This window comes from Rhea pennata, chromosome 2 (assembly GCF_028389875.1).
Source record: "Rhea pennata isolate bPtePen1 chromosome 2, bPtePen1.pri, whole genome shotgun sequence".
Classification (NCBI taxonomy): domain Eukaryota; kingdom Metazoa; phylum Chordata; class Aves; order Rheiformes; family Rheidae; genus Rhea; species Rhea pennata.
Window position 1 is genome coordinate 100928886 of NC_084664.1, and position 72089 is coordinate 101000974.

A 72089-nucleotide genomic window follows, 5' to 3' on the forward strand; every position below is an offset into this window, starting at 1 on the left:
TTTTTCCTCACTGGCAAATATAATATTGCTGAAGTTCCCCCCTCTCACACCCATCATCATCTTTTGCTCAAGGTAAGGCAGTTTTCTAACTTTTCTTAAGGCTGCATTACTTCCTATCTCGCTCCCATGCTAGCTGTGAATGTTTTCTTTCCCTGGACCCTCATAAACAAAGGTTTCCTTGATTTATGCTGTATTTCCATATCAGGACTCCTCTGTTGACCCTATTGATTTTCTTGGAATTTAAGCTTTGATTGAAAGGATGTATTTTTCCAGCTATCAACGACTGGGATGAAAACCTTTGGACTGACCCAAATCAGTGTTGTCACGTGGGGTCTGCAGCTGGCATGCAGAAAGAAGGCGAGGCCGCTCACTTTGAATGAACTTAATTGCTGGAGTCCAGTGACTACTACATACTTACTTTGTTAGCCACGTGCCAAAGGAAAACCGGTCCTGCACATGGAATGGGAACTTCTGTCCTGGCAAATAGCAAAAGTTGAGGAAGGGGAACTGCATGTTATGGTTGAAAATTAGTGACCATCAGTGAGGCTAACCGTGATCATGTGAAGAGGCCACTAGGGAATGCTGCTATTATACCTGGCTGAGGTGACAGCTACTGGCATACGGTGTTGTATTACAGTATCTACAGTATAAAAATGGCCTTGGGAAACCATACATGTACAAAGAAAACCCTTCATGGAAATGATTAAACCATTCTGTGGTGAAAGACATGAATGAGCATTGCTGCTTATCTGAAAGAGAAGGTAAAGAGGGGACTTAGCCTAGAAGCACCTAGGCAAGGAGGAGAAATTCCCTAGCAGAGATTTGTTCAACCTAGCAAAAATATAGCAAGAGACGATGGCTGGGCAGTATACAAATTCAGACAAGAAATAGATGTAAGAGTGAGTGTAGCTGGAAATAGCTTATTGCGGCATCAGCTGAGTACCCCATTGTTGTCATACTGAAATGTTTCTTTTATAAAGAGATCTTTATTTTAAATAGGCTCTGGTTTAGACAAGAACTTATTCGTCTGTTGTCCAGAATGTCAGACAAGGCAATTACAGAGGTTTTCTCTGATCATATAATTTCTGGTTCTATTTCATTAATGATCATTTAGCTCTTACAAATAGAGGAAAAGACAACATATGGAACTTAGGCAAAGGCTTTTGTTCTTCTCCTTTCCCCCAGGATAGCAACAGGACTTCTGTGCACAGAGCAAAGTCAGAATAGATGTTTTAATACATAATGAACCAATCCTGGCAGCTACCTAATGCCCTCACATCCTCTTCAAGCCAACAGAAAAGTATTTGCCGTCTCACTAGATATTTTTAACATCTTACAGAATCTCTTTCTCAATCTACAAACCATATGGTATGGAGCTTTCTATTTATAACAGAAGTGTGCAAGTTTTTTCATGCTTTTTTTTTTACTTATGTCAGCTGATTTACATGAAAATCCTAAATCAGAGTTATTTTCTCCATGTTCTGCACAGCATCAAAAGTAGTGCTGTTGCTAAAGAGAAAATAACATAAAGTGATAATAAATAGGAAGGGTTTCCAGCTCCTCCACTGTTTGTTTCCCCACATTGGCCTTGGTAAGCATCAGCACTGCACAAACTCTCTGATCTTTTTCTCAGCCATACCTCATATGTTTCCCTGAGTCCTTCTACTTAGTGTGTAAAGAAGAGGCTTGGTTGTGGGGAGAGGCCAAAAATTGCCTTTAGTGTGTTTTGTGCCTGAAAATCAGTCAGAGATGTATTAAAGGCTGCTGGACCCCACCATGTGCACATGGTGGCAATGTGGCTGCCCCTACCTGGGGCCCAGGGTGACCCAGCACAGCACACACCAGCTCGGGCTGACAGTTCTGCAAACAACCTGACTTTCTAAGCAGCCCTTCAATAAGTAGATTGAAGTGACTATTTTAATAAATAAGAAATAACAATGCTGACCTCTCGTGGCCATACTAGCCATTTGCAGAAAGCTACCACAAGTGGCTTCTTTGCCCAGCATCGGCTGAATATAAACATACACTCTATCAGGTATCATCAGCAGGACTAAAAATTTTGGCTCCCTAACCCTGGGAAAGGGAAAAGGAGGGAAGCGTGGAAGGGAGTGGACTCCTGACTTGCTCAGTATCTCTTGAGATGCAAATAATGGGAGCATCACCTTCTCATTTCCACCAACTTTATCCTGGTGGTACTTACTGATTGTTAATTTTGGCCTCAGTTAAGGAAGGTCAAAACCCAACTTGCTGGTATTGCACTGGAATTAAATGGGATTCATACATGCGCTTAGGTGCTGCACAGTGCCCTATCTGGATGACAGCAGCACATGCTGAAGGTACAACTGCAATGCAAGAGCAATAACAAAAATTGTTGGGACAAGAATTTATAACAAGATAAAATTCCATCATGGGTTGATGTTAAATATGTTACAGAAAATGTTGGATCATTTATATGTGGCAGTGCTACCTGAACAATAAACTGCAGCTTTATGTGAAAAATCAATTTTTAATTTTCTTCTGAGCTTTGCTATTGTCTCTGCTTACTAACGCCTATGATACTAAGTCTAACATTTCAGGGCCTCTAAATAACTCTTAGACAGCATGGTCACAGAAGTGGGAGGCGTTGAGGGAAAAGAAAGGAAGAAAGAGAACACTTCCTACCATTGGCAACCTTACCCCGGTCCCCAAAACGTGGGCATTTGGGGAGACAAAGGACAGAGTAGCCGAACTTCTCTATGAAGCTCCTTTCAACAGGTTTTTTTCTTAAATCTGCACAATTGAACTATAACAAAAAGTAAAGTTAAAAGCAAAACTAGAAAACCTAGCAAAAATAGTGCCAGTTAATAGTGCCAGTCTGGTGGTTTGGCTTACTGAAACACTACCGTGAAGTGAGCATTATTGGTGAGTGGTCACAGCCCAGTTTAAAAACAGCCTAAGAAAAAGGGGGGGGCTGCCAAGTGGCAGGCGACACTATGTTGCTGAGTGAACGCTCAGTTGCCAGTTTGAGTCAATCACATTTTAACAAGACTAAGAACCTGCCATGTGTCTCTAAGCCATCCAGGGCCCACGCAACTGCAAATGGGATTGGTATGTTCAAGGAATTTTCTCTGCTTCAGAGTTCCCCCTCTGTGCAAGTAGTTCTGTTTCTGAAGGGCCAAGAGCATCCTGAGGGTCAGTCGTCATGGTGGTCAGATGTCACCCCTAAATATGTTACAGAGATAGCCAAAGCCAGACTTTATGAAACAGGGACTTGGTCACCTAAAGCAAAGAAGAGAGACGTTTAAATCAGCTGGAGAGGAGTGAAAGGAAGACGTTCACCTTCACTTCCTCGTCTTGATCTCTGCCCATGGTCAGAGCCATGTGTGCACAGTAAATGGGAATAAACTGTGTCCTGGAGATAGTCTCTCACCTAATCTGTTGGTGGAAGTGAGTATGTTCATCATGTACTCACTAGCAATGGGTGCAAACTGGGATGCTCTGGGCTTCCTTTAAATGCCTCAAAACCCAGGCTCTTTGTGAAAACAGAGTAAAATAAGAGTGCAGCAGCGATGAGGAGAAGCACTGAGGACAGTACAGTTTGCACAGTGCTGATCCACAGGTTACTTGGCTCACACCAGTGCTATTTGGCTTACATTTATTTCCTTATAACAGCTTACAATATTTAAGGGGAGTAAATAACCTGTTTCTGATCGCAGAGGGTCAAAGTGTTTTCTTTTCATGGCCACAGGTTTGCCACATGCTCAGCCTGAGGGAAGACTCTGCCAGTTCAGCACAAGAGAGGCATGGTAGTACTGCTAGAGGGTGTAGAGGGTGGTAGTGCTGCTGCGCCCAGAAAAGTCTGAAAGTTGTGAGTCACTGAATAAACCCTTCAGCACTGCCTCATTTTGTAGTTAGTTCCACCACTGGCGGTGGGGGCAGGTCTGTACACACTGAAGCCCCTGCCAAGGTTTTCATTGATTTAGGGCCTGATCCAGAGATGGTGAAAGGCACTCCTCACTTTCAGCAAGCTTTACAGGAGGCCCTGAAATGGCATAGCCTAGAGCTGAGAGAGCCTGGTCCTGCCAATGGCCAACCACCCTAGCTTCCCACTGAAGTCACTAAGACCCGAGGGGGATCTGGTCCGTAGTTTCCTTTCCAGTCTGTACTCTAAGTACAAGATGGCTTAGCTCCCAGATGAATACCTGCTGTATGCAAGAGATGTGAGTCACTCCTGATGAAGTGATTTTTTTTTCCCCTTTAGACAAGGAGTCTTCAAAAGAGGAATTTGGAAATCTCCAGTCCCCTTCCAAAGCCTTTCATTAAAACAGCCCATAAAAGCAGTCTCTGGAAACTTTAGGAGGCCTTTAAGAAAAAAAAATTAAAATTAAAATTCAGTTTTATTGAACAAATGGGCAGGACTGAAAATATTCAGAAAATTAAAATTAATTTGAAAATAATTAAAAATAAGAGAAGCCCAGTGTATGTTTCCAAGTTCTGGGTAATATTAAAGTAACATTAAAAAATTGCAAAGGAAATTTACTGTGAGCAGGTGTTTAAAATAATTGGGGGAGAAAAAGGGTTGACTATTAATTAATGAAGAATTATGAATGTCCCTTGTTGGACTTTTTTCCTGTAGTCAACGTATTTTTAACCACATGCACTTAGTGAACACATTTTAAAAGTGCAGAGTTGCTTTACAGACTCATACGGGGAGCTGAGTGTTATTTTATCCACATTTATTTTATTTTTGCCATTGGCATGTATTTAGCAGGAGCTGCTGAGAGGACTGAGGTACTACAGCAAAGTCTTCCTCATCAATTATAAAGCACAGACGCTAGTGTTTTCAGAAGTCTCCTACATCAGGGTCAAAGGCACTGAAAGCCAAAACACAGTGAGTGGCTTTAGAAAAGCAAATGAAGAGCAAATGTGTAAGGCCTGGTCAAGCATAGAAGCTCACAAATATAAAACCTGGCAAAGTTTCAGAAATGTACTGAATTCAGCTGAGTTCCATATGGAGACAGAAACACATGCAAAGAGTCTGAGTTCAAATTCAGGCTGCGAATACAGTATTGCAATATTGCCAAAAGTTATCAGTGACTGCGGTGATGCTGCACATAAGAGATCACTAGAACATATTTTCAGGATGAAGGGAAAGCAAAGCCTTTGTACAGAAGTATATAGTCCACTAATTCAGAAGAAAAAAATCTCTTACCTACCTGCTTAGAAAGCATGGCAAGAAAAAGCCTTGCTTGTATTAGCCAGTGCAGCTCTGCTGAAATAACTGGTGGTCCAAGCACTGTGTTGAGCTGGTGTAAAGAGCCAGCAGCTGTGTGTCCTACGCCCGGCTGTTATAAAACTGTTCTCTGTCCTCCAGCCCCCGTTTCTTTCTATTATGTACTAGTATAATTGACAGGCACATTGAATACAGGCAACAAACAACCCTGGAGTAAACAAAATCAGCATTTATTCTTCAGTTACCTGTTTACAAGAATGCTCTATATTTTTCACAGAAGAACACATACTAGAGATACATGCACTAATCTACAAAATCAGATATGCAAACCAAAATGATATAATGTATTGAAAATCCACATGCTTCAGCATTTACTTCTAATATGCCTGACATTTAACTTTAAGAGAAGTTTGCTGTGGGGTACAAAAGGATGAGTTATGCTGCATCATAGTGTGATCACTAACTACTGATGTAGCTAAACAACATATTTACAAAGAGTTATTTCTACTAGTCTTCATTTATTATTTAAAACAGGTAGCTAGTAGTTCAGCTATTAAGCCTTCATGGAAGGTGAAACAGTCTAATGTTCCTAAATGGATTCATGCAATTTTTAGTTTCATTCACATGAGACACCATAGCAAGTATATACTGGTGATGGTAAAAGTGATACATAAAGATGCAGCATTCTCCTGGAAAGCAGGAAAGAGTATGGAATATCGGTACTTGTTCATCACTGCTGTGGGTTTAGATGCTAAAGCAAAACTGCAGTCATTATCACTTACTGCAAGTTCACAAGCTAAGAAGTTCACTGGAGGAGGCAGGGGCAGGGGGTGGGATGTTTTCAGCCCCCTGTCAGTGAAGAAGAGTTGAAAAACATTTAGTTGCGTTTCTCAGAACTCCTGCTAGTGGGGACTATTTTGCTGAAAGAAGCTGTCAGCAATTTGTACTGTCAGTATTAAATTGCAAACAGGAAGATGGTAAAATACCTTGACTCTCACTGTAGCGGATTTACCACTGCAAAAAAATGTATCTTGATTGACCTTCCTTAACTAAACGACTTATTTTAAGTCCTTAACTAAAACTTATTTTAGCTATTCCTTGATACTGGAACAAAATAGGCTTTTTGGTGGGGAGGGGGTATTTAAACTGGGCTCTTAAGCTATTCATGTCAAAAAGGCGGACCAAGCACTTCCCTCATTTAATTCTGTGAAGCTGCATTGTTATTACCAGTTGGAACAACTTTTAGAGCAGAATTTAGCTTAGGCTTTAACTTTATTCAGCTTCTGACATAAGAAGGAACCTGAAAAAATATTTCAAAACCAGCTCCTGTTGTAATCTCCAGACTGGATTATCACTGATTGCCAGCTGCTTATGCCATGAGGGTGCTCAGGGGGAGTGACTGGCTGCAGGTTCACAGAACTATGAATACGGTAAATATAGATATCTTTCTGTAGTAAAGCATGTTTACCTGTTCATAACCTCCAGGATATTCAACATGTAAAACTAGTTCAAAAGCCGCCCAGTGTCCCACCTTGAGTCAAAATGACTTAGGTTCGAATTGTGATGCTAGTATTAGTCTGCTCTAATACATCATGGGCAAATCTCTTTGAGAATTTCTCTAGCTTAAGCTCTCTGCAGTATCTATAAAAATGGGAATAACAGCATTCTAATTCTTACAGACAATAGACGATAGCTGTATCTCAGTGCCTGATATGTAAACCCATGCTTTTCTGAGTAAAGTTGCCTCTGAGACTCTGGGAAATTTTGTCAGTTATTGAGCACTTTCAACTTCCAGTGAATTCCCACAGGTCATCACTGTAAAATAGTCACTATATAATATTATTGATAAAGTTGCCTATGTGAACAGAAAGCTGTTTTCCTTTCTGCAGTCCAGCAGGGAGGCTGTTTGCAAACTTAAGAGTCAAATCATCACGTGGGATAAATCACTGTATCCTCATGATATGGCCTTTAATTTTTATGCATCAGGAAAAATACAATGGCATACACAGACCATATATATGTATTTTGACACACTACCACTTCTACCATAACTGATGTTTTTACATCACTGTTTCCTGGTTATGATTGTAGTACCTGCAGCCATTTCTGACTGTCTGTGGGTATACAGCTAAATGGAGTAACCACAGCTAGTAAAGTGCCCTTCACACCTAAACCTGCTCTTGGGCACAAGTAATTCAATTTCCAAATGAAATTTCTTAAACCAATATCTAACAAAAAATATCAGTAAGCAAACTCCCACAGACACACTCAGCTTATTAGAAAATGCATTTTCTTTACCTAGTAGAAAGTCAATAATGATATGTCAAAGCAATAATTTAATATAGCAGTCTTTAATTATTAGTTATTATAAAATGTATTTAAGGAAAAAAGAACCAACAACAAACCTGAACACACACACACACAAAACACCATTCTGCTCAAAGTGCAATGAGGCAGAATTAGCCTTTAAAAAGCCACTGAAAAAGAGCTGTGTCAATTATTATTTCACTAAATTACAATAGACACAAACATCTCTGGAGACATCTTTCTCAGACACAGTGCTATACACAGCAGTAAGAATTTTACAGCAGTAAAATTATTTTAGCCTTAGTAGCAATAATGATGTTGCTTATGCACATATATCCCTTTTGACTCACACTGCTGCTGATCTAGAGTGTTTGGGATAATAACAAGAAGCATACTTGCGTTTCTTCCTCCTCTGCCGGATATCTGCAAGGCCCATCCTTGCACTAGACTCTGGGCACCACCTGGTGCCTTAGCTGCACCATAGCCTTTCACTTAGTAAAGTCTCTTCCAAATGCCGCCCTGCCTCAACATTAGCCTGTTCTAAGGATGAAGTAGTGGAGCAGTCTGCAGGCAAGACCTAAGAATTTGGCCACTACTATACACGTTAGTAAGAATGAAACTCAAAGCTCTACAATATATTAGCACCCTGTGGATTTGCACAAGCAATGGGCAAGCAAGGTGCCTTTTGAAAGGGCCCAGCCTCCCCCGATGGGTGAAATTCATCAAACTTTTCCACCCTTCCTAGTAACTCATGCGTATGTATTTCTGGCAGGGAGCTGTACTGATGAACTCTCCGGATGTGCAAAACGGAGCCCATATTCTCCTACGACTCCTGGAGGAACTGTGGCTGATGCAGTGCAACACATTCTAACATGGGCCTGATCTTTACCACACTGTACTCTTAATTACTACTCAGATGTACATATCCACAAGCATTAAATTCTCTTAAGCCAAGTAAGCAGTAAAGCAGATAAGACTATAGATACGGTTATTTTAGCATAGTTACCAATTCAAAAAAAACCATGCAATTTATTCATACTCAGGTAAAAGCCCATCACAGGAAAAACAAAACCCCAAATGCAATCCTAGAGAATTGGCACTAAAGTGCATAGCAAGATCTTGCCATTTCAAAGTTATCCTACTGTTTTTTAGTCTGATTGTCGAGTTGTTGATTGTACAAAAAGCTAACATCTTGCAGGTAGACAAAATAGCAGTGGGAATTTCAGCCTTAACAGAAAGGTGCCTGGTAGATTTTCTATTTATTTTGCACTAACAAACATGCATGGTGACTAAACATAAGCAGCCCAGTTTATAGCTAGAAATCATATCCTTGTTTTCCTGCTTTGCAGCTACTTAGTCTTTTCCTAGAGAAACTTCCTTTTGCGTTAGTGGAATTTTACTTTGGTTAAGACTATGAATAAAGATCTGAAGGCGGCAGCACTCTATATGGTATCCTACAGTTATATGGTGATTTTTCCATTGTGCGATAGTAGTAATGGTACTCACATAGTTGCAACATGTTATACAAGTATTTCTTAGGTTTCACAGCTATGAGAAGCCCTATTCATTTACAGGAGTAGTCTTAACAGAGCTACTACAATGGCTTTAAAACATTAGATCACACTGGCTGTACAGAATGTCATGGCCATGACGTCCCAATAATGGGCCCCTTTTTTTTCATATCTGAATGCAATTCAGAAAGGACAAAGATATGAAAAATGAATCATTGGGTGGTGGTGAATAATACCGTTGAGTTTTGTCTTTGTGTTGATCCCCTTTAACAAAATACATTATTTAAATATAAATATATATGAAATGTATAGATAAATACATTGAGATAACTATGTTGATATGTAGTTTGATTAGAACTCGATTAATCAAAGAAAATCTAAAGGCACCACAATATATCAGCATCACGAAATAAAATAATCACTATACTCTGCATTTGTGTAGTACTGAAACCAAGCGGTTAGAAAGCCATATACAGCAGAGAATAAGACTCATTATTTTTAATTCACAGCCTAGGCAACTAAGACTCAGATTGGCTTGATGATGTGCCATACTCAGACAATATCAGGTAAAGATTTCATTTGTTTTGACTCCCAGTTTTGTTTCCTAGTTATGAATCTGAGTGGCTGGTAAAAAAAAAATAAAAAAAACAGTTCTGAAAAACAGAAGATTTTCATTTAGGCCTGTACTCAGAGGCGGTAAGGAGCAGAGGACTGACTCTCTTCTATGCCAGTAGCCTTAAACAGAGTAACTGCTGTAAAGTCGTATTCTGTTAAAATAACTCTGAATTACGCTTGTGTATTGGAGAGCACGGTCTGCCTGGGTATGACTGAGTAGTACCTTTCCTTTGTTGTTTGATTAACCAAATGGCACCTAAAATAAAAGTCTAGGAAAACTTAAAGTCAGGCTAGGAAAACTTAAAGTGTATCATGGATGCTGAAAATTCACCTATGTGCAAGAAAAGCCTTATTTCTCACTTCTATTGACATTAATATGGCTTTAATTTTGGTCGAGTTAATTCTTAGCTCATTCTAATGCGAGAAGAAAAAATCAAACATCAGATCTTCTGCACAGTGCAGCTTTAAATTTCGGTGTCAAATTGACCTTGGCTACAAATATAATGCAGTGACAGGCTGTTTTCTGGGTTGAGATGAGAAACACCTAATTTAAAAACATCCTGATTTGAACCTTAAGGAGCCTTTGACAGCTAAATGAGGATGAAAGACTAGATGACAGAAGAAAAAGATCATTGTGAATCCAAGCTAAAGTAGCACTATCAGCCATGGAGAACATGTGTTCAAGCAAAAACATCTTCCTGCAAACTGCAGAAATACTTTCCCTCTTTTGATAACTGAATAGAGAGGAAGCAGCTCAGCGATGCTTGGACACTAAAGTGCTGTTGGTCCATTTAGTAGACGTCTGGGTCATGGCAGGGGGCTAAAGCACCAAGACTGCTGATATTTTCAAATCTCTTAGCAGCAGTAACCACACAGCAGCTTTTCTGCAAAATAAACAAAATAAGAATCCAGTTAATTTAGCAGTATACTTTTTTATTTGGTTAAGCATTCTAGGACAACCACATGGCATTTTTTTTTTTTTTGTGCATGAGGAAAAGAAAGCAGTGCTGAAACTTCTTGCTTACAAAGGGTTCTCGCAGCCATCCTATCTGTGAAATGTTTTATACAACACTAAAAAGACAAGACCTCTTTGTGAAATTGAGAAATGGTCCTGGATGTCTCTCTTGAAATGTAACTGCACTGCTTTTTTGCCACTCCTGTAATCCAGATTACAGCACAAAAAGGGAGGGCATAAACCTCTACATTTGTTTGCATTACCACTGCAAGCATTTATGATGCCAGTTCTAAATGAGCTGGCACTTGAACATATTATTTTGGGTTAAATGTGGTTGCCTACACTTAACTAAAGGGATTCTTTAAAAATAAAACACTGCTATGACTTTAGATACACTCATTAAGTAAACTGAAATAAACTCAAAAAAGTAAAACACACGCAGAGGAAATAACACTGCAGAAGCCAGAAACCAGATTTTCCTGCAGGTTAGATCATGGGTACATTACTATACTACAAAGCTATAAAACGTTTATTCGAAAATTATTTTGCCTGCTGTGACACGGTCCATTTATCTCAAAGCTGATCTTGGTTGTAACAGAAAATTATGTAATACAGTGCTTCTTGGATTAGATAAGAGAATTTTTAACATTTGGTTGCTGCACAGTTAGTAGCTTGAAAAGGGAAAGATAGGACTAGTTTTGAAAGTTACTTTGTGGAAGCAGGCAGCTGAGTGGACCAAAGCTTCATGTCACCCAGCACAGTACCAGTGAAGTGAGGATGAATGCTGAGCATCACAAAGAGGTAGCCCAACTGAGTTCCCATTAGGCAAGTTGATGCTGGGACATGACCATATCAGGAGATCCTGTGGCTTTAGATAGCAAGTGTAAGAGACAATAATTGTATTTTAGCCCTCACTGATCTCCAGCCTGCCACAGAAAGGCAGCTTCAGGTATCTGAGATATCTCATTTAAAGCTCATTAACTTTTGCTTTACTACACTGCATAGTATAAGATCTGCTCTGATCTTATACTTAGTGGAACAACACAGATTTCAACCTCTGACTATTATCTTTCTTTTTTACATGTTTCTGGTCAAAATGTGTTGCAAGCAAAACCTAGCACATCCCTTGCACTATCCAGCAGACCATAGATGAAGACAACAATAAAAACTTGCACACAGTGAAAAGTACACTACTTTTATTTTGGTATCCTTGTTACTATTTGTGATGCAATGCTAAAAGGAAGTGGTTATTACAATGTGTGTGTTCTTAGTTTTGTTCACATCTTGACCCTTTTGACAAAGTGTGCTTGGCCTGAGATGCCTCCAGAAACTGAATGGTTCCCATGGTCTTTCAACAGAGGCGCCAGTTTCTGTGGTAGTTCATAAAATGGGCTGTGGGAATGCGTGTACCAGTTTATGGAGATATTATGCTGTCTGAAGTAGCCTGATTTCATAGCAGCTGAGTGAGTACACTTTGGTCAAAGACCACGGAAAGAACACGACAGCAGACTTGTGTCGCCCTGACCCCCCCCAAGGGAGGCAACAAACCTAGCCTGAGAACCACTAATGAAATGGTTGTTAATGAAAGAGCAAAGACACGGACCCAGAAAAAGGGCAGAGAGAAACACTTTGTCAAAATTGCTTTGGCTGCTACAGTCTAAAGGGTAAAGAGGTGCCCTGCTGGAATTTACTGGCACTCCTCAAAAGTGTGGAGCAACTTCTTTCAGAAGACACCTCCCTTTCATTCCACTACAGTTAGTGGAACTGCCCTGAGGGTCTGGCCTGTGCCTTTGCTAAAAAGTAATTACTTTTCATATTTATACTCTTTTTAAATCAGACTCCTAACCACAACATGAAAACTTGAAAGCTTTCAGGACTGAAAAGTTATTGGGTGAAATCCTGCCTCATAAGAGTCATTGGGAGCATAACTATTCCCTTAAAATGGCCAAGGTTTGCAGCACATACGGCTTCATACACAAAAGGTGTTTTGCACATTGCTGTGATTTAGTATAAGTGACAGGGACAGTAACAGTGAGAATACCGGTGGTGAATACATTTTGGACTGTGCAGTTTGGACTGTGTAGGGTTTTCGGCTTCCCACTGATCCCTTCCACAGGGCTACAGCATTTATGTCTGAAGAAACACTTGGGACCTGAAACAAACCTTCTGTCTGGCAGCTCTTTCGGAGAGGTTATTGGGCCAGGGATGCTGGAGACACACAGCCACCTTTAGCCTTTTCCTAGGGAGAAAGAAAAAAAGAAAGAAAGAAAGAAAGAAAGAAAGAAAGAAAGAAAGAAAGAAAGAAAGATGCCATTATAGGAAACATTAATTGAGGATCAATCACATCTCACCTCTAATTAAGATAACAGCAGAACACTGCAACATCAGCGTGTTTAGTAAAGCTAATACCAGGAGAGGAGCTATATGGATGGAATGAGTTCTAAAGCTTCTGTTAGGGTAGGGTTTCCTCAGCAGAGAACTGGAGAAGACAAGCATCCCACCAGGGAAGCACCTCATGTTCTTGTAACATTTGGAAAAAACAGCCTGCCCCCCAAGGATTCAGGCAGGGTCTTCACTGGAGCCCTACTAACAGAATCACAATTATCCCATGGATCCTTCAAAAGAGATACCTACCTGTGACAAACTCCCATATGCACATATACATTTACTATATATGCACATTCATAAGACTTTTAATAATCTCATGGGCATTGCTCTTCTGGGAGATTTTCAGAAAAATTATACTTTGATTGCAATTATAATAATTTATTTGATTCTTACTATTTCCCATTTTATACTACTGCTGGTTATTCTTACTCTGTGTAACAGGAACATCTCTCAAAGACGGAACTTCCAGGACACTACTCAGCCCAAAAACCACACCAACTCATCAACGGACCTACTGCTGTAGTATTATTGTCATGATATTTGTTCTTGTTTTGGTAAGATTATTTTATTAAATAATATTGTGGTCTGCTAATTCTTAATGATGGTTGCAATTCAAAAAGCAGCTTGGCATGTACAACCTAGGCACTGCAGCTGTCATTTTATTTAACACTGATATGCTTTGTTTGCAAAGCAGGAAGGGAATGCTGTGCTTCAAAATGCTATAAAAATTCTGGAACTTGCTTAAATTGATCTTATCTTGAACCAGATTGGACTGACTTAGATTCAGGCAACAGTAAACTCAACAGTTTGAACTTCCCAAACTTAGTGGCTCCTTAAAAAAGGAATAATCAAAACTATTTAAAATCATGTTGATCCTCCAACTCAGCCAAATGGATTTTTCCACTTGAAAAAATAAGCTTCCTTTGTTCGGCTATCTTCCAAGGACAAGAAGGTGCCTAAGTACGGACATATACACTGGCTGAGGTTCTAAGCTCTATTGGGAAAGGTATCTTTTGGGAAGAGGTAGGAAAAAAACAAAGAGCAATTATATCAAACTTCAGGAGATCCTGAAAGGATTTTCAAAGCAGTAAGCAGAACCACTCCAACCTGGAAAACTCCCCCTTTGAATATATGATAATTCAGTGCGTGTTTTGTAAACAGTCTCATTTTGCTAAGATATGGATCCACTCGACAACACAACAATCGCATGACCCTATATTTCTTGCCAGACATGCAAGAACCCATGAGCAAGTGTGAGCATGCAAACTATAACAACTAAATAAAAGCAAGGAGACATGTGGCTCACAGTGGCAAGAAATACAGCAGCAGCACAGACTCAAAAACATATGAGAAAAATATCAAAGCAAATAGTGATGTGGCAACACAAAAAGGAAACAGCAGATCTACAATGCACAAGGATATTTAAATTTAGGGACCTGGAGTCTGCAGTGGAGCTTGTGGTCTGATAACCATGGGTGTTTTAAGGCAGCAGTTGCACTTATTCTCCAGCTAAAGGAAAACCAGAAAGCTATTAAATGTTTTTCCTAGAATCTTACAATTCAGCAATTATCTTCTACTGGTCATGTGTTCTGCCATCATGCAATGCTGTGGCTGCAGGACACTTTATGCCAGATTGCAGCTAATGCATGAAATAGGAAAAGTTAGAAAGATTTTTCCGTTTCACAGAAAAAACAAATTCAGGTAACTTCTGAGCATTTTATGTATACTATAAACAACACCAATGAAGTGGCATTGTAATATTCTTCCTGGATATAGAAAAACTTAGGTAAGTCATGACAGTTCTGCAAAGGAGCAGTACAAGTGACACATCTGTGACATGATGTTATGGAATGTATATTTCGAAGATAAAGGGATTATATACCATTTTTCCTTGATGAGAAGCTTTGAGATGAAATCTTTGGCCACATCAGAAACATCTTGAAATTCCTCATCTTCAAAATTCCAGCTACAAGCCAGGATATTGTTGAGAGTCTCATTGTCATCATCACCCAAAAAAGGAGACAATCCACTCAGCCTATATTAAAAAGAAGTAAGTTTACTCCTTTTGTCATTTCCTCTTCCTGTATATGATCTCTGATGTTCCATCTAAGATTGTTCTGTTACTCTTGGCCCTACTTTGCAACACGTTACTGGCTAAGGAAGTCTTAGCCATTAACAGTAAAGACCAATTCCTTATCAAAGAATTTGGAAAGAGGCCTATGTTATCTATTTTAGGTTCTAACTTTGTCAATCTTCTAATATAACAACAAATTTGGGTGACTGACAACTTTCAATACAGAAACAGTTTACACAGAAGAGATTGAATCCTACTTACAGCATATAAGCAATGACTCCTACACTCCACATGTCTGTAGGAAAGGAGACAAACTCATAATTCACAACTTCAGGCGCAAGGAATTCTGGAGTCCCAAAATTAATTCGAAGTTTTTCCCTGGGTTTATATCTAGGAATGGAAACATTAACAGAGGACACCAATTACAGCTCTAATTTGAGCTATATCATACATTACTGAGCACTTCACAAGATTTCAGAAGCATCTGGAACTTTCAGAAGAAAAGCAAGGATAGACGGAGGTACAAAGTGAAAAAAAATGTATATCTATACATATGAATGAAAAATGTTTGCAAGATTTATTTCATACTTCAGATTTATATCAACTGCTACACAATAGGATACAGGAAGAAACTCAGATTTCAAGGACTTTTCATGACAGCTGTTACCATTTTGGGCCTTCTCCATATAACAGGCCTGGAATTTTGAACCAGCAAATTCTTCACTAAGGTTATGATATCTGACTAAGCTAGCAAATGATATGGCACGGGTTATATCCTAATAGCTCGTGATGGTCCCTTAAACTCTCGCGTGGAGAATCTCATAGCTTTGGAGGTAAGAGACCAGACAAGACTGACCATTGGTTTTGTCCACTCTATCTGTTCCATTATAGCTATATGTATGACCAAGTAGAATCAGCCCTCTTTCAACCTTCCAGCTGAAAAAAGCTCTTCAAAATTAGTATCTTTTACTCACCATGAATGAGTAAACATTCCTTACTAAAAGATACCCCTGGTTAAAAGAGCCACATTACACTTGTACCAAGAACAGTAGAAGACTGTTATATATGAAATGTGTCATTGTAGAGATGTAATACCTTTTCCATTGTTTACTAAATCATTTACTTTTAGAAAGTTCACATTCACATACCTTCTGGCCAACCCAAAATCAATAATTTTTATTTGATTTGCTGCTCGGTTCACACAGAGGATATTCTCAGGCTGCCAAGAGAAACCAGAAAACACTTTAACAAGAAACAAGGGTGACAAATTGGACTTTTAGTAAATGATAGGGGAAAAAACACTAAAAATACTGCAAATATTTCATAAGCACCTTTTGCTTTTCTCCTTGGTAGATTTCTCTGCATGGGTACTTCCCCCTACTGTCATATGGCCAATGAGGTTGTACATTTTGTGCTCTGTAATTGCTTTTTCTTCTTAGCTTTTCAATTTGACATAAGGCAGCAGTTTAGATAAAGAACGCATTAGGGGGAGTGCGACAGAGAATGCAAGTTTTCAAACAGGGTTTAAGGATGCTGGCATTGTGATTTTACAGACCTTAATGAGTTGACATTGGAATTTTCTTTTTTCTTTCTTTTCTTTCTTTTTTTTTCTTTTCTTTTTTTTTTATGATTTTGCTGGGCTTTGAAGTTTATCTTACAGTCTTAAGTTTCTGATTTCATGGATATTCTGGCAGTAACTGTCTGATTCAACACTGATATATTAGGGTTGTCACATTAACTTTATGGTTTTCTCAGATATTTTAGTGAAAGGTGGGATTCACAGCTTAAACCCTAGTGGACTTTCATAGGGCCAAATGCTGCTCTTCACTTCCTGGCAGGAATCCATTAGCTTCGATAGAGTTACTCCAAATTCATATAGAAGTGACTGAACACAGATTTTGGTCAATTGTCTTTGAAATGTAGAAACCTAAAATAGGGTCTCATATTCACTGCCAGCAGTTTTATAGCTACTCTGTCTTGTTGCTCATAGAGTCCTCTTTGAAATAAAACAGCCCTCAACCCTTAAAACATTAGTTAAACTTGTCACCATTACTAATTCATTTTACATGTAGGCCTCTTAAACACCACATGTTCATAGTTTTTGTGGTCTTGGACTATTAAGGTCAGGATGAATTTCTTTCAATTTCAAGCTTCCTTCTCCGAAATCGTTCATTACTGACAACAATCTGCGAACAAGCAAGACAGAAGGGAGAAGCCAAGTTGGCTAGCACATGAGAAGAGAGGTCTCCGGGAAGAATTTCTTGGGTGTGTATGTATCGTTTTGCTCGCATTTGGACTTCCTACTCAAACTGTGCCATCTCCAAGAACAAAACACACACGTCCTTGTGAACAGTGCGAACTTCTGCTTGGCAGGTTTCTAGGTAACTGGATATTTATAAAGAAAGAGGAATATGAATGTGGTCACTGATTAGCAACTGAAGCAGATCTCAACATGTATCTGTTCATCTGCTTGACCAGTTCAGTAACATATAAACTAACAACATTAAAAATGTACTGTATTAACTCAGTTTTTACATACCAAAACCAGCAGCAGTAATAAAAACCTCACCAAAGAGAAAACCCTCTTGTGCACATTTTCTTTCCTTTTGCTTTGTTGTAAAACTTAGGAACCATCTTGGAGCTTTATAGTCAGCCATAAAACTAAAGGTATCATCCCTTTTTATTCTGGCACCAAACAGGTTGAGAAATAAGTCTATTTTTTCATAAAAACTTGGAGAGGGAGAAAGGCCATTTCAAATGTGCAATCTAATGAAAAAATGTCATTTCAACAAATGTTTTTTGAAGGGTGACAGTTAACCCTTAGTAATCAACTGGCATAAGAATGTACAACTGGTTTTGCTTTTTAAAAAAAGTGAGGGGACTTTTTGTGTATTTGGTTGCATAGTTCAGATAACTAACCATGTACCTGATACAGAATATGCCACCTTTTTCTGGGCTTCCAGCTGCACTGGCAGCTATTGCCAAACTTAACACAGACACTCTGTATTTCTTACATCAGCCACTAGCTATTTTTATATTTTTCAATTATACGAGCACATTTTAATGTACTTTCCCTCAAGTTAGCTATCTAGTGATGTGTTTTCATGATCACGATAGAGCAATGTAGACCTTAGAATGGTGTGCTGGGTTTCCACTGACCCTAAATGACCTGAATTTAGTTTCACTTACACCTTGCCTTCTGATCTGTAAAAATGGGGATAAATCCTATCTCATGGTTGACATTTAAGACAGAGATCTGGTGTGGCTGAATTAAATAGTACTTGCACAATATCTTGAAATCCAAACAGCAAAATTGCAAGTAGCAAAATACCATGGTCAGCTGCAGGTTTTCTGTAAAATCAGCCTGTGCAAAACTCCAGAACTGCGAGGCTTGATGTCAGGACTGAAATTCTCATCTAATTTACTTCCTCTTGCAGTGATTTAACTGCTGTTAATATGGTAAATACACACTGGTTTAAGGAAATCAGAGTAAGTCCCGCTGCTCTTTTTGCCAAGGGAATCTGCTAAGCTGTATGGCCTACCCTGAGCGAAATGAATTTCCACAGTAGAATCCAAGCTGCCACTGTACAAAACAGATATCTCAATTCTGTACCTTGAGATCCAAATGAAGAATATACATTTGGTGCATGTACTGAATCCCCTCACAGATCTGTTTTATGAACAAGATGGTATCCATCTCTGTCAAATTGTAATTTTCATCAATAATTCGGTCAAATAATTCTCCTCCTTCCACACTGTTGAGAGAAAGACAATGAAGTGGTGATCAAGTCCAAATTCAACCCCATGAAGACCATATACTAGCAACCTGTCTGAAATGCCATCACTATTAATCATTCACAGCCAGGATGAGTGAAGTGGATCTGCAATATGAGATTGTAATCTGACCTGAACCTCCCAAGTACTATGATGTGTACTGGCCTGAACTTATCCAACATTTGAGGGTCCAGTCTCAAAGTGTCCAGTCTCCCACTCATTGATAGATGACAAAGTGTTAAATTTTGGGCCTTGTGTTCACTGGAACATAATTTTGTATTAATGAAATTAATGATGTTACATGGAAAACCAAGACAACATGTTGAAGAATCTGCATTTAAATCTGTGTCCTCCTCCCTCAGAGTTTAATAGGGACACAATCCATGCATTCGATTTGAAGAAAACTAAAATCACAACGAAAAGACTTCTCAATTTCTTCACCCATTTCAGAGTACCTCCAGCTTACAAATTGATATCTATGTACAATTTTAGCTTTTGCAATACACACTAATCATTTAGGCCAAATTCAGAGGAATGTCTGAGAAGGTCCAGAAGAATGAAACTCGATGTAACTTTGTACCTTTTACCACCTCTTTAAATACTTCACTTACATCTTTTGGCTTTCTTAGAATAATATCTATTTGACATGACTTTAAGACAGCTATTTGTGGCTAAGTAGCATGATAATCCAGTATGAAAGGTTTAATCTATAAAGGCACTCAGTATAAAGACTATCCTCAACACCTAAAGCTGGCATCTCTCTGTGGTAAGGTGCCTTTCCATTTGCCTCACAGAACTGGAGATATTGAGAGGTTTGTTTCTAAGCTGACGTGAAATATTGCTTGAAATTATAGAGAAGCTATATTACACAGATCTATCTTCAAATGGGGCAGTAGCTTTGCAACATTAGAAGTATCTGACAACATCACTGGAAAAATATTTGTAAATGGTTCCACAGGAAAAGTTTTTTTTTTAATTTGAGTTTTGGTTCCAGGGAACTTCTTTCACATGTTCTTTCCACCTGTAAGCAGCTCCAATTCTACTTTCAGGAGAAAGTAAAAAGGAAATGGACAATTCTGGCATAAGCTGTAAAGATAGAAAGGGAAAGAAAACAACACACTTACTATTCCATGACCAGAACAATGTCATTTTTGGATTCAAATGCGTCATACAGCTGGATGAGGTTCACATGGTTCAGTTGGTTCATAACATTGATTTCATTCTTTACCTCATCCTGTAAGGAATAATGAGTATTATTGTTTCAGCAGCCTTTACCAAAGAAAGCTGCACAAACTGGCATGTCGTTAGTGTTTGAACTGGACACCAACATTATATTCATGTTCTCACTTCTGGCAAAGTTTTCTTTTGATTGCTCCTGCAGTGGCAAATGTCAAGGCCATTGGCACTACTAGACTGAACTCATAGCTCAAGTTGGGGACTGCTTCAGTAATAAGCTGGGCAGGGGGAAAAGGAAGGGGAGAGGAAGAGGGAGAGCGCAAATGGACAAGTGGTGGATGGACACAGAGACATCTGGAAAAGAAAAAGTCAGGATGGGATTTGTTTCAACCAGCTTTGGGTATACAAAATGAAGCTGTCCTCAAAACCTCCCTTCACCATCAGTGGAAAGAAAGGAACGCAGTGCAACTATTTCAGGAATGTAGTTTAGGATGGGTTGAGTCATTCTCTGGAGGTGCCAGTCTCTCTCCGTTGACTATAAGGGGAGTCTCAGTGACCAACTTAGCCACAGACAGTTTCACTTTAGACATTCAGCTGAGCTGAATCCCACCCTTGAATACCATTAATGACACAGCTGTCACACTAAGAATGCTATGCATGCTTCTCTGTGAAAGCAAAACCCAGATGGCCAGGAGGTTTGGAAAACAGTCCAGACAAATTCTTCTCATCTGCATTTGTGTTGATGTCTGAAGCCCAGACCATGCCTGCTATCACCATCCCTCACCAAGTCATTGACACCAAGTCATTGCAGCAAGGCCTGGAGTGTGCTCTGTGTGTGTGTGTGTGGGGGGGAATATGCTATGTCACAGCCTAACAAATTTTTTAATGTTAAAGAAAACACTAATGAATTGACAGCAGAAAGGAAAAAAGAAAAGCTGAAGTAACATAAAGAGCTGAAAAACACCCTAGAAAATCTAAAGAGGACTTTGATGAGTTGCTAGCACTTCTGGAGGAGAAGGGAAATAGAACTGCAGCCAATGACTATCCAGTGGATCCTGTGAGGGTGATAGCTTGTGAGCGCCTTGATCATGCTCTGTTCTGTAGCTGAAGAAAAGTGTGGGATCCATTAAGGAAGAAAACACTCATATCACACTCTACCAACCTTCTGTTTATCACCTTTGGCTTTTATAATTTTGGCTGCCAGCTTGAGACCTGTTGCTTTCTCTTCACATTTGTGCACTTGGCCAAATCGCCCTCTAGGGGAAAAAGCAAAAAAAAAAAAAAAAAAAAAAAAAAAAAAAAATCATCTAGTGGTCGAGAGTGGTGCTGAATGTAATCTAGGTTATAAATGAAGGGAATTATTATCTTCTCCCTGCTGGGTTCCATTTGAATTGCTGTGCTGCTATTTTGTTGTGTAAATTAGACCTGCTACTAATCATTTAAGCATACCAAAATCACATGCCATTCTAGCTGATATTCAACATGTATGATTCAATAATACCCACTGCGTTACCTCCACTTACTTTTAACATGTTATGAGTAATCTCAGGGAGGCCAATGTTACGTACTGTAGGCATAATAACTCACTCACATGAGCAACATGCCTCTCTCCATTTCATCCTTCTTCTCCAAGGGACAGTTGTGATTTCATGATGAAACAACACCTACCCAAGACCATGCCGCCATCAGAAATGATGACTCCCTCTAAAATTAGTCAGCATTAGAGACCAGGAAACTATATGGCTTGTCAAATTAGCTCCTTGATCTAGTTGAAAACATCTATGTATTTTCAGGGATGGGATCCACAGAGGGAAGAAAGGCTACAGTATGTCTCTACCTCCTGCTGGCTGCAATGTAAAGAACTACAGCATCCTATGAGCACTGTCGTAAAGCCTGAGGACAGCTGGCTGGCCTAGAACAATACCAAATACAAGCCAAGCCTGATGGTGCCAAACCTGCAGCCAAAATCCACTCACACAGTGAAATCAGCCTCCTGTTTTCATCCCTCTCTAACGTACTGTTAGGGCTTAGACTTTCATGACTTTAATTCTAGTGAGGCATGTTGCTTCCATTCACCTCCCAGGGTGCTTGGCTGTAAACCTTTGCCTTGCTTTTCATGTTGATTGGGTTCGCTTGACTTACCCTCCCAGGATTTCATTCTTGCTGACATTATAGTAACTGCTGATCCCCGCCCTTTTGGCTGAGACAATCCTGTGATCAAATGGTGCTGGTGGAGTGGGATTATCATCTACAAAAAAAAAAAAAAAAAAAAAAAAAAAGACAACGAAAAAACCCAGCATATGAGTGGTCACATGTAGTGCTTGTCTGTTATTTTAAATCTTTCTTTCCTACAGAGAAGCTCATTTAAGAACTGAATACACCTACTGTAAAGACAGGTCCTTCTCTGCTATTTATCAAGGATTTTATTCCAAGAGCGCTAGCTCAGAAAAAGGGTATTGTAGGAGAGGTAGATTTAATAGGGTAGCATCTTCTTCACAAGAAGTAGCAAGAAGCCCTCTGAGCCCCAGCCAGATGAAGACTGCCAAATGAAGCCAGTAAAGATTCACACCCAGAGAGGGCTTGAGCAATATGTTTGGAAGTTGTGGCCAGAACCTCTTTTTCTCTTGCTGATTTTTTTTTTCCTCTGGGACTGCTGATAAATGAAAATGTACTATAACTCTCTTGGGGGGGTAAGAAGAGAGACTGAGCTCTCCTCTTGGTCCAGCTGCAAGGGGCTATTTGCCTGCTTATGCTGTTCATGGTGAAGTATTCCCTTCTCTGCTGGTCATCTGATTGGCATAACTTTTCATTTTCCTCAGTGTAGTCATCACTTTTAAAGATCATATTTATGGCTTGTGTACATGATGGAGGGTAGCTGGCAGGTAGAAGGTTAAAGAGGGGAATGGGTTCCCAAAATCACACAGCAGCAGCTATGAAGTTTCAGCACAAATGTAGATCTCTGGTATTATTGTCCAGAAATCCACATGCTGGACCATACTGCCTGGTGGTGTCAAAATCCCTGCTGGAGACCAGCCCTGCATGCCTAATTTCTCTTCAGATTTTTTTTAGGTTGTTGTGATTTCAATTTCATACCCACGTTGTTTTTCATTTGATTGATATTCCCGAGAGAGACCTTTGGCTGACCAAAAAGTGACAAATACTTCTTCAACTGGTTAGGAGGGCTAGAGCCACAGCATTTCAATATGAGCTCTCTGGTTTGGAATGCCAGCTCCCTTTTGTGTGGAGCTTGTGAAGCAATTTTAAAACTGAACATTACTTCAGTGAAAATGATTAAAAGCATAAACAAAAAAAACATGACTGCATATAGCTGGCAAGAACACTTTGGTCATTAACGTAACAGAGGATTGTCCTTATTCACAGTGAACATCCTTTTTTCCAAGAGGCCAGCTGTGTACCTAGAGTTTTTTGACAGTGTTATAATTTACATGGCCAGGAAGTTAGTTCATGGTCAAAGAATTGTGAAAAGCTTGGGCTTCTGGAAGTTTGCCACCTACTTGGGATTCTGCAGAGCTTGAATTGGATGTCTTTAAGTATGAGCCTTTTACTGTTACCAACACTTAAAAAATGCCATGAACACCTCTACCCTAAAGGTATAATCTGACCCTAAGGACACAAACTCCAAGCGTCTAAGTATGTAAGTTAGAGAAGAAAATAGTTTTTTAAACATTTTTTTTGCTCAGCTCTGAAATGCTACCAAACTTTAGGCAAGGAAGTATTCATAGGCCTGAAGGGATCAGTATGATCCTCTAATTTGACCTTCCATCTCAGGTTTTCTTCCTAAGGAATATGAAAAATACTTCAGTATAGAAGTTTTAGTTCTCAAGATTTTCTCAATGATAAATCCTCTGTTTTTTCCTTTCTTGCACACAGAAGGTGACATCTCCTTATTCAGGAATGACCTACTGCTACAGATCTAAAGATATTTCAAGTGAGCTGCCACTCTAATGTCATCCTTGATATCTACCAGACCTGAGGACACCTTATAGAGTTGAGAATTTTAGTATACTATCATCTCCTGTTTCTATTACAGAATTCAAGAGCCTAGCACAGACATTTTATAAAAGTTTCCCTTTTCCACCCTCCCCACTGTCCCAAAGCAAAGAAATTCATTCTGTGTCTTATGCATGCACATGCACACACACACACACACACACACACACACACACACACACACACGGATCTTAGGATCCTTCAGGCCACCATTTCATGTGCCATCATTTCATTTACAGGGATAAGCCACTGAAATTCTCAAGATAAAAGTCTAACATTAGAAATCTCTGTTCCACTCTCGTGAGCAATGAATCAGAGTTCAGTGCCTGAACCCACTTATCTGACTGTTCATCTGTCAGACCTCCACACAAAAGTTTGCATTTATTTATTTTATAGGTTGCAGTTGTTCTCACTTCAGATTGCAATGGTATTAATACAAGCAATCTGATTTTGTGGGCTGCATCCAGAATGTTGCAGAGTCTGTTTTAACACATTTTCAGCATTTCCATAGGTCAACAAATTACATTCCTGGTTTTGCCACACATAGCGTAATTTCTCCCTCCACTCTATGTCTGTAACTCTCTGTTATTAAAAGAAGATGGAAATAAGATAGTATCAGCAAAGTAGTTGTGGCAGAGCAAATTAGTTGCAACTAATTTCCTGATTCTCAGAATCAGGCTTCAGAATTGAAGCCTTTAAAAAAATATAAGCCATCTCCTCAGGTAATAAACACTGGTATAGTTTGTTAGAAGCAAAGAGAACCATGCTATTTCCCCTGAGCTTAGGATGTGGCCCATGAACAACGGCTTTCACTTGCAGTTACCATGCACTCCTTTCCCCCCCCCCCCCATTAACAACAGTCACAAAATCATTCTCTCCTACAGATATCTCTGTCTGATCAGCACTGTCAATACCAGTGGAATTAACTGTTTTATTTCTGCCTTTAGCAACACATCCCATAAGAGCTTTTTTAGTTTTACATAGGCTATCAGCATTTTCTGCATCTAGGTTGCTGTTTTTGTTGTCATTTTTGTTAAAGCCTTCAGCATTCACTCGATGCTTATTGCTACTACTATGCTCAAATTGGCAGGTCTACTCAGTAACTGAACTATAATTTCCTGTACCTTTTTCGCAGCCTTTGCACCTGTAAGGACAAAACATGGCATTAGAGCAAGGTACATGTAAAGCAGAGCAAATTTAGAAACATAGGTGAAAAATGCCTAGACATATATTGCATCCAAGTAACATTAAGTTATTTCACTTCATGGTGTAAAATAATAAAGTTAAATAAACTGCTTTAACATTCACTTTGAACAATAAAATAACCGTTAAGTTAACCATGACAGCAAAATAATTCTCCTTTGCTGAAATGACTGCCTGAATTCTTCTGATTTTAGCGTTTGGCTATCGATCTCACCTTCATAGCACTGGGATGGCACTGGGATTTCACTCTGTTCATAAAGGTTCTCGAGAGCTTAAAATGCTTTATCCCTGAAGGGCTATGAACAAACGCAGCACAGAATTATAGCAAATAAGTTTATCATCAGTTTAATTCCCTGTGAAAAAGTGTCACAGTGTTATGTTACTACGTCATTACTAAATCTTGTAGTAATTTAAGTCCCAGTTGGTATATGGTCTAACATAACCTTCCTTTGCTCACGGGTTACATAGTGCTGGAATATAAACATGACACAAAGAGGGAGATTTGTCCCCAGAGATGAAGAATAGCCTAATATAATTCCCTTGTTCCTAACCTTTATTTCCAAGCAAGCAACGAACACAGTCTGCTTGTACCAGCAATCTGTGGGGGAGATTGCTTGCCAGTCTGTTTTAAAGGTCTAAATTCAGCTTTGAGCTCAGATCAGACTAATAAACTCATTCTAGCTTTGCTATTGTGCTGGATTTTCACCAATATTTATATTTACTGGCCACTTTGACTTGAAATTTGAAATATATGGTTTTCTACAGCATGAGCTCCTTAAGAAGGAGTAGACTGGGTTTCAGATCTTACCTTTCCTGTGGTGCCTCTTGACAGTGGCTTTCTCCTGCCTCATCTTCATTTTGAGAAGCAGCTGGTGGTTCATCAACCTCTTCTTCATTCTCATCAGCATCTCCCTCCTCTTCATCTTCCCTTTCCTCTTGTCTTTCATCTTCAGACACTTGATGTTTCTCCTTCCTCTTCCTGCATGCTAGAGACTCACTTGCTGTTTCCTGTCCAGCTACCCTTTGACAACCATCACCAACAGCATCTTCTTTTTGCTCTTCTGTAGTGAAGGACTGCTGAACTGAGCTCCTCCTGTATTTGTAATAGTTTTCAAAAGCCAAACTTTCTCCCTTCTTCTTTAGCCCTTCAGTATGAAATCTGGCAGAATCCATTTGAAACAGAACAGAACTTGCCTTCTTGGCATTTTCCTTGTTGAGCTTATGAATCTTCTCTTTGTGAGAGCAGGACTGGTTTGTCTGGATGGCCCTCTCTGTAAGTAAACAAATTACCGAGGAATCTGTCAGTAATTCTCTGAGAGTTAACAAGCATATTAAATCAGGACTTGCACGCGTAGCATAATTTCTGTTTTCTGAAGTAGGTACTTGCTTTTCTCTCTAATTTTCAAGGTCAGTGTAAGTCTTAGAAGACTACTGACAGTAGGGCTATGAACTTCCACAGAGTACTCTCTTTAAAATCAGGATACCATGGATCAGAGATTCACTGGAAATGTTTTTCTCACTCAAACGTATTGTCAGCAAATTCAAGGTTAATAAACTCACACAAAGCATTTTTTTGGAGCAGTTTGATACCAAATGCATAGGCATGTGAAAAGTAGCTTGATGCTGCTCAAACAACTCTCACTCATGTTGGCAAGCACACATCTCGGACAACCACCTTCACTGCAACTTTTCAGGAGAGAATGGCCTATTTCTTGAGAAAGTATGGGCTCTGCAGCTGTACACTTAGGAATTAGAAACTGTTCAGAAAAAAAAATATTCTAACCTGTGGCATCTGGTGGTTTCTGTTCTTTTATAGGATTTGTTTCTGTTTCACTTAAATATGAAATTTCTTTGATGACCTGTGGAGAAGACAATTGATATAACAGTCAGTGTATACAGTGTTCATATTTCATAGTTACGTATGAAACTGCAGCCTGATATGTTTGGTCAAATATAAGTACTCTATGATCTAACTCAACCTTCTCTTATAAATGATTACTTTGATCACTGTTAAACTGACTTGATTGGTACCAGTGTAAAGCAGAGGGAATGATCTCCATTAAAACCAACATCACTGTTAGCATAAACACAGACCAGAAAAGATCAGAATTGAGCCTGAAGGACTAAAAGAAACAGCTATCCAGGAATGAACTGTTTCCTTGCATCAGCCTCTAGCTTTTAAAAACTAGGTTGGTTAAACCAAAGCTATGAATATTTAATATTCTAGTAAAATATCCAAAACTTTCTTACTGACAGATTTCAAAAAGATTTTTACTGTTAATCAACATCTGGTAACAGCTTTTTTAATGAGCCAATAATTTATTATAGGGTGACCAAAATGGTTACCAGGAATCAGAGTGCATAAACCACGTCAGCTTTGTAGCTTACTCTTGTCTGCATTTTACAATGTTATAGCGACATCTAGAGGAGCTTTATACTATGCTTCCTCCTCATAAAATCTTCATTATTATTGTTACCCTGGTGACTATTTACTAATATTTCTATGCAGTTTGTTCAGTGTGCTTTTTCCTTGGCCAGTCCTAGACTTGCTATAGAACATGATCACAGCAGTCAATGATGTCTGTTGTTTCACAGTACTCCTTTTCTACCTTTCCCATCCGCCTTCCTCCTCTTACAGTACTATGCAACAGGCATTATTAATAGTAATAGGTCCAAAGTGTGTGAAAAATAGATACCTCCAATTATTTTCCAGAGAGACTGCTTTCTCTCTTTGAGCCAACCAACTGCAACAGCATAATGCCTATTTTGACAAAATACACATGGCCAGGCATGTAATTTTGTGTGTCTTAATCACGCAAGCAGTCCTGCTGCTTGTTCATGGTTGGGCTCTAGTCATGAATTGGTTCCACTGCTAAACATATGTTCTGGTAAGCCCTCTGCATTTTTTATGCTTCATTTTTTCCTTTTAATTTATCAGGCTATACAGAAAACCAGCACAAAATTAAAGCAATGTGTATCCTCTACAAACACTGCATTCAAAGGAAAGGAAACTCCATGAGGAGCAAAGAGAAATAAGAAAAACTGGATGAAACTGCATGAAAGGATTTCAGAGGTCTGCTTTGGAAAATCCTGATCTACAAGGGACAAAGAAACTGTACTATGAGCATGAGAACTGAGACCAATAGTCATTTGGGATAGAGTGGATCCTAGTTACAAGGAGTGAAGTTACAAGCTGCAAATTGAAAAAGGTCTAAACACTAGCACATAAGAACTCTTGAAATCATAGATATACACTGGAGCCTTGCTCACACGGAACCTAAATGTAAATGTTGTGGCTCCAGATGGATCGTAATGAAACAACCAGTGCTCATTTTGTTTTTCATGATGAGAAGTCCTAAAAAAAAGAAGGGCAAAACCTTGGACTGATTCACTCTGCAATGTGACTGCAATTGGTAATGCACTCGGATTCCTGTAACCTCACCAAGCTGCTGTGGACATCAACTCCAATCAAACACAGTCAGCTGAGCAAATAACCAGAGAAACAGTCTCCAAGCTCTTTGATGCATGGGGCCAGATTTCATTTCTGTCTTCAAAATTAATTGCAGGCACACAGTGCTTCCTACTAAATATTCCTGTAGTTTGCAGGTGTGAAATACAGAAGCCAGCTTTTGAAAATCCGTCTAGTGGAACATTGGATGATGCTGAACATCTGAAACTGCCAAAGAGTTACATAAATTACTACAGTGTTTATTCAAGCATCATTCCTAATCACTTACATTTTAACAGTCGATGAGGCACTCATACTAATTCAAATGAGACAAAAAATGAACATAAAATGAAACAGCTCAGAGCATTTACTGTTATCCTTCATAATCAATACATATGGCTGTTTGCAATAAATTTAGGGCCAACTTTTAGTGCACTAGCATAAGAAAAACTAACATAAGGACTAGATGCTTGACTGATGATAATACCTATAGACACAGCAGCAGTCTACACGTGCATGTTCCAGTTTTCTCCATGTGGAGGGTTTTGCCTTTAGCAGCTACATGTAACTTCAAGTTGTCAAATCTTAATCCAGTAATAAAAATATGAACTTTCACTCATTATTTCTTTCCCTCAAAGCATTGTATTGTGCCAGATTTTACAGAGCATAGGAAATCAATGTATGGAGTTCCTTCCAGAGGGCCAGTCAGCTGCACTCTAGGGTAGGCAATAAAAAGCCCCCTTTAATTTGTCTAGGACATTTATCCCTGTGATATTTGACCTCCTCACCTCCTTAAGCGGGCGGGGGATGGGGGCAGCCACTTTGTCAGTCTACAATTTGTGAGCACCCAAGACCATCAAACTTCTCTGAAAATCTCATCTGAAAAGCATGGTAGTCTGTTAATGACATCCAAAAAGCCAGTCACCCCTCTACTCTTCATAACACTCTTGTTCCTTCAGTCTGTTAACATTGCTTTCTTCAGGGTCCTTTTAACTTAATCCTTATGGGATTTTATTTATTTATGTATTTATCTTCCTGTGCTGTGATGATAGGAGATATTTCTTTAGTCTTAATTTCTAAAATTATAGGAAACAGTATTTCTTTGTGGAAATTATGCCTCCACTTTATTTTTCCCTTCCTTTAAGGGTGTGAATATGTATAATGAGGTTTATGGCACTACAGCCATTTCCCCTATTCATACTAGCCCAGAACTTTCAGCTTTCATTTTAACTCGAGAAAAGGTTAAATATCTAAGGCTACATTGAGCCTGCAAAATATACAGAAGCAAAAAGGTGTGTGTATCTCCACAAGTTGGTACTGTGTATTCAAAAAGACATTTTCTGGACTTAAACATATGCTTTCATACAGAGCATTGCTAGACTCTAAGTAACAGAGACAGACTAAAAGCCCGTGCAGTGATAACAGGATAATATGATATACTCAAGAGGCCAAAAATTCAGTGTAGACCAATGGAAAAAAAAAACGCCTTTGGAAATTATTTAAATTAACTTTAGAAAGTTCTTTATGAAACCAGCAGAAATTAAGCAATAAGCAAGCATATATATGAAGATATTTTAACAGCAATTTCAAATGCAGTCAAAAATTAATGCTTTTTATAGACATCTGACTCCTTTTTAATGAGCTGTACTTAGTTAAATTCCTTCTTTGTACAGTACCAGGCCTAACCTTGGAATGTTTTTCTAGCTTTCAATTTTTTTATTCACCTAATAAAACTCTTTGATTTTTTTTCCTGCTGAAAATAAGTTTATAATAAATGGCCTCATGAAGCAACCCCAAGCTTTTACTTAGATCTCCTTTATCACTCCATCATTTTTCATTTGATACCAAGACATTATTCTGAAGATTCAGTTTCAATCAGCTGATACTAAGACACAGAAACTTGTACATGTGAATAAGACATTTCTTACTCACTTAGTGTCTGTTTCCCAGGTTCTTAAGACACTTTGCAAAGCTTTTTTGTGACAAGTTATCCAGGTTTTGTATAACACCTGATCATCATCCATTATCAACATGATTAAGTTACCTGAGATTTGTGATTATTTCATCTTTTTAACAGCCAAATATATGCCATTGGCTTTGCCACCCAAGCTTAGTACAGTAGATATTCTCTCTGCATCTACATGTTGGTATATGGGAGAAGGTACTGTATGACAGAGACCTGGTAGTGTTAGAATGCATGTTGATGCCTCCTGTGCTTCTCAAAACAGGCAGTCTTACCATCAAGAGTGGAAGAGGCATTCATGGAACCAATCATGACTGAGCTCATGGCCTATAGCAGGCTATCTGCTATAGTGAAGACACAGGATATTGCACAGACAACAGTAGGCTGCTTTTGAACACCTTTCACCTCAAGGTCCAGCCACTGTCATTTAAGAGAGTTAACATCAGGCATAAGAAGAGTTTTGAAAGCAGATTTTTAACTCGTTGACTGGCATAATTTCAACATTTGCAGAATACATGGACTCCTGCAATAATGACCACTAAATCTGTTGCTAGCAGACATTTTCCAACTATGGACATAAACCACCCACTTATCAAACTATTTCAGGCAATTCTGTGTTACTATATCAATTAAGTAGCCTCACTGTTAGAGAACACTTTTTAGTTTTTCTAATTTATTTGAGCTAAGCATGCAATGATATGCATAGCAAATATGTTCAGACTTCTTGAACTGCCCTTCACCAGTCACTTTGGGGAAATAGCATTTTTGGAAGATTTGCAAAGCATTATAAACTTCAAAAATCATCCTCTACAGCTTTGATGATTGATTTTAATTGGATTCCAAAAACATAGGTTTCCTAATAACACAATTCTTTTAACAAGAAGAGGTTTTGGTTGGGGGGGTAAGGAAAAAAGATCTAGGATTTCTTTATTTTCCCTTTATATACACACTTTTTCCTGTGGCACCTCACCATGAAGGCAGCACACGTTGAATGGAATGTGCTTGGACTCACCCCAGACTCTGCTGGGGCTGTTGCCCAGCAAGTCGTCATTGCTGTTCATCATTGCTGTGTGTATGTGCAAAACCCAGGATGCCGCCAGGATGACACCAAATTAATTTCATTCCATAGCAGTTAATCTTGTCATCAAAAGCTAGCATAGTTGAGACCCAGCACATAATTGCAATGGCACTCTTATACTGAAGGAGGCATTCATGCATGGTATCCCTTCTACTGATGGATGTACCTGGCTCCTGACAGGGCTGAGAGGAGTCATCACCTAAAAGTTGACTAACTGGCTAGAAAATCTGATGGCAAAAGATTGATTTTGACCACTGGAGTGGGCAAAGATCTCTTGTCTGAGCAAGTCTCTCCTACCACTGTCTCATTTCTTCAAGGAACCTTCTGCTTTTATTGGATTGATCTCCGCTGACCTTGGTCAATTGGATTGATCTCCCTACTTGGTGGAAAATGGCTGGGAGATGTTTGGCAAGACTGACAAAGCATGAAGTGTCTGCAGATTACACAATATTGTAACTCTAACCCAAAACAGAAATAAACTAACCAGTGGCAGTGGAAGTATTTCAGGATGGCTGTAAAAGGCAGGAAAGCAGAAATTTTGCTTCAGAAGAGAGTGATCCCTATATTTTGCAGAGCTCATGAAGTTCCTTTGGAGCCTGTGATCTGGAAATTTTTCCAGTTGCTGCTGAAACTGGCAGAAAATTTACGTACCCCAGCTGCTTATCACCACCTCTTTACCTGTCTCCCATTCCTCCTCTTTTCTCCTGACAGGGGTGAATACCCTCTTTATTCTACCTTTTCAACTGCTTTCTGCTTATTCTGGTTCTGTAAAATGAGTCAGTTAAAAAATACAAACAAATCCTACAGTTAATAAAGCAAAAATCACCTCTCTAAAGATGTAAGGATGGGAGGGCAGGTGACTAAGCAATATGCAAACACAGTGTACTGCCTTATCCAGATGTATCCACAGCCATCCATTACACAGCCTACTAGTAACTAAAAATAATTAGATTATTTTGCAGAACCAGTCGGGGGACAGTCAGATATTTATAAGATAGACCTGCCATCAGAACTAAGAGGTGCCAATTGCTGGTAGCTAGGGGAGAGTGGAAAATGAAAGGGCACTCATCCAAAATATCTGACCACCTCCAGCAGTGCACAGTGTCCTTCAGCTTTAACTGTAGTGAATGGATTACCTAACTTGTTGACGTACGGAAACAACAGGTCAGCATATGCCTGAAGTGATTGCAGGGTTGCTCAGTACTGCAATATGGAGCCTACCTGCAATAAAAGAGATGTTGGCCTTGTTGACTACAGGCTAGGACTTCTCCAAGGTCAGTATTGTTCAAAGTATCTTCAAGTGGGGACTAGAAACAGTGATAAGGATTGAGTTAATGTAAGTAAGGGTTTTTTTCAGTAAACCCAACCTGCTAGGTTTTTTCATTGCTATGCCACAGGCATCAAGGGCACACCTCAGGCATAAAACTCTGCTTCTGCACAGGTGAGAAGAAATCTAACCCCCTGTTTCTCCATTCCTTTGCTTTTCTTTTTGCTTTTGTCAGAACCATATAAAACCTCATTTGTAAATCCATTTTGAATATGTAACAGGCAGAGCACAAGCAACCAACTTCAGAGTGTCTCATGAACCAGCCTTTTTGCTAATTTTCTCAGAGATACTATTTCTATCCCCTCAGGCAGAGGTCAGTCTGTGCCCTCAGCACTGATAAATGCTGGCTTCTACTAAACTGAAGCCAAGTTCAGCAGTTTCTGCTGAAGGATATCAAACCATGCTCCATTATTCTTAATGCAGAGCTGAATTCAAGTCTGTTTTTACTTAAAACCAGGATAACTAAGTGTTTACTAAAGCCAGCTGCTGTTCACAGGATAGCCTGACAATTTTATGATGGTCCTTTTATAATAAATCAAACACACACAGAAGAAGGCAATGACAAGTTAACACATGTATGTTATCTAATAAAACAAACAAAATATTAACAACGTAATAATATCACCAGTGTGATTCCAGATGCGCTTGTGCTGCTTTTAGTAAGCCCTCATGCTAGACAAATTCCTACTAATTCCACTCAACATCAGTGAAAGTCTTCCTAAACAAAAAAATAATTAGTGAGGGGATTACAAATGGAGCTGTTTTTGAAATAAAGAGACTCCACTTGCTGCTCTGCTTTTGGGGTCTTTTGCAGTGATTCCCTTTGTTTTACCAAATCCAAGCCCTTTACCCTCCACTTTCAGACTCTTCATAGCTCTTAACTCTTCCCTGGGCATCTGTGACCTCCGTGTTAAACTGGTGACTTCCAGTCTGCCAGGAACATGTCCTCGTTCTCCTGCTGCTGCCTGTCACCTGTGCCCTCTGCTATACAGACTGTGCTCCCACAAATTCACCACTGAATCCATTACAGTGTCCTTTCTCCTACTGCATGTTTCTACCATGGAGCCTCATACCTACTCAGGCCTCCACAAGTTACCAATCCATTAACATCCCAAGCCTGATTCAGTTTGTATTTATAAATAGGTTAGACGACCGGGCTTTTACAACAGACATTTTCATTGATGTTTTAAAAAGTAAAAAGAAGCTCTAAACTTAGACACTCAAAATAATTACTGTTGTCCCATCAGGATAATGGTACAAAAGATGAAAACTTCTCTTTTGTTAAAATTCCTTTATTGGAACCAGTCCAACTAGATTTTCAAAAATTTGTAAAAATCAGTTTTGTTGTTTCTATCCATTGTCAAGGCAGCAATTTTTCCACTCTGTTATTGATGCTTTTGAAACAAGGCTGCAGCATTTCATATCCTTACAAGAGGCAGATCGGCCAGATCAACTGACAGAGCTTTACAAGATGCTCCTCTGCTGCTATATATTTGTACTGACAACTATTAAGTTTCCTATGCTGGCTCCAATACTTTTTGTCTTTCTGAGAAGTGGGGCTGTCTAAGAATAAACAAGCTAAAAAGCATCTGGTTACCTGATCTGAACATTCTGACTAATACTGGACACTTATTTTTTCAAGGAATGCCATTTCCTATTAATCCCATCACACAATGCTTTTCCTGCTCAAAAGTTTAAGAAAAACATACTCAAAAATTACTTGTTAAATATATCAAACAGTGAAACCTATTTGTGCCTTTAAACAAAAATGTAAAGTAAAGCAGACAAGAAGGTTAAAAGCAGCCTTTTGGTTCATTCTATGTTAATTAGATATCAGACTGCTTCGTCAGAAAAAATTCTTCATTTTCTAATGCTACTGTCTCATTTGCCAAACAGAATAGTCAAGTTATCTTACAAGAGCCTGTTATAATCTATAGAGCCTTTCAGGAAATTTTTGTCATCTTTTGGCCTATAAGGAACATAATGAACTTCCAGTTATGGTGACATGGACATTTTTTTTCTCCCCAAGTTTATACAAACCACAGCTCTAGTTACAGTAATTCTAGTAAATCTAGAATCTAGTAATTCTAGTAAACCTAGAATCCCAGTTTACAACCCCTCCCTCCTCACTGATGTCAGCAGAAATACCAGACAGAACAGCACACTGAAGTTGTTCTTTGAAATAAAGGATAGACACAGACACATATCTATAGCCTGATCCAAAGTTCACTGTACTCTTTAAAAGACTTTTTATCAGTTTCACTGAGATCTGGTCCACACTGCATATAACATGAGTGCTGCACTTGATTTTTCCCATATGATTATAACTCTGTTGATTATCACAGTAAAATGGATGGCCAAGACCGAATTCTACTGAAATCTACACTGATTTTTGTCACCAATATCAGTGACCCCTAATTATATTTTATAACTGTAAAGAAATCATTAGAAAAAAATGAAGGTAGTTATCAATGATTTTCTATATCTTCTCTCCTAAAACTTGCTGTTTCTTCAAATACATTTCATTTTTTTAAAGCATATGGATTGTTCTCTCTTAAATATTAATGAAATGAAAATGCTAAGCATACAGGAAAACATATCTATAGCTTGCCATGATTCTTGACAAGATGAAAAACAAACCTAGGCTCACCTTTTCACTTTTCTTCTTGAGCAGGGCATCATCTCCTGTGTAAAAGAATATCTGCATACTAAAAAGATGTTCAGCTCCCTGTGTATAATAGCCCGCTTTGCAAAGCTTACATTTTTGAGCATGGTGTTTTGCACTTAAATGATAGATTACTAATGTTTTAACCTTAACCAAAGGCCCTACAAGCTTCTGTAATCCAGTAACTTTGTTTCAGTCTGTCCAGTCTTTTAACTTGCCACTCTGCATTCCTGTTCATATCAGAAACGGATTTTTTCATTTTAAGGCAAAGTCTCTTCAATTCATCACTTCTCAGACTTTTGTGTCGTTCCATCCTGGATCCAGAGTCTGATGCTTCTGCCTTTACAATCTCAATGTCTGTTTCAGTGCAACAGATTTCTTGAGAAACACTGATTAGCTTCTTAAGAACACTGTCTTTCAGAGTTAACAGTTTATCTAATTTCTCTTCAAGGGAAGTAAACTTCATATCCATGATGCTAAAACTTTCAGATGTGCTGACATCATTGTTTGCAACATGAAGAATTTAGGGGAAGGGGTTCATTTCATTATCAGGCCTTTAGTTTTGTAAAGCACCTGGATCAATATTTTGGCCAAGTTGTTGACTTGGCCAAGATGTAAAAGAGCTCTGCCTGCTGGACGTCATCATTTTGCTATCATAGATATGGGGAGGAAATGGTCTGATGATCAGCTGCTTTAGGACAACATCAGTTGCAAAGGTTTCCTGTCCAATCTGCTCAGGCATACAGCCTAATATGACAATGCCAGCCTAAGTAATATAAAAACTACTCTCATACGTTTGACTAAAGTGGAAGAAAAAGACACCTAAATGATTTAGGAAGAATAATGCCTTGGATCCACGCTTTTATTTATATATATATATATATATGTATATGTATATGTATATGTATATGTATATGTATATATACACACATATATATATACACACACTTCCAAAAGAAGGGAATAGAGAGATGAGCAGCCTAAATGCACTCAGTTCAATGATTTCGGCCTAGCAGGAACACAACTATTTGCACTCCAATGAAATTTTACTGCAAATGGGCTACAGGATATCTGAGAAGTACCAAAGGGTAGAGACACTTTGGCAGTGGTGTTGTTGCTTTTTGAAAGCCTAGGCTGTAATTCCTGTTCCAAAGAGAATAAAGACTTTTACATGGATCCTAACTGTGAAATTGGTACATCTTAAGGTGAATTTTTCAGATGAAAACCTGCACTGCTTGAAAAGCTTCTTCTACCAGTAAGGAAATTGATAGAGTTGATAAACTAGAAAAACATTTAAGAAAGTGAAAGAAGGAGACACTGGAATGCAGATATTGAAAAAAGTCAGTGCCATTTCCTCTACCCTGTATTCTGACTACCACATTTCTTGCTCTTTATACACAGAAGCAAATCAGATGCATAGAATTTTCCTTCATAGCCAATACCTTTGTTTACTTCTGTATTTATCAAGAGTGGACTAATTTTCCAAAAATGAAGACAGTCATATATTTTACTATGATCTGGTCATACAAATTCCAATATATAACGTTTGATAGAGAGACTCATTGCTTTGCTTTGTTTCACCTGCCAGTAAACTTCTTCCTGAAAATCAATAGCTAGTAGTCATAAGTTTAACAGTTTGTTTGCTTTTTTTCCGCTTCGCCAAAGGCTTTCATTTTTCCCGAAATACAATGTTGGACAAACAACAATTGTCATGACTGGGAATGGGACTCCTCTTAGGTGTAGGTCAGAATTGCTGTTCAATTTGCATGTTGATTAGAAGAATAAAAACAGAACTTAAAAAAAAAAACAAAAAAACTTGGTCTCCTTCTCATCTCAAGTCAACCATATTCCACATAAGCAGAAGCAAGCCAGCATGGATCATCCTGTTGAAAGAAAACTGCCTTTAAAATACAAAGAAAATGCCACCTTGGACAAATGTCTGCTATAGATTGACCACATGTAGGTAAGTCTGGACTTCTGCTGTATCTCTTACAGAAACCAACATGTAAAGCCAGCCAACTAGTAAGAAATCACCAAGAAAGTTGCCCTGTTCAAAGGATCAAAAGCTTCTTTTGTGATCCTAGAGAATAATTTCTTCTTTGCACCTTAGATTCTTCATCCTTTAAATGGGGGAACATGAAGGATATTAGGTAGAGTATGTAGCAAGTTTTGAGTATGTAATGCACTAAGTATCCTTTCAAAATTACTTCTGTTAGCTGACTGAAAAATCTGAAAGGTCTTCCCTTTATTTTTAGCGGCCAAAGATCTCTTTTACAATCAATCACAGCTGAAGTTTTAAAAAGTTTCTGAAGGCATTCTTGCACAGTCATTTATGAATCAACATGTAGTCAGCGTTGATAAGCTAATTCAGGACCTGCCACTGGCTCTCAGGTTACCATAGGTTAATAAAGGAAAAAAGTTTCTAGGTATATTTGTCACCGTCTGAGAGCAGCCTATCAGCCTGTCTCTGAGTGAAAGGTGAACTGTGTCCACGCATGGCCCTAAAACGTGGATTGAAATATCTTCTTTACATAACAGACATTACCAAGAGGTGAAAAACATGTGTTACTGTGTATAGCATATTCTCTGAACTGATTGAGAAGGTTGAATGGTTTTAAAATAGGAAATGAGACAGAAAAGAAAAGACAGAGTTTAAGAGATCTGTCTTTCATGGAAAGAATAACATACAGGATAGCAGCTAAAAAAAGAAACCTATATTGAAGCAAAGAACATCATGGAGGTTCCAACAGAGAACAGTTACGTTTAAACTCCACAGCGTTCTTCGGTTCATCTCTGTTAGATACGTAAACTAAACCCTCCTGACAGTTTGTGTATAACAGAGGCTCACGACTTCTGCAGAAGCCCCCGTTACACACAAAGTTCCAGAAGAGGTGTTTGCCCTGTCTGTGAAATGGCCAGATTTGAAGAACCATTTACCTTGGATGAACTTCTGCTCCCATGCAGAAGTTCACTGGGAGCTTTTCCCCAGTACCTCTAACCCCTGCACAAAAAAGGAGTAAACATTTATCGTACGTTGACACCCATCCAGGTAGGACTTCTGGTGGCTTTCTTAGTAAAAGCTTGTCAGCCACAAGAATCTTCTCCAAAATGAACATTATTTTGTAAAAGCAAGGAAATGATAAAAAAAAAAAGGCATACAGATAGTAATGGCAAAATCGTGTGTTATATTAGCGTGCACAGCCAGACAGTGTTAAACATTTAAAGCTCTCCTAACAGTTGCCCAGGGAAACATTGTGTGAAATACCTCAAACCAATATTATAAACACTAATAAAAATGTTAAGCTCTGTGAGATAAGATCCTATTTTCAAGTATCTTCTGTAGTCCTATTGATTTAATGTTATGCCATCACATACATAAATGCTAGATGCTTTTAAAATATGGAAAGCAAACTATACAAGTACTTCATTAAAACTCATCAGTATATGTTAGCAGTTGGTCTGAGTCTGAAGTGAATTCAAAGAGAGTACTGTTCCATAGCAGAAAAGAGGAACAAATGAAAGAAATCTATTTTCAGCTTTCTTTCTGGTCTTGGAAAACTCCTGCCAGTAACTTCTTCAGGTCTAGGAATTTATGGTCCCTGCCTCTTGCTTGTAAACTGGAAATAATCATACATATTCCAATACCTTTCAGGAGCTCAATGAGAATTAATTACTTAAGGTGAGGTCTTCTGAAAAGTTAGTATTATTTGTAAAAGAAATAGTATTATTCATAAATTTTTCTGGATTTTTTTCTTTGTGAGATTATTATTACAGCTACTGGATGAAATTCAATAATATTATATGCTAATAACTAGACATATTTTTAGTAGCCAAATATGTGGATGCACTTTTCCTAATAACTGAAACAATCTCTTAGCAACTATACATATCACTAACTCACAAATTAAGCCTGTATAACAGCTTTCTTATTTTCATCTTACAACTTTTAATGATGCCTGAGTCTATTACAGCAGTTTTATTCCTTTACTCTAACATTCTTCGAGTATCCATAGGCTGTTTCATTAATCAGCTAAGCTTTCACTTAGCCCCTTTAAAAATGCTCCTATCAAATTTTAATCCTGTTATAATCATCCCTTATAAACCAACATAAATCTGCTCCCCAATCCACAACATGGAGTGACACCATCTTTCTGACAGCAGGAATGGATGCAGATTGCAATAGCTGTTACCTGGTACCTGCAGAGGAGAACTGTTACTTCCTTGCTACCTCATGGGTCAGATTTCAGGAATGCTGGTTTGATGGTATCAAAGCACCTTGAATGATTCTGAGTTTTGAAATTCCTGAATTTTGTCTTTTGAGGAATAAAATGTCACCAGCTGGACTGGGTGATATTTTCCTCATCTTCATTTTCTCTTCTCAACGCTCAGTATTGTTGTGGCCTGGCCAATTATTAGATCAGTTAGCACCAAAATTGCTAAAAAGAGATTAAGGATATGAGCTGCAGTAATGGTTATGCTTTATGAAAGGAAAGAAACATACTCAATTGTAAAAAGAAAACAATGAACAGGTGTTGAAAATGGCATGATTTTCCACATGCTTAATATTAGACTTCAAAATATTAACACTAGGCCAACACATCATGGGAGTGATGACATCAGCCCAAACACCAATATAATATAGTGCTAACCAGCTCTGAAAAATTACAGTATTTAATAAACTTCTAAAATAATTTAATTTTTTTACATATAATTGCTGGTCAATTGATGCTGAATTTTTCTAAATGGCTCTTGAAAACTACCTCAGGATACCTCTGCATTTCTTCCTAGAAAAAAAAAAAAAAAAAAAAAAAAAAACAGTTGAAAGAGGCCTTAAAGAAGCATATGTAATTTTCAGAGTATACAGGCATTATCTACTGTTGGAAGAAACAGTAGTGAGTAAATTTCAGTATCAACAGATAAATTGCTACTATTACGGCTTTTACATTTTTAACTATGCAGTCTCTGGACACGATACAATGAGTTTTTAAGGGACGTGATAAAACTCCATATTTAGAATTAATGTTAAATTTGTGAACAGATGCATTTTTAGGTTCAAATTCTGCCATTACATGTACCAATATAGATGAAGGCATTAAAGGATAATGGACTGGTTAAAGAAGCAAAAAGTCATCTTTTTGCTTTCTCTTGAACCCAAACTGCCATCAGTGTTATTTTCTTTGCACATATGAATATGAGCAGCTGGCTATCATTAGGGAATTATCACAGACAAGTCCATTTGCCCAGCTCTGGTAGCTGTCTGCTTCTGAATGATTATTCTGGTAAGATCAAAAGATCCAAATAGTTGAAAATCAGTGAAAAGACCTAATATTTGCTTTTTCTATTTCGCATGCGACAATTTCATGGAAAGCCCGAAAACAGCTGCCTGTTTAAAAGCAGTTGTTTACTTAGTTTTCAAGACTTCTTGATCCTTTGACCATACTGCAGAGATGTTAACTACCCTTTTACTTTCTCCTCCTGCTGGACCCACACTAAAAAGCAGTTTTCCCCTAAACTTTTCTTTTTTCTTTTTTTCTTTTTTTTTTTGCTCAAGTCTTTTCAGTTCAGTTCAGCTCAGTTCAGATCCGTTCTTTGTACTTCCTACCCACTAAAGGCCCAGACAGAGCACCTCGTAAATTTACGGTTGCTGGCATCAAACATTATAAACAAGAGCACAAGTGGAAATGTTTGACTTGTAGAGTCTAATTCCAGTTTTCTTGGGCTGTGAGCCATGTACTGGGATGTGCTGCACTTCGTGGAAGACTGCTATCACGGAACTTTTATCTGGAAGAGAATGCAATGCCATGTTAATCAATCTCAAACTCTTCTAGAGAAGGTATCTCCAAAATTCCCATGTCCTGTCTGGTATTTTACCATCATGGAGATTCTGGGTGTTTTTTCCATCTTTCTTCTCCCAGAAATAAAATGGGAACACCTGCTACACATGAGTCCGCAGCACGTGTATGGCACACACTCCACATTTCAGTCATTGCTTAGTCATATGTGTAAGCAGCATATGGTCCTTCTGACATTTCTGTACCTACGTCCTGGCAAGGATCAGGTTTGGATAGGGTATATATTAAGAAAAAAAAAAAAGTGTGTACAATTAGCTCTGGCTTAAAAATATTAAGTTACACTAGGCATCTGTGACCTCCACCTTCAGGAAAAAAAAAACAAAACAAAACAAACAAAAAAAAAAACAGGAAACAACCTCCCTCAATCACTGAGAGATGTATTATATGAAATTTTATACCATCCAGGAATCCAGGTAAGGGTGGAGAAGGCACGATGTATTCTGACTTATAGCTATATTGATCTACCCCACACATTTATTACTAAAATAGTGTGAAGTTCTGGAGAAAAGTCCACTGCCTTTTATGCAGTTAAAAGTCAATGTGTAGCAAACACAGTTCTTGAACATGTATGCAAACTTGACTCATACACTGAGACTATTAAAAATTTCCATTGCGGGAATTTCCATAGACTCCCTAAGCAATCTGTTACAATACTGACAATATTCTGTTAGAAATTTTACCTAAAATCTAATCTAAATTTTCCTTGGTACAACTCAAGTTGATTTCTTCTTGTCCTGTCCTTGACAAAAAGAATAGTTTATTCTCATCAACTTTGCAGATGCCTTTTATATATGCGAAGTTTATTGCTGCATCTCCTTCTTGGTCCTCTCTCTAATATATATTTATATTGCACACATAAATGTACTACTATTTTCTAGAAGTGGTCAGAAAAAGGGGAAAATTTTTAATGAAGATTTTTTCTGAAAAAAATGCCTTCCTATATGAAAAGCAGGTGAAAGTACTCAAAGTGTGAGGAAAAGGTATAATAAATTCTTCCGTGAAACTGGTACAGTTCAACACGTTATGCTGTGTCTCCTATGTAGCAAGGCAAGATTTGGCTTTCCTTTGAACATATTGCCTTCCTCTTCTATAAAAAAAATGCTCCGATACAAAAATTAGATCTCAGGATGGATAAAAGGAAAAAAGCAATTTAGGAACATACAGCAGCTGTGAACTTTTCAGAAGCTCAGAAAATAAGATTATCTACTGATCTATATTTTAATGACAGAAACTAAGACCTTTATTAGATTATCGTCATCTACAACTCTTTCATTTTCTGCTGACTTTTCACATTTTTTCACTTGCTTTTATTCTTTTTAGGCTCTGTTTTGTGCCTTATAAGGCCTTCAAAGTGTACTGCCCTATACATCTGGAACTGCCATGTTCCTCTTCCTTCCTTCAAACTTAATTCTTTACAGTAATCACCTCCTTATCTCTAGCTTTTATCCCATGGTTGATCTGTATTCATTCATTTAATGAAAACTCAGGCATAAACTAATATAGTGCAGAGAATATATTTTATCTTTTATTAAGTTCTAGTACAAAATCACCATTCTAATGCTCTATCTTTTACAAATAGGTTTAAAAAAATTGTCACCTTTTTTGGAACCTCTGATCATGAGAGATGCGTTTTTTTTTTTTTGTTGTTGTTGTTGTTGGAGTGGCCATAGGACTTCGCAGAGAAGTTCTAATAATATCTTTTATCTTTAAATCATCACTTACTTTTTACATATAAATGATGTCTTTAGATTTTTTCTCCTTTGTGACTTTGGTCATAAAGTGTAGATGTCCCTAACGAAGAAGGCTGCTTCCTTTAATCATTTGCATATGAGGCATTTTGAAGATGACCTACATATCATTTACAGAATATTTTTGTAGAAATCTCCACAGCCTCAAATAAGAAACCGATTTAGCTATTGGGGCACAGGAGAGCCATTATCTAAAATATCCAGAGTTTGCATATGCTAGTCATGGAGCAGAAAAAGCACTGCACACAGTAGTGCACAAGTGACAGTTAAAGCCCGTCTGCTCTTTCTCTAGCACAGAATAGAAGCTTACAGCTGCTCAGCTCTGAAAGAGATTAGAAAGCTATTAAACAGATTCAGAAAGTTATGCTGTTTACTGAAAGTCCACAGATGTCAGTGATGGCATAACAAGAAATCCATTCTGTTCTCCCACCTTCTTTCCTCCCTACCCCTCCCAACCAAAAAATGATAGATGAACATGAATCAGGGAATTTATCCAAACTGAGTCATTTCTACAACTGGCAGTCATGTTGGACTCTTTCACCATGGGTGCTGAAATAACTGTATGCCTAAGATTAAGTGACATACTGTCATAAGTAATATACATTTATGGTTCCCCTGGGGTCTGCCCAAAACATTAGTCTGGAACTCTGCTTAAGGTCAGAAAAGGAAACAGCTTTATACAGGGTAGGAGCACACAGCAAGAAAATTCTGGCACTGAACTTCATGAGGTAGAACTAGGGAATTTACAGCTCCACAGGGGTCTCTGCATACAACTACTCTACGACCTGTTAATTAATTATGAACGCTGACTTCCTTCACTATAATCTCCCTGGTAACTAAGTATCCTAAAGATACCCTAGTGATAAATCATGAGAGCAAGTCCCTAAAACAAACTACGGAGTGATCCTCATTGCGGTTCAGTGATCAATCTGTATGTAACGTGTACTGGCTGGAAGTGCTTTTTGAATTAAAAGTCACTGCATTTTGCAATAAATAGGAAGTAGTGTCTAAAAGTTGTTTTCTACCAAGCTCATGTCATCTCCCCAAACCTTTACAGAGCCTAAACAGACTCAGATTGTCTTGGAATGGGAAATATATTTTATTATAAAATGCAAAGAAGTCATCTTAAGGCCTTTTAGACATACAGTGCTTGCTGTGTGTCTAAATTGTCAAGTCTAAAACTTGACTACTATCTTCAATTTCTGAAGTTCTCTGAAAACATTCACATGATCGCTTTTTGCAGTAAAAAAAGTTAACTGATCTGTATACATCTAGCTCTTGAAGATGAAAATGATAATGCAAGACACTACCCACACTCTGGGAGTGATGCTCCTTGTACTCTGGAGCACTGCAAACCTCTTTCATATGGAAAAGCATTTGCTCAGCAGAAGCATTGTGCTGCAAGTTGCCTGGTGCAACATTTATCCAGGTCAAGCACAATTAACAAGTACACAGGGTATCCTACTGTTAATGGGTTACTTTGGGTGAATAAGAACTGCACAGTGCACACAGAAGCCACCATAATCGATGTTCATATGCTTAACAGCTGAAGCTAAAGTTTAAAGCACTTCACCATCAAAGTGCACAATGTTCTTACATTCAGGATTAGTCACTGTTATTATCATCTTCTACTGTCAAGGTATCACTTCAAGATTCTCATCTCTGCTTAGCTGTCCCTATTTTACTATCCTAACAACAAAACAAACCTCAAAACCCCAGAATTTCTTAAGGCTGAAAAATACTATGTGATAAATAACACGTTAAGAGCATAAAACTCTATTTCCAGGAAGCCTGTTTAAAGGAAAATTCCTGACTTTCTGAGGCTAAAGCAGAGGTGTCATAACTCTGAAACAGAGCAATGAAAGAACTACTGTCTCCAGGTGCAGCAGGAGCTGTACCTCATTTCATCTGCTGGGTGACTGGCTAAAGTCTTTGGTAGCATTCCAAAACTTTCTGGCAGCTAGCATCCTGTATTAAAATTTATAAACCACGAAAGGCCTTTTCTTACAAAAAAGTTAATTCAAGATGGATAGCCTGAAAAGACTTGAAAGGGACAGTCATCAGAAGTGGTTATATGGAAAATTGGATGTAAGTAACACCTTTTACTCCATCAGAACACACTAAAAATACAGCAAATATAATTTCAGTGAGAAAGGGAAACTGTATTGATTAAAAGTTCTTTAAAAGAGATGTGGAGAAGAGCCTCAAACTGCCTGGCCTATTGGGATGCAGAAGTTTTACAAAGGAAGTATTTTCTTCCCCAGAAGAAACATATTGATTGCTCAGATCCAGGCCTTCCTTACAGCTGTCAAGCTCATCTGCGACCCAACCTGTGACAGCAGAGCCCAGGTCAGAGTCTGTGGACAGCCCCTGCGGTGGCTGCCCACCCAGCAGGGGCAATATCAATAAAACATGCAGTCAGGATCCCTGTGTGTCTCTGGCTACTCCACGACCAGCTGGCTGTGTGAAACTACCCTTTGTAACCAAAGGGAATTACCTTCCATGCATTATGAGCTGACCTACTGTTTTCTTTACTGTGAGAACAGGCAAAGATTCAGTGCTCTGGTTAGCAAGAATCCTAGTATGATGAGTAGGGGAATGTGGTGCTCTTCTAATAAATCACTACTGATTCATTTTCACCTGTGGTTGTTTGTCCCCTGCTGCCTTCTACTGGAACATTGGTTATGGAAGTGCAGAAGTGAGAAGGAGGCTTTGGGGTTTTTTTTGCTTGTTTTTTAAAATATTAGTAAATTCTTCTTAAACTACTACTTGCCTATATGTGCATAATATACTCACAAACAAATTACTTTTTCCTGTTCCAGTGCTAGGCACTGCATCAGAAGCAGGAATCCACTCATTCTGCAGGTGAGCCAGGGGATTAGTAGTTTACCCAGACAGGCTCTGCTAAAGCAAACAATTTTTTGCCAGTATGACTGCAACCAGAGTTGAGATTGAATAGGCTTAACTAAGTAAATCAGCATGAAAAGCTGGGGTGCAGAAAATACCTTGACCCATTTCTTCTTCTAGAAAATCTACTATCAAAAAAGTGAAATAAATGGCACATTCATACTTAACATAAATGTCAGAATCCTTGATTAAGTAGAAGGAAAAGAAGCCTGAGATGTATATACTGGAGACCAGTGTTTTTAGGGAATGGGTAATTGGAGCTGACACTCTTTGCAGGGTCTATTGATTTTGGTGTATATTTGTTTTTATTTTAATAGATCGTAACTTGCGTCTGGCAATTTACCACACCTTACCTTTATGGTTTAGGGGTGGAGATTTTAAAGAAAGGGTGTTCCATAAAACTTATCTTCTGAACTATATTAAAATGCCCTAACATTCAGGAAATTACATTAAATATTTCACTTTTTCTCCCCTTTGATCTGCTTGTTTTAAACCAATATAAGTAGCATACTCTGCCCAATTCTATGTGACAGCATGAATGGACATGACATAAAGGTCACAGAAATCTTCCTCCCCGTGTCCCTGCCCAGCTCAGGGTACATGTGCTAATGGCTTTTTGCGTTGGTGGATATTCTCAGGGATAGAAATGCCTTTCAGCTATATGTCTTCTTTTGTTGCTATCTTCTTTTCTGTAGAGTGCTTCATCACAACAAGATGAAACATGGCAAGTTTTCAACCTTATAGTTGAACTTTGAAAGCCATCACAATAACCATCTATTTTTGTCTCCGGTAACCCCCGCATATTCCAAGTAAACTATCATTCCAGATGCCCGCCCACGTGGCTGCAAAGATGAGCCACACTCAGGGCCCAACCAAAAACACTCAGGAAATAAACAATATCAACAACCATTAGGAAGATTCTTTGTGGTACTTTTCAATTTTCAAATAGCTGATGAGATCTAGAAAGAGATATGGTAGCTGGCAGGAGAGTAATATATCAAATAAACAAATACCCAAATATCTTGTATGACAAAGCCTTTTGTTTTTTTAATTTGCCAAGCTTTGCCTTTTGAGCTTGAAACTTCCAAAAAAGGCACCAGTCTCGGGCTTAATCTTGTTAGGACTTCCAGGTTGAATGACTTGCTCATTTTGGGGGGGGGGGGAAGGCTTAAAAAAAGGTTTTGTGTGTTAAATATATATTTATTGCCATTTACATAAAAAGTGGGAAGCGAGGGTTGTGACAATTAGCTGCTAGTGCTATTTGAATTAAAAACCACTCAGACCTCACCAACTTCTAAGACTTTTATGCAAAAGATTTTACAGATTCTGTTGGTAGCTACACTCTCTCAATATTCTATTTGCACAGAGCACGCTTTCTGGGATGGCACAGAGTCTGGGAAAGATTTTCCTTGCAGTTGCTCCTCTTTGGTTCAAGAGCCTGCTATGGTACTGACAGATGCACCCCTACACACAGACATTTTTTCTCTGTGGTTTCACTTCTGTCTATGAAATTACTCAGAAAATCTAGAATGGGTAAAGAATCAGTTTAAACGGAATGATGTGAATCATGCAAAGAAGGATACATTCAATGGGAAGTAACAAAATCCTGAGAATTAGCCAGGAGGGCCACTAAAAATTAGTATATGACCAATTACAGGGGAGGACCAATTAGTATATGACCAATTATATTTCTGAGGTTGTCCATTTGCCATTTTTCAATTTCTGAGCTCTTTTCCCGGCAAGGAGTGTTCCTTAAGGCAGCTCAGGAATAAAACAGCAGCCTGATCATTCAGTAAAGAAGATGAGCTGAAGTTTTACTTAATAGAATGCTATGGGGGAACTGCTGTCAGAGGTCAGTTTGGACCTCTGACGAGCACAATGACCTGCAAGGTGCACAGCTGGATTACAGCCCCCAGAACCAAAACAGTATTTCCCTACCTTAATGTGCAGGATATGTAAAATCATGTAAGAGTTAAGTTGCTTGGTCTTTGAGAGAAGCCCAACTGGCTGAGGAAAAAGAGCGCTTCCTTTGGCCAACATAGCTTGTCCCAGACAGAAGTTTCTTTTCACAGAAATTTTATCAACATGTAACGCTGATTAAGTGTCTGGTTTAAATAAAAAATAAAGTAAATGAGTGCTACAGAAGCTGTTTAAACAAAACAGAATCTGGCCTTACTGATTCATTAATATTCCACTGCTGAAATAGTGTGTTTCAGCCTGCACAAGTTGAGGAAATACTTCTCTTTTTTCTTTTTAGGAATAAATATTTTACTAGTGCTGTGCTGTCTGTAGGAGAAGCCTTGCCTCTCTACATTGTATCACTCATGCAACTGCAGTCCTCTCTCTTGAACCCCTGATTTCATGTAACTACACCATGAGTTTTCTTCTATTTTTCTGTGAGAAAATGTGAGGCAGTCTTTCATTACACCTTCAAGGACTGCAATAGTCAGCATTTTTAAACCAGAGTCCAGAATAAAAGCTTTGTGTTAAAAAAAATGGCTTAAGCAAAGCTTAAAGTAGGACACAAATGTCTAAAGCAAGGTATATTTTTTCCCCATCTGAATACAGGAGAACCAAACCAATACATTCAACCTGCCTCTTCCAGAGCTCAGCAGTTTTACCACTTCTTTGCAAAAATGCACACACTGTGCTTCCTGTTTATTGTCACCTGCTCTGAATTAAAATTCAATTACAGTGCACACCTGCAGACTACTGTAGAGGAAGTTTTAAGCCTTTGCTAAGTCCATGCTGTGGGATTCAGAGTGAGTTTTATGAAGAGGATTTTATGTTAAAGATACAAGAATTGAAGTAGGGTATGTTTAGGAAGGAACTTCCATACAGATGGCCAGAACAGGTGCAAGGCTGCCTTTGCTAAGAGTAGTCATGTCTCAGTGTGCTTTACCATCTGAGGCTATGCTTATCCAGAAACATTTCTGACTGCTCCTAAAGGCCTTTTGGGAAAAGTTTTGCATGCTGCTTACTCTTACTTGTGAAATTCTGATGTGCCTGTTTGAACTTTCAGTTGAAAACAACTGTTATCAGAGAAGAAACTTTTTAAAAGCTGCAGAGAAACTGGCTATTCTCTGAACGACTCTTGCAGGTCTAAAGCCACATTCACTGACTAACAGGCCTAGTCTCTTTGAGAAGCAGGTGTTTAAAACAAGTGTTGCCCTTAAGAGAGCCTCAGGGCTCTTTAAAAGCTTGTCCAGCAAAAATGGAGAAAAGGTAAAAGCCTCTACCCTTGCCTTTCCCACTTCTCCCCATGTAGTTGGCCCAATCATTAATTGATTTTCTTTTCTTATTTGAGAACTGAAAACGTTATCCAGTGCAGTCTGCTTGCACATGTAACCTCCTTGTGTTTCTGCAAAGGGAGGGTCCATACGCAAACTCTGCATGGTTAAAATGAAAATAGAGAACAGAAAGGTTAGGACTCTTGCTGCACTGTACAGCTGGTCACAGTGAATATCCTGTGTTATGCAGTAGTATAACATTTCAAAACCCTCATAAATAGAAAACTGTGATTTGAAAAAGCAGCAGGATTGACAAACATTAGACCTATGCAATCTAACGAAACTAAGATTCTCTAGGAGTCAGATCTTTTGCACTTCCAGATGTGTTTTCAGCCTATATTATTACCTTTATTTCTTATAAAGAAAATAAGTAAACTTAACATTACTTTGAATAAGTTTGTTGTATTTACATTAATGGAAGATCAATTCTAGATTCCTGAGTGTCTGGTGACTGCTTCTGGGACAGGGAAACATGAGAAGAGCAGTTTTGTTATGAAACTCTCCGCTTACCTCAGAGGCCCTCTGTCTCTTCCCCTGACCTATCTTCATCTGCTTGCTTCTTCTATTTGTAGAACTCAAATAATGTTACTCACTCTAATTTGATCACAAGTTCTTGGGCTTCATACAGAAACCTCCTGGCTGAATTCCTCAGCCTCTGCCCTGTGGAAGGGCAGAATGGAGGACCAAAATGTTCCCTTCTCACTTTATGCCACTAGTGGAAGATAATGTTATAAGCTTTTTTTTTTTTTTTTTTTTTTTTTCTTTTAAACAGTGCAGCGGATCTTTGAGATCACAGATACAAGTCACACAGTTTTTCTCTTTTATATTTGAAGAGAAATCATAGCTAGATAAAGCCCTACTGAGATTACTATCTGGCTTTCATCTCCACCTTAGCAGTGTAGCCGTGAATTTCTACTTTTAAACTGGTAAAAGCTGGATATAGATATAGGGAAAATGAAGCTACAGAACCTGTAAAAACCATGAATCTAACTCAAGTCATCAAAAAGATATCTTGCCTATGATGATCACCTAAGCTAAGCATCCTCTACAGCAAAGGGAGAGAGAAAGACATCTCTAAAGGGCAATTTGCCCCTTATTAGAGTGCAGGACAAATGGGGAGAACTTCCTCCGTTGTACTTCTCTCCTTTCTGACTAAAGAAGAACACTTGACTTTTCAAAGGCTATGGATAGTGACGATTAATCTCACCTTTTGTCCCCACTTCTAAACTCAACTACACTCAGAAAATAGACTGTCATCACTGCAGAAACTTGAATTGCAGCTTTCAGCATAGCTTAAATTCTGTTAGGGGCACTCTGAGTGGAACTATGTAGTTGTCTAACACATTCTGAAATGAGATTCTGGCCTCAGTTTTGGGTAACAGCCAGTTCTTCGACCCCTCTTGAATCTTCTGTGCTATTGTGTTATGCTCTGTTGAGAGTGAACAATAAAACAGTCTATTCTTGGCACAAAATGCTAAGTTGTTGGGCTCTAATTTTGTGAGATCTGGCTGATGGTGTTTTTTTTATCCTTCTTAGAGAAATGGTGTTAGCAGGTATCATATTGGACAAGATGTTATCCTGAGTGTGAAATACACGTGGACTGATCAGAAATCACAAATTATTTACTTACCTTGATCACAAAACAGAGATAGGCATTATGAAAGGGATTATTCCGCTCAAAGCATCAACCTTTTGCTCTTTAGAAAGGGAATTTTCATGAGCTGGCAAAAGACTACACTCTTTGGAAGGGCAGAGCAATTTCACACAACAATCTCACTTTGCAATTATGACACGCTATTTGGTTTCTTGTTAGTCTGCTCAGCTGGCTTTATGGTCTCATAAAACAGCTCATTTCTCCTTCTTGCTTCTTTTTTCTTCTCATATGTTTTTAAAGAAATATGTCCTTTCTAACTAGTGCTTTTGCATTAATCTCAATATTCACTGAAAAATTCTACATATGCAGTAAATAGAGTCATAGCTCTATGAAATCATGATTGCTGTGACAAAAATGAATGGGGAATTATTCCTTTTCTCTCACTGCAACAAGCAGGAGATGCTCAACAAAATTATTGCAAACAAGTTTCAAATGAGAAATCATAGATTCTCACATGGATTATTTGTTGTGGAACTTACTGCAGTAAGATGTTGTGGAGGCATCAGGGTAAATGAGACCAAAAAAAGCATAAAACAAATTAGGCAGTTTCAATGGTGGTAATGGTTAAGATGTAACTTCAGGCCCTATGCTGCTGACTGATTGCCTGAAGCTGAGAAGGTTTTACAAGGGAAGAATCTCACCTCACGTTCCTTTATTTTAGATCCTGATACGAGCCATTTTCAGCTGGGATACTGGCCTAGATAAAATTTTGCTCTAAATCAAGGATACTCTAATGAAAGCCCCTACTTAATTGCTTGTAATACCTTCCTGCTGCCACTAGAATATACTAGAAATATTTATTACTTATAGGTCTATCTTAACCAACAGAATAGAAGATTTCAGGCTCTTTAGTTTCTCTGCAGTCCTACACGCACCTGGAACCATTTGGAAGCCTTTCAGTGACCTCGTTCATCTTTCTGCCTCAGGGATTCAATTGTGCAACCGATGCATTTTTTAACCTACATTTTTCTTCTGCCATTGTGTAAAATTGACAGTGATTAACAGGAGCGCAAGTCTCTGTTGCTTAGAATGACTTCGACTAACTCACTAGAGTTAGTCAAAGAGTTTTAAAACAAAACACATTGGAATGTGTTGGAAAACAATGGCACATGAAACCAGAAGACTTTGATGGACACATGAAAATGTCCTAGCTTCAGATAAAATTAATTGTGGAAGAAGGTAATCCAAGAAATGTTTTTAATGCTAATAAAGTATATCTATTTTTCAGTTCAGTTCAGCTGTGCTTATTGTAATTCTCCCTACAGGAGTACAAAATAATTGCAAGGAAATTGAAAACCTCATGAAATGTGCCAGATAATACATTTCTTTGGAAACTCCAATTTTAGCCAGCTTGCTTAGTCAAAGGCTTTGTTAGTCTAAGTATACTTATAATTATGAAGCGGGATCAACTAAATTTGACATAAAAAGATGATCTTATGAGAAAGGGGGGGAATCTGTTTCTGCTTTCAATTTTTTTTTTATATGCTAGGAGGACATGTTGAACATGACATACAAAGTTGAGGCAGAGAATAGCTTCAAGCAAAATATTGGCATGAAGCTCTGATAACACACGTATCTGTTGGGCTCTGCACAGATTTTTTTTTCTTTATGTATTTCTCCTTTTATTCTTTCCTCCTGTTACTGCTTCCTGTTTCTCTTTGCCATTTTCCTTAAAAGATATGGTTCATAATGTCATGTTTTGGCCACAATATCTGCAGAGTGCAGCCAAATCCTTCAGTTCCTTGGTTTTGCTGTACTGGTCATTTCAAATTTATTTTCAGTGGTAAACATGCCACAATGGGAAACGTCACTGTATATCAGGTAGCTGTGATCAGACAGATTGGGTATCAGTAATTTTCCTAATGGAGATCCAGTGTCAGAGATCAAGTATGAAGGATCAAATGTCAGGATTGCCACAGCCTGGAATTAGGTGTCGTGGATCAAACTGTAACTGCAAGGAAGCCTGTCTCATGGCCCACAGAGTGGGGAGCAGATGCTGCACTCAGAGTAGGGGGCTTCATCTTGGTAGCTTCATCTTCACAGCTTCACCTCTAGGCATTGAAGATTAGCATAGTGTGCAAAGACAAAGTGGTTAAATGACTGTTCTCTTGGGTAAGCACACAGATTTTTTGCCAAACACTGGTTTAGTCTTACAGCATCTTTGTATAGATATCTCTCTGAGAAAGCAGTACAGCTTGTGAAATTAATCTTTTTAGAAACTGCTAGTAGGGCATTCTACTTGCTACTCAAAATATATATATACTTTTAAAGAACATGCACTGAATGCACATAGTGCCAGGAAAAAGTCCCAAACTTACAGTGCACCTTGACTCCCAAACTTAGTTGAAAGTGAGAACTGCAATGGAACATGAAGAAAAGAAAGAGAATTGGAAAATACTACTACGAACTTTTAAAAATTATCCAAGAAAAAAAACAGATTTCTTCTCATTTGTTTCAAATTTCATTTTTTTGAGCTCAAGAGACAATATGATCTTAAGAAACTAAGGTCAGGTCTATGCTCAGTACCTGTTTGCTATGTGTCACCTTGACACATAGCACTGTCACTTTTCTAATTCAGTTTTTCCATTTTTCAAATAGGAATAATAGAACTGCAGTATCAACCGGAGAAGTCATGAGGTGTTTGGAAAGCTTTGAGATTGGATGAAGGCATCAGGCCATAAAAGTGCAAGAACCTATTATAATAAAGAAGCTATTCACAGGAGCTTCTTCAGTTTTTAAACTATGACAGACCTAATTAGAGTTGGAGTGGGTGATACATTCCAGACTAACAGAAAGAACAATTATGCCTCTTCTGAGCAATGATAATTCAGTAATTTAAGTCAGCAAATGTGTTACATTATATGTATTTTAATTTATGTCAGTAAATTTTTTTAAAGTCAGTAATTTATGTCGACCTGTTCCATTTTCCTAGGGAATGTTCACAATTGGTGATCACTGTAGAAAAATAACCCATAAATACACAATAAACAGTTGAAGGACAATGACTTCTTGAAATGGTCCAGTTTGAATCTCAAGGACCTTCAGTGCCCTCCCCTCCTCTTGAACATAGATAACTATGCTCAGATCCCTGTTGGGAATGCAAAGCTGTTGAATCCTATAAACTGGGCAGTTAGACACAGCAGTGTAGAGTGCCTATTTACAGCACACTTACTGCATCACACTAACTCTGTGCCCAGCATTTCTTATGCCTGTAAGTATGAAGGAATTTTTAAAGAAGAATTATTGACTATCCATGCACTAACAGTGTGTACATGGAATGGGGAGTTGCTGCCGGGCTCTAAATTCACACCGTTTCGGTGCATTAACAGGCATTCATCTGCCTGAATAGACCAATCATGATCAAGAAAAAAAATCACTAGATAGAGACAGTGAGAGAATATAACACATAGCAAGCAATTTATACAAATTGCTCAATGACTGTTAACATTTCCTGAAAGAGAATGGCCTAGAATGGAAATCACATAGGCTAAAACAAAGCCTTTTTGAGACATAAGATTGTCTTTATCTTTCTTCTTCCACTATTAAGTGATGGGAAAACCCTTTCTCTACTGGGGAAAATGATTTACATGTCCCAAATAGAGACTCAGAGCTATGTTTTGATCAGAGTAAACAATGCAATTCACTTTTCTGTTTCTAGGCTTTCAGAAACAGAAATCTCCTTGGAGACTGCAGATAGAGAGTTAACACAACTCTGATTGCAAAGTAAAGTATTTCAGTTTCAGTCTGTTCCATTGCTGCTACAGGCTGCTATAGTTCCCCTCACAGCACTGTTACTCCGTCCAAGTTTAGGATACACTATTGGAGTATTTGTTCTAAAATGCCTTTGTTTTTAAAACATTCAATAGAAGAGTTTGAGTCAAGAAAATATTAATGAGGAGAAAGTGGCAGCTAGATTGAGAGAAAAATAAGTAGAGGTCAGGCTTTTCCACTTTCCCCACTCTTCTCACTATGCCTCCTCAATGTGTAGGTGGACACAATAATCATTTGTAACATGAAAGCCAGTAAACGTCTTTAAATTGTAGAGCATCTCAGTGGTTTGTATCCTGTCTTTCCTTCATCCAATGTGGGCTGGATGAAAGTCTCTTAGGAAGGCATCAGATAGGCCTAGCAAAGTGACACTGTTCATTCCTCACCTGGATACTGATTGCCTAGAGGGACAAATCTTATTTCTGCCCTGCTCCATTTTGAGCTGAAAAATAAGAATGGTACATGCAAGCAGCTTTATTTTCTTTTTAATGTTAATACTCAGAATCACAGATACATAGATCTTAGGCTGGATGGAGCTATTCATGATCCGATTTCTAATTAGCTTGCAAATTATTGAAATTGTTGAAACTATTAAAGATTATCTTGTGAGTCAAAAACCCCTCAGAAAACAGCTCAGCATCAAGATATTCTACCACTGCTGAACCAAAAAAGGAAACAATATAGTCCTCAGCACTCCTGGGAAGCAATGACACAATTACGTTCATAAAGTATGTTCAAAACTATGATTTGAGGCAATGACACATTTTGATAGTGCTTGGTATTAAGTCCCTGACATATAAGCCATCTGTAAATCCCATTTATTATTAGCAGGGATAAAAGAACATGCCTGGAGCCATATAAGGAACTGAAACAATTGGAAAGAGGTGAACTTGTTATAGTTAACATTCATTTCATTGTACATCATGTTTAGAAAGTCTTCTAAGCCCAGAACAGTCATCGCTGTCTTAACAGCAGGTACTTTGGTTCCCAGCTGGCTTTGATATAAAAGGTTTGTAAGCCAGAACAGAGGAGCTAGTTACAGCCATTGCACCATTACACTTTGTGTCACAGGTCTGAACCTTCATCACACCAACACCTGCTATGTTGCTGACAACTATAGTCTTCTAACTTTTAAAGCTGCTCCGACACTGTCAGCATCTTTTCAGAGGTCTATGAGCTCTTACAGGGGCAGGAAACCTGATGTCTGTGTTCCACTGCCCAGAGATTACTGGTGAAACTTTTCAGGGTGAGCAGTATGCCTGTTACTGTAGAACCAGTCATGGCCAGGTCTATTATCAGGTCATCATCCTAACTCCAATGTGAGCCCTGATTTTTTTTTTTGTCAGTCATGAAAATCAAATGAATGGACCATTCTTATACATGTTTTTTTCCACAGCATGTAAGACACATACAATCAATTTCCAAGAATTTGCAATGTTCACAAGGAGCAATCCAAGGAGAAATTTCCAATAAGTTAAGTAGGCTCCTTGCCAGAGCAGTACTAAAGCTTTGTATCTGTTAAAACTTGAATTTTACCTTTTACAAGCTTAGTTGTTCCTTTGAAACCCAGACTGAGGAAGGCACAAGTCTGAGCGAGAAGGGAAACACCCCATTCTTTTATAAGATGATAGAATCTGTCAAATCCTTCCAGTGTGGCCATAGCAGATATTTGTAAGGCTCTCTAAAGGCAACACAACAGCACCCCACTGATCTCTTTAGGAAAAACTTATGCCAGAGTCAGCCTAAGCAGTACTTGCAGGAGAATGTCCCATGCTTTATCTTTCAATGGGCAGCTCTCTTGTGTCATTTAATTACTTAGTTTGGTTGCCAAACTTTAGCTAGACTCAAGAAAGACAAGTTATTCCATTTCAGCAATCTTTCAAACATTATGTCAAAGAAAGGCCTTGAAAACTAAAGACCCATTATATCGTGCAAACCCTGCTTCAGAAAGACAACCAACAAGACTTATTTTGCAAATTCTGAGACCTGATCTTCATAAGTTTTGTCTGTTTCTCCATCTACATATTCCTAGGTAAAGACATTATCTTATGATTAGCTCATTTGCAACTTACATCCACTCTGAGTCACGCATACATGAATTTACGTTCACAACAGCTGGCTGAAGTCTGATGAATTCTGATCCCTTGCATGCCTACCACAGAGCACATTTATTTGGTATATGCAGTGTAAAAGAATGAAAATCATCTGGGAACAGCAAGTGATTCCTGTATCATATAGCCATACAAAAATATTTTTCCCTTCCCTTCAAAACCACAAAAGACTTGACATCTTGACAGCTCTTTGTAGAATCCAGCTTTACTTTCATTTGTGAAGGTGGCTCTATATTTTGGGGAGGGAAAGATCAGTAATACTACAAAAGGGAAATAAATAGCACTAATTCAACTGCAATCAGGCTAATTTATACTGCCCACAATAGCCACAGAGTTGGCAAAGACAAGCTTAATTAATAAAAATTGCTATAAAGGACTCTAAAACATAAAGATGTATGCTGCCTTGAAGAACACGCAAGTAGCTTTCTCCCCCTTCTCAAAATCTATACTCTTAATATCAACAAACCAAAAATTTGTTCTTACAGAGTATTTGTGGGGGTCTGGGCTAGCCAAATCACTAAAACATTGCAGGATCATCTCTTAACATAGAAGACTGAGGAGCAAATCAGAGATTAGTTTATGAAGGCTTCCCAGAATAAGCCAGTTTAAGTGAAGTAGAGAAAGTCCTCAACGAAAAACATACAGGAGACTTTCTAAGCACAGGGGAAATCTTGAATAACATAGAAAAGACAGATGTGGTAGGAGCTGAAAAAGATTGTGAACACTGAGGACACGGCAGAAAATAAGAAAGAAATGGAAGATTTGGGGATAAGGAGAATGACCTGAACTTACTTACGCTGTTACGCTAGGCAACACACAATCAGCAAAACTTCACATAGCTTATATATAACAGGACTCCAATAACACTACTGTCACTTGGGTTGTACTTACTGAGAATCCAAAAAGCAAGAGGATGCTGAGTGGAGAAAGAACAAAAAAGAAGAGAAATCCAAGATAAAAAAAGGACAACAAATACAAGAACGAAAAACTGATAAATAAATAAATCTGAATGCAATATGCTTTACGAGACTAGACTCTGCATTTACCTAAACCCTCAGATGAATAATTTTTCTGGCAGAATTGGGACCTCAGTTATGTCATTCTTCCAAAAAGTTTTTTCACCACTGGAGGTCACTGTAAACTTCAGTTGCTCTGTATCAGTTCCCAGATAGAAAATATGCTGTAAATAAAGTTTGTGGGACCCATATTCTAAGATGAGATGGAACTTAAGTATCATTTGCAGGATCTTTGGAAAATATCCTTAATTAATTGGTGAGGACTTCTTCTCTTTGTTGGAGGCAAACTTATTCCTGTTCCATCTTACTCCAAGCAAAGCAATGGGCAGACTGCTGAGAGATTAGGCATGTGTCTGCATATACACAGTGTTCACTGTTGCATCTCAGTCTGCCTCTCTTACTACTGGTCTTACAGACACTCTTCCTGAACACCAGAAAGCTAACACATAGGGGATGGCAACACAACAGGACATCATCAATTGCAGCTAACGAAAATAAAATGTTTTAGAAGATGAATGCAGAGTTAATTGGATTAGGATAATTTAAAAAAAAGCAAATGTTTGGTGTCAGTTCCTAACAAAAACATAAGCATGTTAGATTTCAAGATCTTGTATAATCCATAATTCAAGCAATTTGCTTTTCTCTTTTCATTGCATTCAGACTATTATTATTGGGAATAGTCTTTCAAACAATTCCTAGCTCACCCTACTCAATCAAATAACCACGTATGTATACTCTATACATTAGAGATTTTAAATTGATGCTTAGGCATCTAAGAGCTTTTCATCCAAGGTCTTATCTCTTGTATTGTATGAGCCCTAATACTATGCATATCAGAAGGAACATACGATGTTCAGAAAAGAGAAATGCTGGGTCATTTTCAGGGAAAATCAGCATGAAGGCATTAGAAAAGAATATGAAAAAAAGACCGCAAGCAGTTCTGAATGGCTTTCAACAAATTCAGCTTCATAAATCAGCGAATTTACATTTCAAGGAAATAACTGAAACTCTCATTTCACTAGTATCAGTGGCAGCTGGGTCACTTTCATTTGAAATATGTATTTTATTTCCTGAAATTCCACTTTTTGGGAGGCAGAAGGAATCACCCTAATGCAAGTTTCTTTATTTTCCACTTACTGTAACACAGCAAACTAATTCTTGGCTTGTATCAACTGGAATAACTCCAAAGGAGTTTGGTGTGGTTTGATCTACTTGAAGAACTTTTACAAAAGAGAGGTGATCTGGGTCCCTGGAAAAGTAAGAAGAAATTAGAAAGGGGCTAGCCTTTCTTCAATACTCTTATTTATCCTCTAGCTTTCTCTTTATTCTTTCCTATTTTAACCTATTTTAAGGAATCAGCAGCACTGATTCCTTAGCAGGGGAACTAAACCCTTCAGAATGAAGCTTAAAACATCCTCTGATGAAAAGATTAATCCTGTAAAGATTATTCTGGTTAAACAAAGGCTAGCTGCAAAGAGAAGCTCATTGAACAATAACTTGATTGCTTCATCATGTTATTCTCCTTTTGATTTAACCACTTGCAGTATTTTATCTTCACTTAGAGTATGAGCACCTTGAAAATTGTCTTTGTATTGGATATATGCTGGACTGAGCATATATCACCTCATCACCTCAATGCAAATAAATACATACGGTATTAATAATACCTCATGATCCTGATTTTAAAAAGCATTTCAGAACACACTTAACTATAAGCATGTGATTAGAATCACTATAAATAATAATGTGTAATCCAGGACCACGCACAGTCTGAAGCATTTTTGGCCATACCCTCTACTATGAGGACATAGCCCACCAGAAGGTAGAAAATCTCAGCCTTCTACTGGAACAAACAGTACTTGCTTGTTTGCAATTATAACTGACAAACAGATAGCAGAACTTCAAATGTTTTATGTAGTTCAGAAAGCTACCCTTTAGTTTCATCTAATTCCCAGTAATACTGAATGAACGACTCCTTCGACTGTAGTGGAGGATCGTGAAGACCTAAGGAAGCAAGCCTGCCTTTTTAGGTCAACAGGAAAAAAAAAGCAGGACAGATATTTAACAGTGAGCGAACAAATATTCCAAAGCAATTTAAAAATATTTTTCTGTAAAATGTATGGAATAAACCTGTGTTCATTTGACACTCAAATATAAAGTCTATACATTACCCTATACATTACCGTGTGTGATTACTGAAATGTAAATTGCAGTTTCTGAAGTCAAATATAAGTGAAAAACAACATTTTTCTACTTTCAAGAGTCTAATTTTTTCTTTGGTGTCTAATGACGATTTTGAGGAACCATTAATAATTCCAGGCACTGCATATGTTAAGATACTCTTCCAGATGCAGGAGATCCTGAGAACTACGGGACAATCTCGAAATACAGCTTAGATCACTACGCCAACTCATTATTTCAATTAAGCTTTCTACTGATTTTGGAACCTACAGGTAGCTAAGAAGCCAATTTTTCTACCACAGTCACATGATGCTGACTGAAATGGAGATGACTGAAGACTTTGTGGGGGGAAAAAAAAATCTCCCACACTTGGCAAATGCCAGCTAATAACATAGTCTTTAATACAATGTATGTCAGAGAAAACATTTTCAGATATAATAAATAGGTGTGATGAGGAAGACATTTCCTTCATTGCAAGAGGGTCATGCTGTGGTAGCAGTAGGCCTCAGACCCTGGCCTGGAAGTCAGAAAGTCTGTCTTCCAGCCCACCTTGTGTCACAGATCTGCTAGGTGAATTCCACTTTTCTTGAGCCCTTGATTCTCTATGCTGTTCTGGCAAGCCTGCTTAGACTGTTAGGTCTCTGATGTAAGGGGTGCCACTTATTTACAGTGTGGAAATAAAAATTATTTATTTATAATAAATAATTTCTAATGCAGTGAAACTTTGTATTGCCTGAGGACATAAGGAGCAATTGTGCATCCTGAGATGGCCCCCTGAACTATCCAACAATGCAAGAAACTACTGCCAAAGAAGCAGAGGGACCAAGTATTGCATAGATTTGAGCCAGGAATAGTGCAAAAGGGCATCACACAAGCTTTCTCAACAGATCTCACACTAGCCCTTGCATACACTTTGAATCAATCAGCTGGCAACTTTTTACAGTCAAAAAATATTTCATAGGGACTCTGATAAGATCTCTAAACAAAATTTGTTTGACTTGTTAGAAATTCCAACTGTGAATTATTCCCAGCTAAAGATTTTTACGCTTGTTTCTGGTGTAGCTTCCTGACATGAATGAAGAATGAATTAGAATGAAACAATTTCTAATAAGCTACTTGTAGATGAATCTATGACTTCTGTTTGTTGTACTTTATAAGAAAAATGTGTAATAAAGATTTTATTATGCATTATTATGTGTATAAGCTATTTTCCTTAGAGCAGGAAAATTACTGTAAATACTGTCTTTAACTAACATAACACGACAAGAGAGGTAGTAGTTGTACAGAGGTAAAATGCCTTCAAAATCTGGGTAGTTTCAGTATTTGGATAAATATTTAAACACTTTTGTATGCATCTTTATTTTAAAAGACAGTGAGTTATTCTATGACTAAAAATTAATCTTGTAGACAGGAAAGTTTAAAGATACAGATCTTGGATGTAGTGCTGGAAAGCTGCAACTAGGAGACAGATCTGCCTTTTAATGGATAGAACACTGTCCTGAAATGACAGTTGGAGGACCTGGAGTAACTAAAGAAAAAATAACCCTTTATGAGAACATAAATTAATAGTTCATCGTCAGTTTGTCTGCCTGATTAGTTTGTCCTAATTGTCCAGATTTGGGTCATTCTTATGTATAAGTGGGGCTATATGACTTCATGTTTAGACCTTCCAACTGTTAAGATGCTTTCACCAGCAAGTTATGGAACCATAATAAAACCCTGCTAATGTATGAGTTGGAGGAAATACACAGTGTGAAGAGGAGACTTACGATTCCTTTGGGAGGGTTTAAAACAGGCAGGATCCAGATGCTTTGTGCAATTTCTCCATGCTCAGACCTACCAAAAATGTCTCTTAGATGAATTTTGGAAAAGAGAAGAAAAGGTGTTCAGTTTGGCAAAAGCAGTGCTTCTCTTGGTGAACAAATACCTCCTTCAAAATGCAATGATGATGATAAGGGCTGTGGCATCAAAGATCAACAGAAAATCATCTTGCACCTCGTTGTTTCACTGCCAATAACTAATTAAGATAAAAGGCCATAATTTTCCTCCATCATCTTCAACTACAGTCACTACTTAACATATGAAGTCAACTAAACAGGCTTATAACTGGATTAGGTAATTAGCTGAAATTAAATCTATTTGCGCACATATCTGCTCAATCACTGTTTAGTCCAGGCTTGGAGCTAGGGACATCTTGTGTACCAGTATTTCTGCTTAGTTATCCTGGAAGATTGTGAACTATGGAAAAGGTTTCTCTCAGAATTCTGAGTATCAATGACAAATTCCTTTATGTGAATTATAATATCCTGTGTGCTTTCTTTACCGTAAGCACATATTACAGAACCACATTTTCATTTCCCTCAAGAATTTCATTTGTAAATGCCAATCAAGCACTTAAAAGGTGCTTTAAAAGTGCTTAAAGTACTTTAAAAAATGAACAAAACCCACAACTTCCCTTATCTACTATACAATGTATATCTAACAGTTATATTTTCAGTATAAATAATTAAGAGATTTAATTAACTTGGGAGTGAAAAATAAAGGTTAGGCTCTTCAGTAAACACAGAAGAAGAAAAAAACAATTACAGTGGATTATCCATGTAAGGGGAAAAATGAAGATCAGCTTTCCAAGATGCTCATTACACACGAGGTTTCTGTTCAAAGTAACAAAAATGCGACCTCTCCATTGCAAAAGCCCATGTTTGGAATTCTTACCCTCTGCTCAGCACTAGAAAGTCATTTTTATTGCACTGTGACTATTGCTAAACATGTCCACTAGACACTGCACAGCTAGAATGGGTGCCAGAAAAGAAAGGTCACAGAGGCAGTCTGGATATATCTCCCTGCATCTCAGTAATATTACAAATTGGCTGGTTAGATAAGCTATAACGAGACACCTTCAAATGATCATGGCCAAAAAAAATTCTTGGCTAGGCTATGCATCTAACAACAACACTGTATTTTACTTCTCTTATGATCAAAGTGGAGTTTTTCAGAGAAGGTGGTATTTTTCTAAACAGCCAGGATTCTGTATTTTTTATGGAGAAATAAATATCCATGTATTTGCTGTATCAAAAAGTGATCTTACTCTCTTATGCTTTAACAGCCACTAATTCCAAAGGTTATAAACCTCTTGCCACAGGACTCTTAGAATCCAAATAAAAATTAAGGATCTGGGGAAGAAAACTGTAGGCAAATGAACATTAGGAAAATAAGGAAAACATGTAGGAAGCTGCTATAGATTTTTAAAATTTTATTTTCTGATCAAATAGTGTGAGAGACCCATACAAAGTAATTAGCTTTCATGAAATGGCTGGGATCCAGTAAGCTGAGGGTTCTGAGACTTGCCTCCTCCCAAATCTTGGCATATAACTATGTGAAAGGATACAAGACAGAGTAAGCAATTTCATTTCCATATTACAGATGTCTCTGACCTTGATGGGCAGTGTGACCCGAGGAGACTCTTCTCCCATCTCTGTATCTGTTTCTCATTTCACTGCTCCATTATCCAGCTGTGCAGACAATGAATTATTTGGAGCGGATCCTATCTGTCCAGCGTCCTGCACAGTCTCTTAGGATTTCTGCTTGCTCATAATAACAGAAATAATTAGTATCAAAGCCATATTTATTCAGCCTACTGAATAAATATGAAAAAGCAAAGCTAATATGGGAAATTATACCTATTTGGAGGTTCATTTATCCTGTTGCATCTCATGTCTTCCAATGCTGCATATTCATTATAATTTTCGTTGAAACTGAGTGCTTGATAACTGAGGAATGGGGCATTCAGAGACCAGAAACAGGCTTGGAAACACAGTGCATGTTTGCATTCAGTCATAGTTATTATCCATCCAACAACATGACATGTCATGGCTGTGACACTCTCCTGCCTGCATATTTAACTTGTTTAGAAGCAAGTCTTTCAAAGACAGACTCTGCATTTAAACTGTGTGGAACCTGACACAGGAAAAAGAGAAAGATCTAAGAGCAAGACGCACAGCAACATCCTACAGCCTTCATGAGATTCATAATATTCATAGCATAAAAGAGTTTAATGCAAAGCTCATCTCTTTGCTGGTTGAAGGCTCCCCTAAAGGGCAGTTACCTGCTGCTGGTGACATTCCTCTGCTGCCACATCACATACAGAAAGAAAAATGAATCTTATAGCTCTAAATTGTCTTCCCTGGTTATCACCACTTCAAGGAAGGTGCATCATGACCAAAGGGTAGCAATGTTCCTTCTGCCCCCTCAGGAAACCACACTTTCTTCTTTTCCTGAATCACGGAAAGCAAGCAAGACATGTACAGCTCTTTAGATGACGCCTCGCTTCCCTCCACACTTTAAGAGTTCACAGAAGTATTGTTCTCAAATACAAACGCTGCTAGAGAGCACCAGCCTTTCTGATCACACTAATCAATTGCCCAGAACCTTCAGAGGTCTAAGAGCCACAAGATACATAGCAGACTGTAGAGAAAAAATGGAGCTCTAGGAATGGTTTACTTGCAGATGACAACACTCTTCTAGGAGAGGAGGAGGGATGAGACAGGGATGGACATGCCATGGAGTCCTGAGATGACACAACAATCTTATAATCACTGTAATCCTTTCCTCAGTCATATCCTAGTGCCTGAGACTTGGAGCACCCTCAGGTCACATTTTGAGTTGTTATGTAGTTGTCATGTGGTAAGGGTTGTTTATATGCAATCTGGAAAGCTTCATAGTCTTCTCTTTCTTTCTGAGATCCCCATACAATCTCCCAAGTATGGGAACTGGGGGCATTAAGTAAAACAAAACTGCCTAAAATCACAGAATCACACACAGACACAGGACAACTGACTGTTATGAATTTGGGATGTGAACAGTACACTGCAGAAATGGTATGTTGTATGCTGAGCTTGGTAATGGGATGCCCAATGACAGCATTTCAAGTAAGCTGAGAAGGAACCTGGGAAAAGAACCAGGCTCAAACTTGGCTGAAGACCACTTATCTTTTTCTGATCTACACTGAGCCAAACTTCTGACATGTGCTTTGACTTTGAGGCTGAAGGAAGCCTTGCAATTTTTCATATAAACATAGAATCACAGAATGGGTAAGGTTGGAAGCGACTTCTGGAGATCATCTAGTCCAACCCCCCTGCTCAGCAGGGTCACCTAGAGCATGGCAGACAGGGTTGCATCCAGGCGGGCCTTGAAGATCTCCAGAGAAGGAGACTCCACAACCTCTCTGGGCAACCTGGTCCAGTGCTCTGTCACTCTCACAGGGAAGAAATTCCCCCTCATGTTCAGGCGGAACTTCCTGTACTTCAGTTTCTGCCCATTGCCTCTTCTCCTGTCACATGGGACAACTGAAAAGAGTTTGTGCCCGTTCCCTTGACACCCTCCCTTCAGGTACTTGTACACATTGATAAGATCCCCCCTCAGTCTTCTCTTCCCCACGCTGAAGAGGCCCAGCTCTCGTAGCCGTTCCTCATACGCCAGATGCTGCAGCCCTCTGATCATCCTTGTAGCCCTACGCTGGACTCTCTCCAGTAGCTCCATGTCTCTCTAGTCCTGGGGAGTCCTGAGGAGCCCAGAACTGGACACAGTACTCGAGATGAGGCCTCCCCAGTGCTGAGTAGAGGGGCAGGATCACCTCCCTCGACCTGCTGGCAACAGTCTTCCCAATGCACCCCAGGAGACCATTGGCCTTCCTGGCCACATGGGCACATTGCTGGCTTATGGTCAACTTGTTGTCCACCAGCACTCCCAGGTGGACTCCCAGGGTTACTTTTTCCCTTTGATCTCTTATTCACTATTTAAGAAGTCTCACTGCAAATATACAGAATCTTTTGCAGGATTTTGTTAGAGTATCATTATTAGGGTTAAAAAAGAAAGAGTTTTCTGTCAAAATATTCAGAAAAATATCTTGAAGAGCATTTGCAGGTCAAGAAAGTTACTCTTGGTTAAACTATGAAATGATGATCATTTCACTCATTTGAAATACTGCCATGAGCATGGCTTCCCCTGGAAACAGGAATGTATGAAGATATCATTACCACCAAGGTCGTTTTCTCCTTACTATGCAGCGATTGCAGAGAAAATAACTTAGAGAAATTGTGGTGGTGGTCAACAGGGAAAAAGAAAGCTGAAAGGAAACAAGAATGATAATATTCTGATTGGTGACGAGGAATACCAAGACAATTTACCACCCCCAGGTCTAGCTTAACCACTGAAGACCAAATACTGAGTATATCCAACAGTGTCAGCTGGGCTAAAAAATTAATAGGCCTTAAATTGTTTTCAAAATATCATCAAAGAGATATTTTTCCATGTAAAATTATATTGCCAGCTAAAGAAATGTTAAATGCCTCTTGCAAAATAAAGGATTAATAAAAAAATTCAATTTTTAGTTTTGATGAAATACTAACATTTTATTTGCAAAAACATTAAGAAGTATTTTTTCCACTTCAAAAAAAATTATCAAGGAACAAAATACCTGTCTTGAAAGCACTCCAAATGTCTCTAGAGCTTCTTTATAATGAACTGACATAGCAACTATCTATTCAAATAAATCTAGCTAATGGGAGTTTTAACCTCCTTTAATCTTTGTTGTCCTATTTCTTTAGAAACACGAGGCTAAAAAGTCCTGAAGTATGGCAGTGAGGAAGTAGCAGCTCTGGTTCCTGCAACTTTCATGCAAGGAAGGCAGCAAGGATAGTAGAGTTATTGTTTACATAGTAATAACTTGTAAATGATAAATTCACATTTTTAGCAAGAGTTAGGATTCACATTCATGTTTAATTATAATGGTAGAAACTCCCTTCTGGTGCAGAAGACCAATGGTTTAGCCAATGTAATACATTCCAACTTACAAATTGAACTGCAGTAACTGATTGTACAAATCTGCTTATGTAAGATAACAGGTAAAATCTTAGGGAAAAAAACATGTAAATCAGTACCTTCTACCAATGCCTTTCCATTCGATTTTGCAGCAGACTGTAAGTGTGCAAACAGTCAGTTGCCATGGCTCAATGAAGAGCTAGTAACTCATTGCCAAGAGTAATTCAGCTGTACCTGAGCTCCTGCTAAGGTCTTTCACAATGCTTACACCTCCAAGGGAAAGCTTGACTATGCAGCTGCATAGATGGTACCTTTACTGTCGTAGCGTATTGCCCAAATGCACACTGTACTGACACTGCACAGTAAATAAGTAAAGCAGATAGACAGTAAGTCAGGGGAATGGTCAAGCCTTGTATATGCAAATGATAAGAAAACCTACAGTTAGACTGTGGAATAGTAACAGCTTCAACCACAAGAACTGCAATTGTAGCTGTAGCTCTCTAGGCTGTGAGACCTTTAAGACCAGTAGTACTACCTTTGTGGAGAGACCTGGACTTTCTAATCTGTTCCCCTGGGTGGTCTGCCCGGGTTTAGAATGCTTTGAAGCACAGCTTAAGACTAGATTTAGCTTTTATCAAATTTTTATTTAATAATGCTTTCCTTTTTTAAAAAAAGTGGTTATTTAATAATTATCCACCATGGGTGGTTTTATTCTGTCATTAACTTTCTAAGTACAAGCCTAGCAAATTAATAAAACATAATTAATAGAAAAGACTCAAGCTGCATGTATTAGAATCAGGGAATCGAGGTTAAAAACATTTTTAACACCAAAGAAAACAATTCTACAGCATTTAAAACTGTCCTATCATTAGGCAGGGGGAATTGGTGCCCTCATTTTAGATGGTGTTTCTAAATTGAACAATCTGAACTCCATTCCCACACCCATTGTTAACCAGGTAAGAGCCAGAAGGAAGAAACTGCAAGTTTGTCCGCTAAGAGAACGTAGCTTTGGCTGAGCCATCTACCTGGGGAGTTAACGCAGCTGGGTGAATTGTGCAGTAGTTTCACAATCAATTTTTGTTCACATAAGCTGATATTGCCGCCAGAAGAGGTGGTCTCACCTTCTTGCAGCTGCTTCTTCCTGCCCTGTGCCCACCCCTCCCTTCAACCTGCACAACCACTTGCTGTGGCTATGCAGTGCAATGGATCAACAACAGACCTGGGTTTTTCTTCATTATTCTCAGACATAGAAACTGTTTCTATAAAACCAAATGCCTTTCACTTACGAATGTATCACCCACAGTGAAACTTCGTGTTTGCTCCTGAGGACAGAAGCATATAGACACATATGCCACTGACTGTGCAATGGGAGGCAAGAGGACATTCTAAATAAAAAAAAGGTAAATTAGGATAAGGAGCACTTTTGTGAGGAGTTATTTTGATTCATCTTCTCCAAGAGCAACGGTCCTGGTGGAGAGCTAGTGTGGAAAAGAGTGCCATCTAGTGTGGTTTTGCAATCCACAGCTTCTTGACAATGTCTAGACATATATTATACCTTAAAGTCATTATATATGACTGATGGTCAACAGTCCAGGGTTTGCTTTCCATAGTTGTGTTTTAATGGCTCCAGAGAGTCTTTTTTAGATTAGGTTTTTGTATATTTTAGAATATACTGCACTGAAGGATGAAAATTGTGTTTCCTTAATTTAGGAAAAAATTATAGAAAAATAGTTGTTTGGGGCGGGCAGGGAGATCATTTTCTTCTGCAACTATAATTAGTTAGTCTCAGACAACATTCATTTCTCCAAGTAAGTACACACTTTGACCACCTTCTGTTGGGTGGTCTTTGAGCTGTAACCCATTCTTATTGAAGTGAATAGATGCTTTGTCATTGCTTTCAAAATTAGCAGGATTTCATCCACATAAATTATGTACGAATGCTCACAAACTAAATATGTAAATACATACACCTGAGCAAAGTTTACTGTACTTCTTGCCAGCATAATTTTCCTTATTTCCTTCCTTCTGATCAGTATAATAAAACTATTTGTCAAGCAAGCAGGCCAAGCTAAGACCTATCAAAGTAAGGTCTCAGTTTTCCTTTAACAAACATGGACAGCACAGCTAGGGCCCACTACTCTATCTCACTGAGATATGCCTAAAAATTTTGCATGAAAGTTAAGCTTTGCAATTAACTTCTAAGCTTGGAAATGTAAAAGAAATTATGCTAATGTTTATGCATCTAGAAACTTCACTCCAGTGATCTGGTATATTACCAGAGTTCAGTTAGACTGTCTTTCACTTTTCAAGGTTTGTCTCCAGGAGACTGATCAGCTAAAATTAGAATATAGAAATGTATTTCTCTAGCTTACCAAGTAGCTGTTCCTCTTCTAATTCTGTATCTGCTTATTCCTCTCCTAGCATTCCTCCAAACTCTTCCTGCCTTTTTTTACAGCACTCCTAACAAAGAGCAAATTCCAACCACCATACTGAAGAAACAAACATCAAAGCAAGGAGTTAGAGATTTTTCCATCAAAATATGAGAAAAAATCTTGCACGACCCCAGCTACTATCTTCGATTTGTCATCAGACTAAGAACGTTAAGAAGCTCTGCTGGCTGAGGATGAAGGTTCAGGCTTAATTCCTTTTTCCTGACCCTGAAGACAGAAAATTCAGAGGAATACAAAGAGCTATACAGCAGCAATATTAGTTTTTACTTTCTTACTTGTGCAAATTGTGATTTTTGCACTGAAAGAAATCTGTCTTAAAAGAGCCAATAACAACCCCAAACACCCCAAATATTTTTTAACTCTCATTTTCATGGTAACACTAAATGAAACTCTATCTTGTTTGCTTTGGCTTGTTTCAATATAAAGCTTGTTTTCTTTCTCTAAAAGAAAAGTGGTAGCTTACAAAGACTGGAAGAATTTTTTACAAAAATGACCCAGGAAATTAAGAAATACATATGATTGTATTGAAAAATTCACCTTTTCGAGTTTTGAATACAGATCAAAACATCATGAAATTTACTTTACACCAATGCTTCAGGATATCATCTGAATATGAAAAATTCAGAATACTTGAAAATCTGCTTTACTGTATCAGAAAGACAACAGCCACAGCACAAGTTTTTCTTCAAGCCTCTTTACAAACCTGTGCGTAAAATCAATTTCTGATTGCACTGCTGCATGCACATTTCCTTAGTTCTTGTCTAAATGACAGGTCAATACAAATAGTGGCTCCTCTAGACTTTCCCAAAGAAAAACCAGAATTTTAGGAAATGCTATGCTATTTCTAAAGATGTTTTGGTTGAACACTCAGTCATTTTCCTGCCAGAGACCATGTAATATGGCAGTACCACTCTCACTGGGGACAGATACAGCACAGAGCTACACAGGACAACTACACAGGACAAGCATGGCCCATAGCATGGAACAGTGCCCTGCACCAGGCAGTGTTAATGGGGAGAAAAGCATAAAGCTGTCTTAGCCCTTCAGGAAAATCTGTTTTTTCCATTGGATTCAGCCTGTCCCTATTAACTTCCGTGCTGTTAGATAGGACCAGTGCTTTCATCCAAAACATTCAAATATGTTGACGTCTCTCACAGCTGCAGTACCTTCTCACAGGTAATAATGCAAAGTTCAACTGTATTGGGAGATACACATAGTAAACTTGCTGAAGAAAGAAAAGGGAAATGCATGTGAGAAGACAACATTAATTATACAGTTAGCTAATTACCTCTTCATCTTCTGTTCCAGCATTTGATTTACTGAGCTTTTCTTCCTGAAATCTTCTAGTCCTCTCCACTTTTTCCATGCTCTGAAAAAAAGCTGTTTTTTCCAGCCTGTTACTGTTGTATCGTGCATTGATTTCTTCCAGTCTGTTAATCTTAAGTAGCTTCATACTCTGCTCCATTAAGTTACTATCTTTTTTCCTCTCCATCTTAGATTCGTAAACCAGCGAACACTCGTAACTTCTGACTTCTCCTTTTTCTTGTCTGTACAAAAGACAGATAAATAAGAAGCATCAACGTTATTCGTGCATTTTAGCTTAGAAAACTGTCATTGTTGTGGGTTTTTAAGTATCTGTCCTTATATATTCTGAACAAACATGCAAATACAGTTAACAGCACTAGTCATTAATAGATGATATTCAACTCATTTGTCTATGTTCAGCTCCAGATTATTCAAGTGGTCTGCAAGACTGAGGTAATTTAAATTGTTCATAGTGACTGTTTAGCTCTAACAAATCACTCTACTGCTGCTGCTGGTAGACCTTCCTTGCTTATGGATCATTATCCATTTTTTTAACAACTTAGGTTAAAACTGGTTCACTTTGCTCAGATGTGTTCTCTCTCTGTGCCATTTCAGCAAGTGACACAAGAGGACTTTGTTATTAAATCCATTGAAATTTTAAGAATTAAACAAAATAGCTTAGGCCTAAACACAGTCCTTCTCTTTCCACTATCCTATACCATGGAAATACATGATTTGCCAAATGACTGTGATCTCAGCTGCTCTGCTAAGTGTTGTATAAGAACACATTCTTCAGCTAGGCTCTTTGCCGCTGTAGGCCCTCATGGTTTTCAGTACTTACATATGGTAAAATCTCCAAGGCTTGTCTAAAGGTAATATTGTCTAGAAAGCTACTGCAGGTCAAGTTGATCTCTGGTTACCAGTTTTAATTAATTCTCTGTAGAAGAGCTTTTATTCTAGAGCAAAGTGATATTTTTCTCCAAGTATTATTTAGCTGCATATGGAAAATATGTCCTTTTGCACAACTGATTTTGAAAGAGTAGGAGAAACTATTTTAAAGTTTCACTTAGCAAGCAGAAGAAGGACACTCAGTGTAGACCCAGAAAATACAAGGGCAAATTTTTTTCACTGTTACTGTTGCAACCCTTCCTTCACCATACTGGAAACCCAGCTACAAAAGCTCGGTGCTACCACTTTAGCTCAAGAAAGTTGAATCTGGTCAGTCTCATTTCACAGCTCATGGTTTCTTGTTTTAACTTGCATAAACACTATAAACTGTAT

At 38.3% G+C, this 72089-nt stretch overlaps 1 protein-coding gene across 1 annotated transcript; it reads right to left on the reverse strand.

Moving 5' to 3' along the window:
* Positions 1-12763: 12763 nt before the first annotated feature.
* On the reverse strand, positions 12764-36179 carry MYLK4 (myosin light chain kinase family member 4). The gene is made up of 14 exons (XM_062568521.1): positions 36005-36179; positions 35693-35727; positions 27010-27085; positions 26035-26497; positions 25148-25167; positions 22155-22260; positions 21175-21268; positions 19961-20070; positions 18676-18817; positions 16211-16281; positions 15324-15452; positions 14871-15023; positions 14425-14497; positions 12764-12839 (listed from the first exon to the last, which is right to left on the reverse strand). The coding sequence occupies exons 1-14, from the start codon at positions 36177-36179 to the stop codon at positions 12792-12794; spliced, it is 1695 nt and encodes a 564-aa protein (XP_062424505.1). The 3' UTR covers positions 12764-12791.
* Between the last annotated feature and the right edge of the window lie 35910 nt (positions 36180-72089).

Excerpts from the sequence above, each read along its gene's own strand:
- MYLK4 (XM_062568521.1), bottom strand. The coding sequence starts at position 36,179 with ATGGATATGAAGTTTACTTCCCTTGAAGAGAAATTAGATAAACTGTTA. Across the intron at positions 22,261-25,147 it reads GTGCAAAGGCTGCGAAAAAG|ATGATAATCCCACTCCACCA; the intron begins GTACAGGAAATT and ends TTTTTTTTGTAG. Across the intron at positions 12,840-14,424 it reads AGCTCCACTGCAGACTCCAG|GAAAAGGCTAAAGGTGGCTG; the intron begins GTCCCTAAATTT and ends CTTTCTCCCTAG.